At 47.2% G+C, this 69,380-nt stretch overlaps 4 protein-coding genes, 1 non-coding gene and 2 pseudogenes across 5 annotated transcripts; 4 read left to right on the forward strand and 3 right to left on the reverse strand.

Annotated features, from left to right (window-relative positions):
- The first annotated feature begins 8,191 nt into the window (after positions 1-8,191).
- LOC117836330 (uncharacterized) lies at positions 8,192-10,140 on the forward strand (annotated as a pseudogene).
- Positions 10,141-10,754: 614 nt separating this feature from the next.
- LOC117836331 (cyclin-SDS-like) lies at positions 10,755-14,856 on the forward strand. The gene is made up of 7 exons (XM_034715732.2): positions 10,755-11,552; positions 11,673-11,843; positions 12,835-13,001; positions 13,728-13,856; positions 13,934-14,114; positions 14,322-14,366; positions 14,509-14,856. Exons 1-7 carry the CDS (start codon positions 10,902-10,904, stop codon positions 14,539-14,541), a joined length of 1,377 nt encoding a protein of 458 aa, XP_034571623.1. The 5' UTR covers positions 10,755-10,901; the 3' UTR covers positions 14,542-14,856.
- A 16,735-nt stretch (positions 14,857-31,591) lies between these two features.
- LOC117836397 (mitogen-activated protein kinase kinase 9) lies at positions 31,592-33,019 on the forward strand. Its single transcript, XM_034715809.2, has one exon. It carries the CDS (start codon positions 31,856-31,858, stop codon positions 32,849-32,851), a length of 996 nt encoding a protein of 331 aa, XP_034571700.1. The 5' UTR covers positions 31,592-31,855; the 3' UTR covers positions 32,852-33,019.
- Positions 33,020-40,733: 7,714 nt separating this feature from the next.
- TRNAG-CCC (transfer RNA glycine (anticodon CCC)) lies at positions 40,734-40,804 on the reverse strand. Its single transcript has one exon. It is a non-coding gene; the product is annotated as a tRNA-Gly (tRNA).
- Positions 40,805-41,121: 317 nt separating this feature from the next.
- Positions 41,122-45,223, reverse strand: LOC117839773 (heat stress transcription factor A-9). Its single transcript, XM_034720190.2, has 4 exons — positions 44,653-45,223; positions 42,668-43,589; positions 42,005-42,063; positions 41,122-41,436 (listed from the first exon to the last, which is right to left on the reverse strand). The coding sequence occupies exons 1-3, from the start codon at positions 44,977-44,979 to the stop codon at positions 42,041-42,043; spliced, it is 1,272 nt and encodes a 423-aa protein (XP_034576081.1). The 5' UTR covers positions 44,980-45,223; the 3' UTR covers positions 41,122-41,436; positions 42,005-42,040.
- A 5,830-nt stretch (positions 45,224-51,053) lies between these two features.
- On the reverse strand, positions 51,054-52,582 carry LOC140221431 (uncharacterized; annotated as a pseudogene).
- A 10,431-nt stretch (positions 52,583-63,013) lies between these two features.
- LOC117837626 (alpha,alpha-trehalose-phosphate synthase [UDP-forming] 6) lies at positions 63,014-67,415 on the forward strand. Its single transcript, XM_034717349.2, has 3 exons — positions 63,014-66,063; positions 66,340-66,613; positions 66,707-67,415. Exons 1-3 carry the CDS (start codon positions 64,073-64,075, stop codon positions 67,037-67,039), a joined length of 2,598 nt encoding a protein of 865 aa, XP_034573240.1. The 5' UTR covers positions 63,014-64,072; the 3' UTR covers positions 67,040-67,415.
- Positions 67,416-69,380: the final 1,965 nt, after the last annotated feature.

Consider the following 69,380-nt stretch of genomic DNA (forward strand, 5'->3'; position numbering starts at 1 on the left):
TGATGCGTTCCTTCCAATCATTCGGAACGATATGATCATTTTGTAGGAAAAGTCTATACTTAATACTACTTTGTTATGAAGTTGTTATGAAGTTCGCTATGCAGTCTTGGTCGAACAAGTTGGCATACCCCTCGAGGCCTCGATCCATCTCCTCCTCTACTCTCCTGAGCATTGATCGGCATCTCACGGGAGAGGATGAGTGGGCCTGTTGCGACAAGGATAACATAGTCACTTGAACATTTTTGTTTCGAAATGGCTTTGTAATGTTTTTGAAATCACATGCATAAATCAAACCAATCAAAGTAGTCATAAATTGTTCAAATGCATCCATCAGATGCGCTCATACTGTAGAAAAATAAATTAAGTGAGAAACCATCGGGCACTACAGTACAGAAACTGTCACGCTAATACCACATGAAATCCCAACAATATAGATTTACTTAAACTGGTATACAAACATAATCCAGACACTACAAGTTCAACAAGAACAATAGAAATAGCAACACTAAATTAAAGCAAGAAGAACCCAACAATCTAGAGTTGGATCAAACCTAGCCATCACCTCTAGGATCAATTCAACACCTCCCCCGGTTGAGCTCAACCATTCAAATTGGCCTCTCAAGCAGCATTCAAAAGAATGGTGCCCTATTTGGTACTCCTTGCTTGCGCAACCGCCGACGAAATGTGTTGTTCTCCACGTGCCCCAAGTTTGCTACCGGTGCTACTTCAGATGTCCCAGGGAGGTTATCAAGGGCTCTTGGCTCGTTTCCATGCTCACTCGCCGGTGATTTCATGTTTTTGTGAAGGTTCCTCATGCGTTCCTCTGCTTCTGGTCCTGAGAAATCATCTGGCGACACGTCTTGGTTCCCCTGATAATGGATGATATTTTAGTACTATGCTTAAAATATCTATATTTATAGCTTAAAAAAAATCAAGTAGGCAAGAGAAACAAGACGAACCTCACAGACAAGTGAGCAGAACTTGTAGGATCTTTCCTCACCATGGAGATAGCATTGGCAAGTCGAGCAGCGACGTGCCCCTGATCGAGGCCTAAATTTTTTGGATCTTTTGACCGGCCTTAAATACAGTATGTTTTGTGAATTGAGGATGAATTGCTGCAAGGACACATATATTAAGAGTTAGACAACCTTAAATTCAGTAGTTCCTACTCTATGATACAGTACATGATGCGCATGCGTATGTGCTCGAAGTTACTAGCTAGGTATGATGCTATATCGTGTGTGGCTAAGTCTTATATATATATATATATATATATATATATATATATATATATATATATATATATATATATATATAAAAGATGTGAATGCATCCTTAGTTGACATCTCCCGTGATGGAAAAAATTAAATAGTACTCTCTTCATCCCAAATAAGTATCTTTCAGTCTTCAAATTTTATCACACCAAGAATGATCTTTTAGCTCCTAGCAAACCTCATATGATTAAAGCAACAACTCACAACAACAAAAGGTATATGGATAAGCGCGTCGAGCCAATCAAATAATCAATTAATGTTATTTTTCTGATTCGAATGCACATACATTTATTCAGGATTTAGAAAATCAAATAGACAGCATAGCTTAGTATAAGTAATCATAGGCAATATAGTTATTTTTTCACAACTACTCCCTCTGTTTATGTTCATAAGGCGTACCCACGTATCAAGATTCAAACTTTGCTATTTTTGACCAATAATTTAACTAATAATTTTTATTTTTATGATGTAAACTCGAAATGGTTGGATTTGTAATCAAATATACTCTCCAATGATTATATAGATACTATAATATAAGGGTTGGATTTGTAATCAAATATACTCTCCAATGATTATATAGATACTATAATATAAGATAAATTCATGATCAAGGGCCCGTTCGCTTCAACTTATAAGCCGGCTGAAAAGCTGAAACGGCTGATTTGTTGTGAGAGGAAAACACTGTTTGGTGGCTGATAAGCCGGCTGAATAAGCTGAAGCGAACAGACCCGTAATTTGGGAGACAGTGCAGGTCATATCGGGCCTTATAAATAAAAATAGAGGGAGTACTTGGTACTCAATGCCCAGGTCACTATTTTGTAGTATGTGTGAAATTTACTAAAAGATTACTTATTTTGTAACGAGGCAGTAGTGATTATGGATGATATCAATTTACCTGTATCTTTGGCACATCAATGCCCAGGTCCTGCAAGTCCGCAGCGAGGACGACGGAGCGGAGGTTGTAGCGCCGGATCTTGATGGCGCGGTGGCCGGGCTTGTCGCCGTGCCCGCAACGCGGGCATGTCACCTCGTAGCAGTCGAGGCAAAACACGCACCCTTCTCCCCTAGCCACACCTTTGTGCGCCTCGCACGTCTTCCAGAACTTCGTACGCACGAGCACGTCTACCCATGCTGGCTTCCCCCCTCCTCCGACGCCCCCGCCGCAGCCAGTGCCGGCACATCCCCCAGCAGTGCGGGCATTTTTTTGCCCCTCCGCCATGCCCCCTTTTTCCCTGCATCATTTGCAAAAAAAACAAGATCAAGACAATCATGGATGAGCTAGTCACTCCGTAGATTGGAATATATAAGACTTGCTTCTTCGTTCCTAACATAAATAAGCGCTAGCTAGCTAATTTACCGAGACATTCGAGTAAACGAATGGGCAATAGAATGAGAGCCCGTCGTCAGGAGTTAACGGGTATGATTAGCCTCGAAGCCGTGTATATGGCGGCATCACAGTGTGTGATAATTGGTACTCCCTCCGTTCCAACTGTAGATTGTTTTGACTTTTCTAGATTATCTAGATGCATAGAAAAGATAAAACGATATATAATTTGAAATGGAGGAAATAAAACTTTCGAACGGCAGCGGACTGGCCGGCAACCAAGTTGGCCTTGGCATCCTACATACGGCGTGTCAGTGAGGACCAGATCATGGCGCCTGACTAAGGGCACCAGAAAACTAAGGGCACGTTTGGATTTTGCCCTACCTTGCTGCTCCAATTTGTCCGCTCGCCAATTTTTTTGGCAGAGGAAATGCGCGCTCATGTTTCGTTCACGGTTGGCGAAAGAATCGATGTGCGTGGACGTTCCTAGTTTGGACTTGCCAATCCTTCACACTAAACCGAACGAACAGAAGGCCACGTAGCGAACGCCAAAAATTGGAAGGGCGAGCAACGGCAACCACCCAAACATTCTCCCAACAGTTTCGAATAGGATGCATGTTGGTTAAGAGAAACTGATCCAAAACTTTCAAAAGCACTTGAAAGAAGTTGCAATGAAACGAAACCACTAAGTAATCGCTTTAGCGATTTTAGGTTCAACCAACCTATTACAAAAAAAATTGGCGGCATGTGTATACCTGCGGTGTAAAGAGACGCTAGAAGATCCCAAACGTCGAGAAAGCACACGCACAATGAACCCTAAAATCCTACAAAATTTATATAAAAACGTTGCCTAACTTCCCGATTTAACAACTATAGAAATAAGATTTAACTATATGTTACCTTTGATTGAACTCAAGGATGACGAGGAGGAGAAAGATCTTGAGCTGGAGTCTTTGCTGCGAGTCCGTCGTCAGGAGTTAACGGGTATGATTAGCCTCGAAGCGTATATATGCCGGCACATTAGTCGTAGAAATATCACAGTGATAACTGGTAACTGCTAATCTGCTATACTTTTGAACGGCGGCAGCGGACTGGCCGGCGACCAAGTTGGCCTTGGCATCCTACAGACGGCGTGTCCGTGGGGGGACCAGATCATGGCGCCTGACGCACCCCCACCCCCTCCCCTTTCCCGCCGTTGCCGCATACGACGCTGTTCTCTGCCTGCGTTCCTCGTTTCTCGCCGCTCCGATCCACCGAGGTGTATACGCCAGCACTGTGAACACCGTCGGGCTGCAACTCGTGTCCGCGTGAAGCACCACATCGCCCGAGAGTTGATGCCATCCTCATCCATCTGTCCCGGCTCCATCTCAAACGACCGTTTCCTTCGACTGCCTCATTGGCTCCTTCCGCTCCGGCCTGGCAGCTTGCACCGTTTCCTCTGGACGGAAGCTGCGGAGCGAGTGCCTCGCTCGCGGTCGGTCGCGCCGAAGAGGAGTCGCGGAGGGAATGCAGGGAGCGTTATGGACGGTTTGAGATGCAGCGGCGACAGATGGCAGCAGTGCTGTGGCACTTCACGCGGACGGACGGCCAGAGTTGCACGCACTGGCGCACTGCCGGGGATTCCCCTCCCCCAAACATGAAACACCAGAAAAACTAAGGGTATGTTTGGATTTCACCGCAGCTTGCCGCGCCAACTATCGGCTCACCATTTTTTTCGGAGGAAACGTGCGCCCGTGTTTCGCCCACGATTGGTGGAAGAGTCAATGTGCGAGGACATTCGTAGCTTGGGTTCACCGATCCTTGGTACTATACCAAACGAATGGGAAGCTGTGCGGTGAACGCTAAAAAAAATTGGAAGGATAAATAACGACAACCATCCAAACATGCCCTAAGGAGAGAAATCGATCCAAGACTTTGAAAAGCACGTGAAAGAGGTTGCATTGAAACTAAACCACTAAGTAACAACCTATTACCAAAAAATTAGCGGCACGTGTATAGTCGTGGTGTAAAAGATGCTAGACGATACGGAACGTTGAGAAAGCACACGCACAATTAACTCTACAATTCTACCAAAAATATTATGAAAAACGTTGCCTAACTTCCGGATTTGACAACAATATTTAACTTTGTTACCTTTGAATGAACTGGAGGATGACGAGGAGAAAGATTTTGAGCTGGAGTCTTTGCTGCTCGGACTATTCACACTGGAGGAGCACTGTGTTAATATAGGTGAATTGAAACTGAAAGAGCAGGGGGAAGGGGTGACGCTTATCTTCAGTATTTAAAGCATCTAGGTGTATAATAACTAATTAAATAAAGATTCAAAATGATGGGAAACATTTTCCATCTAAATAATTTTTCTCATAGCCTTCATATAAGACCCACTTGGCACGTCGAGGGTACCAAAAGTTTTGAAGAGATGTGAAGTGAAATACAGCACTTTAGCAAATAATTATACCTTTTTGACTCTTCTTTTTCACCGCGAAAAGAAATATAGACCCACCTGTGTACGTCCCCTCCCGTTCCGCAATTTTCACGTCATCACGTAGATCACGTTCCCACTTTCCAAACGAAAAACAAATCATTCCCTTCTGCCGCCTGCCCTTCGCCTGTCGTCGGTGTCGCACACACTGACACGCATCGCCTGCACCTCCACCCGACGCCCGCCTCAAGGTCACGGCACCGGTCACGTAAGGCGAAGCCCAAGCCAGAGCGGCAGCATCTGCGTTTTCTTCCATCACGTAATCACCAGCCAGGCAGCCATCACCAGGAACAGACGGTCGGGCTGGCAAAGGGCGAGGAGCGCGCTGCCGGCCTACTACACGACGCGTTTCTGTTCGCGCGGACAGGTACTTCACCTGCATCGGCGTGAAGCGGATCCACCGTTTCTGTTCGCGTGCAGCCAGCAGAGCCAAGCTCCACCGTGAGATCCCACGACCATGCAACCGCGTTTTGCCCTGATGTAGTCTGCTGCAAGTTCTCTCCGTCGTTCATTCAGTTCTTCCCACCAGCTTCTCTACTTCTGACGAGTATACATTATCATGTTGTGACTAATATTCATGGTGTACTAACCTAATTTACCTGGGAAGTTCAATGTTAATCCCCCCCCACCCACCACCACTTGCCAAGTTTGCCACCAGGCTGATTGCGGATTCGATACCTGGAGCCCAGCTGATTTGGTTCCTGCAACGGCGATCGGCCCTCGCTCGACAGCTTGGGAGATTCCCCTACCCAGCAGCTTCAAGCAGTAGTGCAGCACTCGGTCCACATGTAGGGCTAGTTTGGCCAGGGTCCTTGGGGCTCCGACTCCACTTGATACCGGGCACTGTAGCGTGTCTGGAGCCCCAAGGAGCCGGAGTCGGAGGAGCCACAATTTGTGGCTCCACCGGCTCCTCCGGCGGCTGTGAGGGGGAGGGAGGAGAGAGAATACCAGCTCCGATGAACAATGCTTCTACAGTGACGTGTCGGGTGGGTGTCAGGAGGAGCTAGAGCTGCGAGAGCTGCACCAAAAAAGTCGGTACTTGTGACCACATAACTAATCTCGACCATTCATTCTTCTCCCATAATGTTCATCTAACCATTGAATTATTTACCTACTCAAAATTCTCTCACTTACCTATGATTCATCTCACCATTGATCTCAAGACAAATAGTCCGGATAGATCATGCGGTCACATGCACGAATCCATGTTATTCTTGACCATGCTGATGAGCACCTTGGTGAGATCTCCATCCTTGCTTTGTCCCATTTTTTCGCTTTCCAACTTTGCTCGTGGACTGGAGCATTGTTCCGAGCTCAGACGGTTTCTGCCCCTGCACTGCACAACACAGTCGTCATCGCAGTGTGTTCCTCCGCCACCGTGCGCTGCAACGCCACCTTCGCCATTGCAGGCTGATGCCGAGCTCATAAACTAGTATCCAAGAGCCATTCTCCCTCTCTGCCTCGAGCCCTCGATTTTGGTAGCCGTCCGCGAGAGCGCCTTCAACGGCCACGTAGGTAGATGCCGCCGCCATGCGCCTATTCCCAGTGGCAGAGCCAAAAACTTATTTTTTTCTCGGTTGGTGGCACTGCCAGCGTTAAATTTCTAAAAATCTCATCAAAATTCGAAATCTGTAGTGGAGAGTTCCATTGCTTAGGGCCGAAATCTGTAGTGGAGAGTTCCAGGGCCTTTGCTTCTTCCCCTTGCTGTCCTCCTGAAGACAAGTCGTCTTAGTTTTGTCCTAAGTCAAACTTCTTTAATTTTAATCACAATTATAAAAAAATATGTTAGGGGAATGATCAAGGCTCAGTATTTGGAGGAACCCCGATGCTGAGGGAGGGCCGGAGGCTCCTCGGCTAATGAAGGGATGAGCCGTAAGGCATTGGTTAGGGCCGAGGGGCTCGTTTGGCACGACTCTAAACTCGTGAAAAAATAGCTCTAGCTCTGGCTTATCTGGAAAAGCAGATTTTTCTAGCTCTGGATCATCTTGTAAAATAACGTTTGGCAGAGGGCTTCTTCTAACTTTTTAGAATGCATAGTAGATGTTAAATACCTATAATACCCTTGCCGTTTTCCCTTTTAATTCATCTTCTTTTTTATTTCTTTCCTTCTCTTTTCTTTTTCTTCTGTCCTTTTCCTTTCCCCCCTCCCACTCTTCTTTCTTATTCGCTTGTTCTGCACGGGGTTGCGTCGCACCTCAAGCTCACCCCCCCCCAACTAGAACCCTTGCCTCCCAACGCCGTCGCCCCTCGCCTCCCCCGTGCTGTTACCCTCCGACTGCGTCGACACCTCGTCATCCCGCACCGGCCACGCTCCTCCACCCCATCGATGTCTGCTCCCACTGGCATCCCAACTCCGATTTGCCCGCCGTCGTGCCTAGATTCGCCTATCGCAGTTCCGCCCAGCTCCGGCCCACGCCGACGCGCCTCCATCCCACGTTGTTCCACCCACCTCTTTTGCAGCAGGTCTCGTCGCCGTCTAGCAGGCAGGGGGAGTGGTAGTTTCGTTGTAATTTTAACCAAGTTGAGGGGTAGTGTCCCAATGCATGTCTGTGGGGAGGTGGACAAGATAAGAGAAGCCACTATTTTTAACTTTCTCCTAGAGAATCGTATTCCATGAATATGCAAAATGGCTTCTCCCTGTCTTTTGCATTGAAGCTATTTTCAACGGTACAGTTTGGTACAGCTTGAGCATAAGCCGCTCATGAAGCTGGTCAAGAGCTCGGCCAAACAGACACTTAGTCGATACATCTTCGATCAAGTATTCAAGTAGTGCAGCATATACATCTAGCAGGCCCAGAACGGGCCGAAAATAGCCGACGAACTAGCCTCTGCCGGAATCTGGTCCATCAAACCAACTGTGTGGGAACGTTGCTTCACGGAAGATGCACGGCAATCCCGCGAAAACCTTCCCACGCCGCTGGGCTCATTCGCCCGACTGATGGGCTTATTTGGGTCTGATTCACGTGCGCATGGGCTGTTGTGGGACCTCCGACGTCGTCGTCGATCTTTTGGGCCTCTCTCGACCTAGGCAGTCCTCCACCTGCCAGCCACCGCCCACCGGCAGCCAGCCCACACAGACGCGCTCCCCCATTCTCCGCCATCTCCGTCCGAACCACCACCAAATGCCACCACGCGCGTCGCCCCTCCTCCTCCTCCGCCGCCTCTCCACCTGCCCGCCCCACCGCGACCACCCCAAACTCGCCGCGCTGCTGGACGTCCTCACGTAGACGTCGACGTCCCCCACGCCGCTCCCACACGCGCTCTCCCGCGCCTTCCCGTCCCCCTCCGACGCCTTCCCTCTCCGCACGCTGCCCCGCCTCCTCCCGCTGCTCCCCTCCCCGCTTCTCTCCCTTCGTTTCCTCCTATGGCGCCTGACCCCCTCCTCGCCGCTCCCCTCCCCGCATGCTCTCTCCTCACTCGCCACCTCTCTCCCCGACCTCTCCTCCTCCGTACCGCTCCTCCTCTCCTCCTCCGCACAGCCCCTCCCACTCCCGCACTACGCCCTCCTACTCAACATCTCCGCGCACGCCGGCCTCTTCCCCGCCTCCCTCGCCGCCCTGCGCCACATGCGGTCCTTCGGCCTCGTCCCCGACGCCGCCTTCTTCCACTACGCCCTCCGCGCGGCGGGCTCTGCCTCCGATGTCTCCGCCGTGCTTGAGATCATGGCCGGGTCCGGCGCCTCTCCGACCGTGCCGGTGATCGTGACCGCGGTGCATAAGCAGGCGTCCGCTGGGAACTTTGAGAGCGCCCGCCGGCTGATCGATAAAATGCCGGAGTTCGGGTGCGTGCCCAATGCTGTGGTTTACACCGCATTGCTCGATGGGATGTGCAGTTTAGGGAACGTGGATGGCGCGCTGAGGTTGATCGAGGAGATGGAGAGCAGCGGTTTGGATGCAAATTGTGCACCCAACGTGGTGACCTATACATGTTTGGTGAAATGCCTCTGTGGGAATGGGAGGGTGGCGGAGGCGCTTGGCGTGCTGGATAGGATGGCAGAGAGAGGGGTGATGCCAAACCAGGTTTTTGTGCGGACACTGGTCGAAGGGGTTTGCACAGAGCGGAGGGTGGCTGACGCATATGATGTGGTCGAGCGTGTGATCGGTGATGGGGGCGTGTCGAGCGGGCAGTGCTACAATGTTTTACTCATTTGCTTGTGGAGGGTTGACATGACACCTGAAGCTGAAGGACTGGCGCAGAGGATGATGAAGAAAGGGGTGCAGTTGACCCCGCTTGCTGGCAGTTCAATGGTGAGGGAGCTCTGTGTGAGGAAGAGGTCGCTGGATGCTTGCCACTGGTTGAGAATGATGGAGGAGAGTGGCGTGCTGTGTGACTCTGACGTGTACGGAACTCTGTTGCTTGGTCTGTGTGAGGAAGGGCATGTCCATGAGGCATCAGCATTGGGGAGGAAGGTTGTGGAGAGGGACATCCACGTAGAAGCATCTTGTACTGAACGTTTAGTGGAGTTGCTGAAGCAATATGGTGATGAGGAGCTAGCATCTCATTTATTAGGATTGAAACAGTGCGCTGGAGGGTTGTCATTGTCATTGTAAGCAATGTGCATTCTTCCCAACCCTCATGCGTGAGAACGCCAAGAACAGTGCTTCACAGTCTTGTTGGGAATTTGCCTGAGAACAGCTTCAACAAATTGGATTGGTGCAGTCATGATGCTACGTTTAGACTGTTGCTTGATACAGCATGGAACAGAATTCAAACAAAGTGCTGCTGAATTACTTGCTTCTTTTGAATGAAATTGCTGAAGAACATCATGTAGATCCAGAGGACGCTTGGCGTCTTGTAAACTACCATTTTGATCACTTCTCAGGTACATCACCTTGTCTCCCAGGCTGATGACATGCTTGGGCAAGTGCTGTGCCTGTCAGTCAAACATGTTAGATCTGTTTTATGAACTTGCAACCCTAGGAAGTTTTGTACAATGGTGCTAAAGTTATTTTACATGATACGTGCTCAAGCACCTACTCTGGTATGTTGTAACTTTTTCGAATTACTCTCAGTTTTTGCTGTCCCCTTTTCTGAAGGAACAGAAAAGAGAGCTTGCTTTATCAATTTCTTGCAACCTGTTTGTATTATTAAGCACAGCCTGCACATAAATTTTGCCCACATTGCTTTTCAGGAACATTTAGTTGAAGTGAGACTGAGAGTTGCATGTACATAAATGTTCGACTGGAAGCAGCGGTCAAGTGGGAGTGCTTTCACATAAACCGTACTGCAGAGGCTGCATTCACTAGCAGTATTCAAGTTCAGGACCATTCTGACTTGCAAGTTGCAACCGGAATATGACCTGTTGCTGGGATTTTGCTGACGGGAAGACAGTGAGGCATTAAACTCTGAAGAAAATTGGCGTTTCAGGAGAACTTTGACATCTGCTGAGATAAAAAGTCACGTACCTCTTGCCACGAACCAAGCTGATCACAGCAAAGTGAATCACGGCGTGTCAGTGACAGTCTGAGACAACCTGGCGTTTGCTCAGACTGCAACAGCCGCGGACATTCCCAACGGAAGCTGACACGGCCGTTGTTCTGGCAATCCCACGCGGCCACGCCGGGACCGGGCCTCGCACACCCCGCTGTGAATCTACTCTGGCTGCAGGTGGGGACCAGTGAAGTTCACCTGTCCACCACGGCTCAGGATTTAAATTCGAAGAGCTTTTCGGGCCGGGCATTCATCGTTGGTCTCTCCTTCCCTTCCCCTTGCCCTTCCCCTTCCCCTTCCCCAAGTCTCAGTGACCTCCTCACAGACAGCAGCAGCAGCAGCAGCTGGTCGGAGCTACACCCCGCAGGCACGCGCACGCACGGATCACGCAATGCCTCCCACCATGCTCGCGCCGGTGCCCACGAGGCCCCGCTCCAACCCCTACCGCCGGCGGAGAGGGGCGGCTCCGCTGCTCCTCGATCAGGCCGCGACTGCGGCAGCGGCGGGGAAGCGGCCCGCTGAGTCGTCCACCTCGGCCTCCTCCTGCTTCTACAGCGAGGTGATCTCCGCCTCCTCCACCTCTCTCGCCGCGTATCAACGCCCGGAGAAGAGGTCTCGCCGCCAGGACGAGGACGAGGCGCGCCCGGCCGGCTCCGAGTGCTCGGTGGTGATCGGCGGCGCGAGGGCGCTCCCCGCCGAGGTCGAGGCCTCCGAGTCGTCGTGCCTCGGCTCCGTGCTCGAGTCCGACCTCGCCTGCCCGGAGCAGCTCGCCGACGACGCCGAGGCGACCGAGTACTCCTCGGCGTACGAGGAGCTGACCCCGTCGGAGCCCGATGAGGAGGAGGAGGTGCTCAGCGGTCCTTGCAGCTGCGCCGAGTACTCCCTCAGCCCCCTGATCAGCTCCCCCTTGACCGACAACGACGACGACACTACCGCGCCCTCCGCAACCTTCTCCCTCTTCCTCGACTTCGCCAAGCAGTTCATCCCCTGCGTGCACCCCGAAGCGCGCGCCGTCAACAATGCCGCTCTCGATCTCCTGACGGTGAGCGGGTTTCCACGCGATTTCTGTCAAATTCGTTGGGAATTGGGTTTGGCTGCATTGATCAGTGCGACGATTGATCTGGTAAATTGGTAATTGTTGTGGTGGGAATGCTTGTGTCAGGGGAGGCGGTTTGAGGACTTGGACGACGAGGAGAGCTACGAGCGGTTCCGGCGGCGCGAGCGGCGCGAGGCGGTTGCACGCGACTACACTGAGGTGTACGGCTCCATGCCCGGCAGCGACGGCCCTCTCGTCGTGGAGCAACGTGTCGTCATGGTGAACTGGATCATCGAGGTCAGTGTATACTACACTCACTCTGTTGTGTGCGTACGGTGCGATCAACAGTTCACATCGGGTTATGCATCGGATGTGACCAGATTTGTTGCCCTGGTAGGAGCTACACAGGCTTATGCAGTAATGTCTGCATTGTACTGGTGGCATACAACTCTAGGTCCTTTGGTGGTTTGTTGTCAGATTCAATGGTCTAGAATTTGTTTACCAGTGTTCAGCAAGCACCGCAACTGCATAATTGCATAAGCTGTTCTCTGGTGTGAATACTTTTTTTAGTAATGATTATTGTGCTCAAGCAGCATGTCTGATTCCCTTTCGTATTTTGTACTGGGGAAACTATCTGCTATCTGAAAGTTTGTTAGTTTAACACTAGTTGATGGGTGGATTTGAAAATGGCAATGCTATTGACATATCAAGGTTCAGGGGTGTCCTTGTGTAGCTTTCTGTCAGTGAGTAGTCATGCTTGTACTGGCTCAGTTTGGTCACTCATTTTGAGGACCAAACCATCCTGGTCCCAGATCAGCTATCTCTAACATGGGCTGTTTGAAAAGGAAGAGAGAAACAGCGGATTCAGTTGAATAAAATGTTTCTCCGCAGTCCCCATTTGACATCTGAAACATGATTTCATTGGAATATTGCTTCCATGTCTGGGATTACATAGTGTAGCAATTAGGATTCCTGAATCTTCGCTCTCTAAATGCTATTGTGTCTATCTGTAACTCTGAATATGCCCTTTATTGCATATGCATCCCCGCAAATTTAAGCTTTTCGATGCACTTTCTATTCGTATGAGATTCAGATAACTCCTGAAAATATTGTTATCACCATTTTCTATCAGAAGGTTTCTTGGAATTAAGCATTTCATTGATGTTTTCCTTGCATTGTACTATAATTGTGTCACTACTCAAAAGCATGGCATGCACAATTTATGCTCCTTCATTGTTCCAAAATAAAGAGTTCAGTTGCAAAGAATGACTTTCCCTTGCAATGCCAGCATTCGTATCTGACGAAGCTGCAGCCAGTGACCGTTTTCATGGGGATTGGACTGATGGACCGCTTCTTGACACAAGGATACATGAAGAGTCTGAGAAATCTGCAGTTGCTGGGCATTGCCTGCATCACCCTGGCCACCCGCATAGAAGAGAACCAACCGTACAATTGGTAATGTTCTCCCTTGTTATGTCTGCTGTAAGAGATTCTGTTCTGCATATTTGGTGAATCCTAACTAGATCACTAGTTCCGTTCCATGCTTTGTTTCAGTATAACTACTGACTTAAGTCACACCAAATTAGCTCCTTCTTTTAATCATGCATTGATCCTGCATAGTCCCTCAGATGATAGAATATATGCTGCAAGGTCATAACTATGTTTCTTTTCCCAGTTGCATCCCTACCTCGCTGAAATACGCCTTGGGTGTTTGAAAAGCTTTAGGAGGCAATGAGATGGTTCGGTTCAGAAGAGCTATTTCACTGTTTAATCATGTTATGAATCTGAATCATATTAGCATTTGACGGTGGTTTTCACATTCTCATCTGTCATTTGTCCCTTTTGATACTAGCACTCTGTGCAGCTTGCATTTAGAAGTGTTCACAGGGTGATCATTTCAGAAGTTCCTTAGTTTCCTGATTGGACTGTGCTGCTGTTACGTGTTAGTGATAGTAAAAGAATTGACGATGCTGGTTGCCATTTTTGGTTGATTGAATCATATATTTTGATATGTGACACGCATCGCTGCACTTTGCATTGCAAGACAACTAGACGTATCTTTAGCTGAAATTGCACTGAAGTGTATCTATGAGTTTTGTCTCCTGATCATAACTTGTTTTCGATTATTTATTTGTGCTAAGCTTGATGTGCAACATTATCTCATTGCTTGATTCCTTTCAGCGTCCTTCAAAAGACCTTCAAAGTTGGGATCAATACTTACAGCCGGAGTGAGGTTGTTGCCATGGAGTGGCTGGTTCAGGAGGTCCTGAACTTCAAGTGTTTCGTCACAACAACTCACCATTTCCTCTGGTACCACAAACTTCCTGTCTTATCTGTATCAGCTGAGCATAAGGACAGGTTAACACCATTCTGTTCAAATTTCGCAGGTTCTATCTGAAGGCTGCAAAGGCAGATGACAGGGTAGCGGACCTGGCAAAATACCTGTCCTTGCTCTCACTTCTCAACCATAAGCAGCTCTCCTTCTGGCCCTCAACTGTGGCAGCCGCTGTGGTAGCCCTTGCTTGCCTTGCCACAGACAAGGAGTCCTCATGCCATTTAGTCATGGAGGTGAACACCTCGGTCCTCCATTTCTAGCTATAAATTGTCATTACACTTGCTATTGTTTAGAACTCGATAAACATAAGCAAAATATGAACTGTAACTTTCAGAATCTCCTGTCAGTCAGCTTCTAAACATGCACCAACTCCAATTTTACATGTTCTGATTCTAGCTAGACTGGAAATGCCTAACGAGTAGCTCTTTGCATGTATGTAGACTCACATGAGAACGCAGGATGACGATCTGCCTGAATGCCTAATGGTACATTTTTCTCCTCTGATTTTTTATAAGTTACTGGGCACAAATCACCATGAACCATGCTCTTACAGTTCCAGCAATAGGCAGAAATCTACTTTTATCACCATCTAACATTCATTACCCCGTGCAATCTTCTTTCATGCAGAGCCTAGAGTGGCTGATCAACTACGCTTCGTGATACCCGTGACTCCCAGGTGACGAAATTGATCCACAGTTTTGCCGATTCCCAGTTACACAGCACAGTTCAAGCGGTCAGATAGACATGAGGATGTGTAGGCCATACGTGAATCTTAGCATTAACAGATTATTCTGTACATGCCATTAGTTTTCCCTGTAAGGTAGATATAAGATAAGCCAAGGCAGCATAAAACGTAGCCTGTGATTATACGACTTTCTGGCTAGGAGCAAGGCAAGGATCGAGAGTTTGGTATTGAGCTGTCGGCCTTTAGGGACTACTGAGTGCCCTATTGGGCTGTCTATTATCTTTACATCATTTCTTCGCTGTCTTAGGGACAACTAAGGGCTGGGCTCTGTTATACTCCTATTCAACCGATATATTTGTTTAAACGGTGTCTTGATAATTTCTTTAAAAAACTTCTTGTTGATACCTGATGTACGACTGAAATTTGTTCCCTGCGTGTGGATCGGGGCGTGATCTTGTGATCCTGTTAAGATGCTCCGCTATCCCTCAGATCTGTCAGCTTGTCTGCTAGACTGGAGATCGCAACGAATAAAGTTTCAGTTAACTGCATATCCCGCACATTCGGATCACAACACCAAGCCTGCACACTCGGATCCACACCACACAACGAATCAGTCCGGTTCTCATCATCTTTCCCCAAGTCATCAAGTGGTACCGGACCGGGTTGCCATCCGGGGAAAATCTCAAGCCGAGTCGGATAGCTTGGCTGGAAGGAAGGAAGCGATCGGTTTCGCTTTCTCACGTGTGGGGACCCGGCTGCGGCCCCGCTTTGAAGGCTAAGGCTAGGGCTGGCCGGTTGGGGGTCGAGGGAGCTCCTATCTTGCACGCCTTAAATGAGGAAAACGAAAGGGAGGCCGGAGGCGTGCCATTTTCAATTTCAGCCATCATTCCATCAAGTTGTGCATTCATGCATGTGCCCGGGATAGTTGGGGTTGGATGCTCCAAAAGTGACCGAAGGCGTTAGCGTGCGTCTCCCCTTTCACCCCACTTGCGATTTTGGGGAAGTAGTCTGCCTTCCTGTGCTGCGTAGATTGGGTAGGCTTGGTTGTCGTCACGTCGGGGAAAAAATAGGGAAAGCAGACGGTGGTCGATGGATGGATGACTGTGCTTCACTGCACTTGTGCCCTGTCACGACTTCTACTGTAGTTCACTGCAGTTGATGCGTGTGCTGTGCACACACCATAGCACACTTAGTACCGTGTCAATGAGAGGCATGGTGTGACCGCGTGAGGTCAGTGTGTATAAGGAGCTCAGACTGCTCAATCGGACGCCACGAGGGAGGAAAAAGCACTACTGCACGCTGATGTGAACGTGTTGGTTTGAATCCCGATCTTTCGATAAGAGGGGAGGGGATAACTCGATTGGTGGATGGAGACGACGTTCACAGCTCGATTACAGCCTTTTAAGGACTCTGCGGCTTAGCAACAGATACACCACCTCCAAGGGCTACCGCGATCTTATGGAGCGCGACACCCCGGCCACTAGGGCACTCGTCCTGCAAGCAATCGAAGAACTAGTAAGAACAAGTAGAACAAGTATTGAATTACTAGATGTAAATGAAGGTTTCAAACTCAATCTCCAATATGGTTGGGTTTCGAAGACAAGAAGATGGGCGACTGATCAGCACACGCGCTTACAAGAAAGTAGCAAAAGCTAAATTTAATCTAAACAAAACCCGTTCCTGGTGGCAGCTAAGGGGTATAAGAACGTGGGAGGATGACCACAAGGGTGTTGGGGTCATGCTCCAACCCTAGACGCATTCCTAATGGATCCAACTTGATACACAATCCATTGGATCAAAATAAGACAAAATAAGGCGACGCAGCACCTTGGATAGAAAAATCTCTCGGTAGTAATTTGATCATTGCGGCCGCTTCAGAATAGGTATGGATATGAATCTAGATCCATATGAAAATAGACTTCATAAGGATTCCACGAAGTATTTGAACGCCCCAATCCGAGTCCGTATGCGACCGTGGTGACCATCACAAGTTGATGTTGTTTTGCAGTCCGGATCCAACCCGCGCGAATCATTTTACGTTTCGGTCTTCTCCCTAATTTCTAAGCAAAATAAGAGTGCACGTGTCTCCATGGTCTAAATATGATGGACATGAACTCAAGAGTGTACTCACCTGATGGTTGAGTTGACGAGCACGAGCGCGAGTAATGGGATAAAAATTGGTACTTGTGTCGGTGTGGATGTATCGTTAATGTCCTCCTCGCATGCTCAACCTGAGCTCCCGTGTGCCAGCGTTGGCATTCCACTGGTACTTGATAATCTGACTGTTTCACAGCTAATGTTAAACTTCCACAGTGTAGTCGGCAATTATTTCAAAAAGGAAAAAACAGTGTAGTCGGCAGCCTCTGGTCATTTCAATAGCAACAGGGCGAATATGACTCGTAATTAAGCTGGCACCCACCGTTGTGACAACATCCTCTGCCGATAGAGCGATTGCGATTTAAATTTGGATATGACCGAAAGGAAAAGGAAATCTCTCTCTCGCGCGCGTGCCACATAGCGTAAATTTCATTGTCACCCATAGCATCAACAAAGTTGCCCCCATAAACACTAGTGGCATGTCACTGTTTACATCATTACATGACATGTCTGAGTTCTCTGTTTTTTTGTTTTTTTTAAACGGCATGACATATTTGAGTTCTCATGAGGTAGTAGTAATTTTTTTGAACGGGTACGAGACAGTGCCTATTTCATTGCAAACCGGCTAGCCGGTAAAGTTAAAAAAAATGGAGGGAAAAACAATCATTCACTGTACAACAACAATGCCGCTAGGTCCTTTGCACCCGCTTTGATCCACGCATCTGCCTCTGCTCGTATCTTCGCAACCAAAGAGAATGCCGGCGTCTCCACCTTTCGGAATACCCTTGAGTTCCTCTCTTTCCATATTTCTTAGATAACTAGCAGTACGAGACTTCTTATTGCCTTACACGGCATCCTTGATCCGTTAGTGAGTTGCGACCACTGAGCAAGAGAGCTATCGGCGTGATGCCAATTGTCTGGTTTAAGGTCTGGTTGTCCGACGCATGTGGCCACCATGCTCCAGATCCTTTGGCTGTATTGACATTCAGCTAGGAGATGTCGACTGGTCTCCATGGTTTGTCGGTAAAGTGTGCACGATAGGTTGTGCATCCATCTTGAGATGTCCATTCGAGCTGCCCGGCCCGATCCGGCATGGGCCCAGCATGGCCCGTTATTTTTCGTGCTGAGCATGGCCGTCACGACAACTCTGTCATGCCGTGCCATGCCAGCCCACGGGCCTCACCGGCGACCCAAGCATGGGCCCGTAAGGCCTTTTTTGTGCTGGGCCGGCCCGAAGAGCCTGACCATTTTGACGTGCCGTGCCGACCCGCAGCTCGTCAAGAGAAAAAACACTTCACCAAGTCAAAATGAAACAGTGATTCATAATCTTAGATTTGAAGTTCATCAAACATTCAAATTTTCAAGTTCATCACAGATCACACATTCATCACAGTTCACACATTCATCACAGATCACACACAAATTCATAATAAATATAGATAGAGCTGTTAATACTTGATCTATGTGATCAAGTGTTGACTGCCTCATTAAAAACCTTTCTAGGTAAAAACTCACCCTTGTGAGGAAACCTTAGGAAGGGAAAACGAGTATAGCCAGCTCAAGTTTAATGTTCAAGTTGAATTCAACATTACACAGACAGACAGACATAGAAGCATAGAACTAGAACACCAATAGGTAGTCAGGCAACAGTCCAACAGAACAGGTTTCAACTTCAGCCTTCAGCTTGCTCCTGGGGCAGGCCTAGAGGTGCAAGAAGGAAAAGTGTTAGCAATTAAACAAAGTGTTTAGTAATTGAAGTTGAAGAGCAGTTAGGAATTGAATTACTGACTAGCTTGGCCTTCATCTTGGTCTGGGTAGGAGCTTCTGTATGTTTCCTCCAGTTCATTGATCTCCTTCTTAACATCATGTTGTGCCCTTGCATCTCCCAACTCCTAATCCTTGAGGCAGGTCAGCATCTCCACTGTCGCCGGCAACAACCGCCAGCGCCGCTCCTCGATCACCTTGTCAGTAAGACTAAAACAAGATTCCAAAGAAACAGTGAAAACTGGAACAGACATCACATCTTTAACTAGTATGGATAGAATAGGATATGATAGCTTGTGTTCATTCCACCAACTAAGTATGTTGAAGTCATCCTCATAGCAAGTAATAGTGTCACTGTCCAAGTAGGATGACAACTCAGAAGTAGGAGATATAGGAGGTGTAGATGAAAGAATAGGAGAACCACTTGAACCACATGGAGCACCAAAGATCTTACCCCATGCAGTTCTTTTCTTACCAATAGCAGTTGTAGTTTCAGAGGGCCTGTGCATCCTAACCGCACCAAACTTGTTTTCATACTTGTTAAACAACTTATATAATTCAGTTCTTACCTCAATGAAATAAGAAGATTAATCAGAACCAATAGTCTGAGAAAGAAGCTGAAAACTATTAGGAAAACCTCTCATCTTGGCTTTAGGATCCAAAATGAATGCAAAAGAATACAACAAAGGAATGTTCTGTCAATACTTGAGAAACTTGAGCTTCATGGGAACAACAATATTTCTAAGCAGTGGATCAGTCTCTTGGCCATGCAAATGACCAGAAATCTTAATAATATGATGCAACATCAAAGGACTTGTTGGATAGTAAACACCAGATAAAGCACCAGTGGAATCATAAAACATTTCAAGGAACAACAAAATTTTCTCAGCAATTACCCAATGGCTTTCAGTCAGTAGCGGCTGGCCATTGTGCAAACCATAATGAGCAAAAATAAAGATAAAAAAGACAATCTTATATGGTAGTAGATGTTTGAGCATGAGATATGTAGAATTCCATCTCACATCCATATCTAAACCAAACTTACGAGGGCGTACCCCCTTGACAATGCAGAAGTTATGGAAAGCTGCAAGGCATTGGTTAGAAGAGTTCAAAAAAGATATTGCAGTCCTAAAAGCCTCAAGATAAGACTTGATCCTCTTCAAACCATACTTGACTATGAGATTGATAATATGATATGCACAACGTTGATGCAAAAGACCAGCAAGTGCTTTATCAGAATCAGAATCAAGAGGTTCAGGATCTGGACCAAGATAACCAATAAATTTGGGAATGAGTGTGGCCATGACAAAAGTATTAGATGAAGCATTATCAAGTGTGATAGAGAAAATCTTATCCTCTAAACCAAATTCAGAAACTACTTGTTCAATATGTTCAGCAATGTTAACACCAGAATGTGAGCAATCAATCAACCGAAGAGCAATGGCTCTCTTCTCTAATTCCCAATCAACAAAAACAAAATATGCAACAACACTAAGGTAGTCTTCCTTAGCATTGCCAGACCAAATATCAGAAGTAAGATAGACAGAAGAAACAGAAAACTTCAAAGTTTCAACCAGAGAAACACGACGCTCGGCAAAGTACTTGGTAAGATCTCTAGAAGTGGTCTACCTAGAAACTTTAGCAAAACGAGGGTTATGAGCACGCTGGATGTACTCCTCAAATGCCTCTATCTCACCAAAGCCTAGGGGTAGATCAAGTCTAGAAATCAAACGGAGCAATTCCTTATGAGCAAGATCAGGCTTGTATTCCCAATTACTAATTGAGCCATCAAAATTGAATTGAAGTTGTGACTGAACAAGAGAAGGATGGTTTTGTTTAGCCAAGCACATCTTCTGGTGCTAGAGCAAATGGCCAGTACCAGCACAAGATTGGCCCGTAAGAATGTGAGAACAATGATGGCACTTAGCAGCGTACCTCACCTGCTTCCCGTTGGCGCCTTCCTGGAACAACTCCTCAAAGTTGTTCCATGCAGCAGATCACCGCTTTCCCTTGCGAACACTGGTGCCCGTTGAGGTAGTCGGCGTAGAAGACGGGGCAGAACCTCCGGCACCGGCAGCATCCACATTGACAGGAGCAGCGGAGTTACCAAAGAGTGCCATGGCTCTGGCAGCCACGTCGTCCTCATCGTCGCCTACGAGAACAAGAAGAACAAGATCAGGAACAAGAAGAGGGTCAGGATCAAAGCAAGATCAGGAGAACAAGAAGAGGATCCGGAACAGTGGTTTACCTAGCAGCCCACAAGCCCTTAGCTCGTCGATGATGCTGTAGTTCTCATCCATCACGATGACCTCGTGTGGCAGGCGGCAGCCCCCTCCGGCGTCCCTCAACCGCTCCATCCCTCAACGGCGCGCGGCACCCGAAGGATACCTGCAAACAATTGAACAAGATCAGGAACAGGAAGAGGATCAGGAGAACAAGAAGAGGATCAGGAGGACAAGTGGGTACCTGCGACGCCGGAGCCCGGAGCAGGAGAAGATGACGGGACAATGAGATGCCTAGAGGATCTGCGAGAAGACAAAGGCCAACGGTCACGACACGACGAAGGTCAACGGTCGTGACACCACAATCGCTCTGTCCCTCCTCAACGGCGCGCAGCACCCGCCACCCGACGGTTGACGGATAGCTACAAGAAGAGGATCAGGAGAACAAGAAGACGATCAGGAGGATCAGGAGCATCTACAACTTACCAGCGACGCCGCAACCCAGAGCTGGAGAGGACAACGGGAGCAAGATCAGGAGAACTAGAAGAGGATCAGGAGGATCTAGATCTAGATCAGGAGAACAAGAGCGGTGGGCGGCGCCGGTGGATCCAGCCGAAGCCGAGAGAGGCAGAGAGAGAGCGACGGGTGGTGGCGGTGGCTGGCGCGGAGCGGGACTGCAGGTGCGGGACGGGAGGAGGCGAGGAGCCAGGAGCGGAGGAGTCGAGGCGAGGAGGTGGTGGGCGGAGGGGATGAGGGGGTAGGCTTTGCAGAGGGGGCGCGATCGTGCGCGGGGAAGGGGGTTATATATGTCCCCCCTCCCGACCGTTGTTGGGCTGGGCCAGGCCAGCAGGTGACCGTTCGATAGATAGGTTCGTAACGAGCTGGCCGTTCGCGTGCTGGGCCAAGGCACCGGCCCAAGCTCGGCACGAGCCATCGAGCCGGGCTAGCCCGAGCCCAAGCCCGAGGAGTTACGAGCCGAGCCGGGCTTGGGACGGGCCAAAAAACCGGGCTTCGTGCTGGGCTATCGGGCTGCGGGCTGCATGGACATCTATACGTCCATCCCCACCTAGCAAGGCGTGTGTCTGTCCAAATTCTATTCTGAGTGATAAGCCATGCAAAGAATTTACATCTTGGTGGCACCCAGGCTTTCCGAAGTGAGTTGATTTCCGGAGAAGCGGTGCTCCCAAGGAATTATGCTTTGTAAGCAAAGGCCGCCGAGTATTTTCCATCCGCGGTGAGTTTCCAAGTAATGTGGTCCTCGTCATCCTGGTTGAGCTCGGTGTTTTGCACTAGAGCCCATAGCTTCATGAATTCATCGATGTGTCCCAGGGTGATTCCAGCAGAGATGTTGAGGTCTCTGATCCATGTATTTAGGTGTAAAGCGTGTGCTACATTCCTCTTCTTTTTCCTCGAGATATTGTATATCTTTGGGGCAATGTCCTTTGGCCAGCGGCCTTGAATCCAGGCTGAGTTCCAAAAGCTCACTTTTCCCTGATCCCTACATGTATCGTGGTACACGTCGCAAAAAGAAACCGGTCTGCCTCGTCACAGGGTATTTCTGTGCCCGCTCATGCTTTATCCGGCGATGCCCATTCATGCCACAGCCATCGTATCCTTAGAGCTCTTGCAAACTTTTCTAAGTTCAGGATGCCCAGTCCGCCATTTTCTTTGGGCAGGCAACTTCTCATTCAATTTCCCTCGGGTTAGTGCCCTGCTACCGACCTTGAGAAATCCCTTCCTTATTTTGTCAATGTCCTAAACCACTTCCTGTGTCATCTTGAGTGCCATTAATAACTAGACCGGCTGAGATGTCAGATCCAATTTCGTTAGTCTCATACGGCCCGGCATGGTGAGGTTCTGCCCTTGCCAATTTGACAATTTCCCTGTAGCCTTGTCGTAGAGGGGTTGGAAGTCAAATCTTCTTAAGGTGTCGGATTGCAAGTGGAAGGCTAAGGTATTTCATTCGAAACCAGTCCGTGAGATAAGGCAGGTCAGCTAATATATTGTTGAGGTTGATGTGGTTGCAACTGATTGCTGCCACGCTTGTTTTTTTGAATGTTCGTTCGTAGGCCTGTGACTTCCCCAAATGTGTACGTTTGTGATCGCTGGCTTTAGGAAAATCGCCGCGTCCGCATACATAGATGCCTGAAAACATGCAACTCTGCCTCCCAGTTTGTTGAGGAGCCCCATACCTGTTGCCTTTGCTAGCAACTTGTGCAGGGGGTCGATTGCAAGGATGAAAAGCATGGGGGATAGAGGGTCTCCTTGTCGTAGGCTGCGGCCGTGCTCTATCGGGTTGGAGGGGATTCCATTGAGGAGGATTCATGATGTAGACATGGCAAGAATGGCACTGATCTAGTTCCACCAACACGGCGGGGCGGGAAGCCTTGTCGTTGTAGCAAGGTCAGCAAATAAGCCCATCTTACGGAATCGAAGGCTTTGGAGATTTCTAGTTTCACAAGCAACGCTGGGGTTCGCTTCCTACGAAAGCATTGGGCGATGTTGCGCTCGTACATGAAATTGTCGTGTATACTCCTTCCTTTGATAAATGCGCTTTGGCATGGCGCGATGAGGTCGTTCATGTGAGGTGCTAGGCACAGGGCGAGTAGTTTGGTGATGATTTTCGGGATTGCATGTATTAGGCTAATAGGTCAAAACTTCGAAATGCATTCCGCCCCTTCTTTCTTCTCCAGTAGGACAATGTTGGCCGAGTTGAGCAGGTTGAGGTCCGCGCATCTAATGCTGTGGAAGGAGTTAATTGCGGCCATGACATCTCCTTTGATTATTAACCAGCATTGTTTAAAGAAAATGCACGTGAAGCCATCTGGCCTGGGGCTTTGTCTGATGGCATTTGCGAGATGGCTCGTATAGTCTCTTCCTCGGTGAAGTGTTCGTCAAGACCCGATAAGTCGAGGGCTGCTCATGACGTCGTTGAAGTGGTCCGGATGACCTGTAGTTTCTCTTCGTGGGAGGTGGCCCATCCACTTGCTTTGTGTAGCCTGTGAATGTAGTTTTTCCTCCTGCGTGCGTTGACTTTGTGGTGGAAGAATTTTGTGTTGGCATCACCTTCTCGTAGGTAGTTGATCCTGGAGTTTTAATTTTCCACGCTTTCTCAATTACTGCCCATCCTAGGACTCTCCTTTTAAGTTTTGCTCAGAGCGTGAATTCTTGTTCAGAGAGCATTCTCGATTGTTGCGTTATGTCCAGTCTTAGGATTACATCCTGAGCCATAAGCAGCTTCAGCTTTGCGTTCGAGAGGAGAGATTGGCTCCAGGAGCGTAGTGCCTTTGCCGTTGCGTGCAACTTGTGGCCCAGTCGATGGAAGGGTTCTGTGTGTGTCGTTGGCGCCTCCCAAGCCGTTTTGACAACTTCTTGGAAATGTGGTAACTTAACCCAGAAGTTCCCAAATTTAAAAGGTGCCAGCCGTCGCGGCCCAGCTTGGTTGGAGAGCAGAACGGGCAATGGTCTGAGTACGATGAGGATAAGGCATGTAGAACGTGGGTGTCGAAGGCTAAATCCCAGCTCTGGTTCCAGAAGATTCTGTCCAGGCAGGCAAGTGTTGGTATGCGTCGATCATTACTTCAGGTGAATTTTCTATTTTGCAGGTGGATTTCTTTGAGCTTGCAAAAATTCAAGGTTGCTCTGAATCGTCTCATGAGACGCGCATTAAGGTTGCTGTCTTGTCTCACGCTCGGTAGATTAGGTTGAAGTCGTCCAATATTAACCACTTTGTGTCAGGGGCCGGTTTTAGATGCCATAAGCGTTGCAGGAACTCTTCTTTCTCCCCTCTGCGTGATGGGCTGTACACCATAGTGAGGTTGGAGGAGGAGGTGTAGTGTCGGACTGTCACCATTGCCGATAGCGAAAATCGCCCAATTTGTATATCTTGTAGATTAACAACATTGTCTCCATATAACCAGGATGCCGCCTTTAGTGCCTTGAGCTGGTTTGTAGGCGAAGTTGTATAGCCTATACCCCGCAGGATGATTACATGTTGCTTGGTTTCCTGGATGGCTGGATGCACGCTATGTGGCACGTGTTGGCCGCGATCGTTTCACGAACCGTTAGGCATCTGGCCGTCGCATTTAGGCTACGTACGTTCCAGCACAAAATATTGTAGTTACCTCTTAGATCGGTTGTTTGCTCTTGCTGCCGTGTCGGCCATAGTGGTTTTTTGAAAAGCGTCGTTTTTGTTGCAAATAGGATTCGCTTTGACCTCGTCCAAGCGAGTGAGCGGGAAATCTCCCGCGCGCGTACACGTATGGTCGTGCAGACATGCGCACGTTCACGTACGTGAAGGAGGTGGAACTGCCCACTACCGTCTTCCTAGGAGTTTATCTCCTAAACCTCCTGTAATTACCCTATAAATATGTACTATGAATGATTAAGAATACAAGCATCATTACCGTTCATCTCCATCTCTCTCCCAAGTCATTTTCTACTTACAACAGTTTTTTAGCAAAGAGTAGGCGTTTCAGCATTGTCTTGAATACTGCCCGAAGGTCGAAACCAGCAGGGCGTAGTGCAGTTTGTTTTAGTGCCCGAAGGTTGCAGCCAGCAGGGCGACAGCGAGTAGTGGTGGAGTTTAAGTCGCAGATCGGTCGGAGAACATAGCCGGCATGGTAGGTCTCTTGTCTTGCCCGAAGGTCGCAACTAGCAGGACGAAGACGAGGCAGTCGGTGACGATTACAGCAGTGCTTAGGATACATGATAAAAGTTTGGTGTCGCAGGTAGAGCCGCAGCCGAGCCTCAGTTGTTGAGGCTCCCCTCCTCCGGCAGAAGCTCCGTGACAGCCTCACCAGCTTGATGGAGTAGGGCTCCATTCAGCTGCTCCGCGTCGTCGTCCTCCAGTCCGAAGAGTGCTATCATGGCTGCTATGATGTGTTCCGGCAGCGCTCCGTCGTACATGTTGATGTAGTCTTGCAGGATCTCTTGTATCGGCACCAGCTCATTCCGAGCTTGCGCTGGGCTCGCTCGACTGCAGGCATGGCTGGCTGCTTGGACAGTCTTGCACTCCTTCTCACCTTGGACATGTCGAACGTTCTGCGCTTGTACTGGCGACGCACTGGTTGTTCAGAAGCGAGTCCAGGTGCCGGCGTAGTGAAGAGATCCGCCACCGTCGGCCCCTTGGCCGGTGGTGGCGCTGCAGCCGGTGAGGCAGCAGTCACAACTGCTTCAGGTTGTTGGGCCGCAGGTGGCTGCGGCTCTGGATCCGCCGTTGTCGCCTGGACGTCGCTTGTTGCCGTGGTGTGCAGTTCCGCCGCTGATGAAGGCGGCCGTTCTGCGGCCGGTAGTGCCGCCGGTGATGAAGGAGGTAGTAGTAATAATTAGGGTAGGAGCTTGCAACTGCAAAGAAATCGATTGTTGAGTTTTGGAGCGGCAACAAAGGCAAACCAGGATCGTATTACAAGTATACTAGTATACGAGTTTTTTTTTAAAAAAAGATTATGGGTCACTTAAAAAACGGTTATGATTACACATGGACAGCGGATAACAGAAGAATGTAGCTAGATACGTAGAGAGCTTCGTGCACGCAGGACTTAATTAATTCCCTTGTCCTCCATATTTTGCTGGCGGCGGACTAAAGCAAAGTCGAGCGTGCTGCGTCCAGCGAAACGGGCCAGATTCTTCGAGTACGAACTCCGCAACCTGACAAATGCAGACTCCATTTTGCTACGTCGTTTAATTATGGGTTTTGCGAGTATCGTAATCATGTACCTAACCCCCATAAACAAACAGAACGCACATTTTATATGGTTGGATCCCCTTTACAAGCCTCGGCTGCTAGTTCAAGTGACCTCCAAAATTAATAACTAATACACCCCAAATCTAACGGCACAATGTTAAGGACAGTAGCTCAGCTAACACTGCACCCCGCCAATTTGTTCGCTTCAGATGCTCAGAAAACTAATACCAATGGAGAATATGAAATGCACAGCACGTCAGCAACACATATCTTTAGGCCCTGGTGGCCTGGCCTGACGAGCACCATGTTCGAAACATGCAATTGAAAAGTTCGCGTTGCAAAAAGTTGGGTATGTGTAGCAGGCACTTAGCACCGTACCACACATTAAACTCAAAACGACACGATGCAAACAATTTTTGGTGTCACTAATGCCGTCTGACGTGCACCACCAAACCAACATAGCAGTGACCACTGGCACTGAGCAGTGAGCAGTGACCAGTGACTAGTGAGCACTGAAGCACCAGGCGGCTAGCGCACAGGATTGCAGCGAGGTGGGCGCGCGCACGAGGAAGGGGGAGGCCGCCGCGCCGCCGGCGGAGCGGAAGGCGGCAGGAACTGGCAGTTGCGGAAATTGAGAAGCGGGGGAAGGATCCGCGCTCCACCCGCCTCCGTGGCTCCGTTGTCCCGTGCGGCCGAATTCCATTCCATTCCATCACGTGGTGGCAGCGTCACCTCACCTGGCCTCCGGGTCCGGGCTCAGGTTCCATGTCCGGTTGCTTGGCAAGAGGCCGAGCCGGACGGGGACAAGTGACGTGACGGCTGGCGCCTAAAATACAACCGGCACGGACGGGGACGTGTATCTTATCACGAACAAGGCGTGCGTCATGGGTTTTTTTTTTTTGTTTATGGTTACCGCTGGCAATGGGAAATGGGAGATGACAATGACAGTGGTTAGAGTCTTTAGAGAAAAGGAAATGTAGACGGAGAAGATTGCTTTGTAGGGTGGTGTTGGACAATACAATACTTCAGAATCCATGCGGACATAAAATATTCTAATTAGCATTTTGTATATTATTTAGGGAGAAAGTTTAGTTAGAAGATCTTGGGAAAGCCTCACCTGGTCGTTTAAGTCTAACAAAAAAGCTGATCCTTGAAGATCTATGCTGCATAAAGGATAGAAAACTATGAAACCCGATCAGGCATCACTATCTTCGCTGCGACGCATGAGCTAAATCCCGTTTTGCAATTTGGAAAAAAAAAAGTTCAGTTATCCAGGATACCAAAATAAAGAGTTCAGAAAGTTTTCTCGGAAGTGCTAAATGACAGAGCGAGAAACCTTTTCATGGCTTACAGAAAATTCCCCTTCACAAAAAGGGCACTAATCCAGATCATTCTCACTCCCGCAAACAGCTATGCTCGTCTTACCCGCATCTGTGCATATTCCAATTCGATCGGATCTCTAACGAACAAAAAGATCTGCCGAGGCGTCCATTTCAAGCCCCCCAACTTGCACAGTGCCCCTGTGGCAGCAAAGCAACCGGAGTGCAAAAAAGAGAACAGAGCGCCGGGCTGTGTGGGTGAGAGTGACGCCGTGACGGCACAGCGCCACGCGAGCACGCGACGGATGGGAACGAAGAAGCGCGCGTCCCTCGCCAGATCCAGACGAAACCGCGCGACTCGGTGCCGGTGACTCACCCGCCCGGCGCCCGCGCGTCGCTGTCGCCGGAGCCACTAGGCGCCGCGCGGGGCCCGAGCCCCCGACCCCGCCGCGTCCCCATCCCGACGTGCGTGGCGTTAGAAAGTTCTTCCCGTCTTCCTGCTGCCAGTTTCACCATACGCCTTCGGCCTTCGCTCCGCCTCGACCTCGTCCTCCTCCCCACGTTTTCTCCCCACGATCCCGTCCTCTTTGTTTATGTTTATGGATGGAGCCCGGTGCGCTCACCGCTGGGGCCTCGGCGCCTCGCTCACCTGCGGAGGGCGTGGCTGCGCTGCGCGGATACGGCTCGTGACTGCCGCCTGGAATGGACCGTACCGGACGGGATCCGGTAAGAAGGAAAGAAACGGAGGGCATCGGCGGCGGGGCGCAGCCGCCCTGGCCGGTCGGTGCGGGAGCGGCCTAATTCTGGTTCGCGCGACTACGGAAGAGGATGATTGTTAGTTCCTGGTACGCGCTAACTATAGGTGGCCCGATCAAATAGCGCGGGTAGCTAGTTTTTATTTTTAATGTTAATATTTGTATTTGTATTATTTCCTGGTCGTTTTTTAATTTTAGTTGCATTTTAGGATGTGTTGTATAACATTTTTCATTTAAATTTAAATTGACTCATCTTTTGGATATTTTTTAAATACTTTGTTTTATTATCTGTCAAAGAGTCATTTTATTTAGTCCATTCTTCCAATTTTTGTCCGGATAATATTAATTATATCCTGTCCATATTTTTTATTTTTTATTTTTTGGCCCATTTAATATGTTTCCTCGGCCCAGGTTATTATAGCTTTATCTTTTGGGGTGTTTGGATCTTTAGTTCGGACTAAAATTCATGGCACATCGAACATTCGGATGGTAATTAGGAGGACTGAACATGAACTAATTATAAAACTAATTACATATATGGAGGTTAATTCAAATCATTAGGCTAATTAGCACATGTTTACTGTAGCATCACATTATCAAATCATGGACTAATTAGGCTTAATATATTCGTCTCGCAAATTAACCTCCATCTGTACAATAAGTTTTGTAATTAGTCTACATTTAATACTCCTAATTAGTATCTAAACATTCGATGTGACAGAAATTTTAGGAGCTCCTTTTATGTTTTGTCTCTTTGTTTGTTTGTTTTTCGTTGTTTTCGCCTGGGTCGCTATGCATTATTCGGTGACTTGTTGACTGATGGAGCCTTGCAGCGACCGTGGCTCGTTTTTCGATTGGTCGTTTCATATTTTGCGCAGGTTTTGCATCATTAGGGGTGAGACCACTTCAATTCGCAGAATATTCAGTTAAATATATATTATTTTTGCCACAATAATTTGTATGTGTAGTATAAACCATGTATATTTTTTATAAAATTAAAAAAGATCACCAAATATCGGGCCTGAGTCTCCTACTTTTTTTATCTTAAAAACCACTATAGCCCTCCTTTTACCTCCCTGTCCAATGTCCCATACTTTGCACTAGGGACGGTCCAAGACCCATTCCCGACCTTCTTGTTGGCTCAGATGTTCCCCAACTAGCGAGACGCACATACTCTTTTTCGCCCTTCGTCATTTTTGAGTTTTAATCCGAGGTCCCTAGCATTGATCGATGCCTCGATGGAGCCTTGCAGTAGGTGCGGGTATGATTGCCGGCGCGCGTGTGGGTCCGTCTGGCAAGTGCGGCGCGGTACAGATCGGCTCAACGGTGGACCCGAGCTCTAGCTGCGGTGTCATGCATTGATGATTTGGCAGCCATCGCGTGCGAAGTCCTGCTCGAGATACAGCTGCATGCTTCACCATTCACCAAGGTCGAGTAGTGGCCACGATGCTGAACGTGGGGCAGTACTCTACAACAGATGTCTCCCACGGGTACGACCTTACCTTCGCATGCTATGCTAGGCTATTCTGCCGTCCTTCATGACCGATGACGTGTATGTGTTTTTAGTTGCCTACGGCATGTTTGAGGAATTGCCTGGCTAGATTCAGGATGCAAAAATCTTTGCCTCTAGATATGGCACGTGATTGGTGACTCGCAGCGAAATTCGGCTAAGGACAAAATACCGAGACAGATTGCCATGCAACAATTACCTAATAAGTTGCTCTGGACGTGTACATTTTCGTGAGTATAAAGTGCATGGGAAAAATGTTATTGTTTTAAGGTCCTGTTTGGGAAATGGGGTGTTAAAGTTTAACACCCCACTTTTAACACTTTTAACACTTTTCTATCCAAACACTTGTGTTAAAAGTGGGTGTTAAAGTTTAACACCCCATTTTTCATAAACACATGGAGGAGGTGTTAAAACTTGCTAAAGGTGTTAAAAGTGGCCCCCTCTCCACTTCTTCCCAGGTTATCCCTTCTCTCTCCTCCCTCTCTCTCTCCGCCAGCCCTAAATGAGGGGGCAATGGAGTCATTTCCCACCAAAAATGTTAAAGTTTAACACATCATCCAAACACCCCAATGTGTTAAACTTTAGCGCTCTATTTGAGAGTGTTAAAACTTTAACACTTGTTAAATTTTAACACAGGGTATCCAAACAGGCCCTAAGTAGCCCCATTGGTGGAGGTGGAAATTTGTTTCTGAAGGTTTAAGCGCATGTAAGATCATGTTGGCTCAAACTCTAAATTGGCTAGATTATAATTTACCTCGAAAGGACCAGCCACCGCGCCTCAAATCTCATTTAAACCACAATGCTCTAACTTTTCCTTTTTTAAAATGTCCCCCAAAAAAGTAGTACTTTCATTTTACATGAAGTGGGGCATGTAAATTGCTTCATGCTGGAAAAAGGAATTAAATAATAATGTTTCTTGCAAGTCCTATTTGTTTAAAAAAGCACATTCCATTCTACTCTACTAACATACAATTGTATTTTCGGCAGAACGGTGTGTTTAAATTTTCTTAGTGGTAATTCAAGTGTAACTTTAATGTGTCTTAACACAACTTTCACACTTGGCAATTGTTGTATATAGCAGAAATTGGTGATCCCATACATAACTTTGAAAGATAGTGATAGAAATTCCACAATACAAACAAGATTTTGGGTCCATTAAGATCCCGTTTGGATCTATTAGAAACTATTATTTAACTAGCTAATAGCTCATGGCTAAAATTAGCAAGCAGCTTAGCTGGCTAACTATTAGCTGGAGATTGTTTGGATCTAGCAGCTAATAGATTGGCTAATAGGTTGTTGGGGTGTTAAATGTCTAAAATGACCTAAAAACTTTGATACTTAATATCATTTTAAAAAGTTTGATACGTGTTTGATACTTAATAACAAAAGTTCGATACTGCTAACTTACAACCTCAAAACTTATCTTATTTTTGACCAAACGGAATACATTCCTTAACCATTGCAATATCTAGTTCAAACTCTAGTTAGCAGTCAGTACATATTTTTCCGATGAAATAGATTTTCCTTTGAAGCGGTTTTCGGTGAAAATAGGTGCTTTTATGAATTATATCAAAACAAACTAATAATTAACTGGTATAAATACTGGCATGAGAGTAACGAACTAACCAACATGCATAGCACGGTTGGCGGACAAGTGACAAAACGCAGATCGCGGGCAGGCGACGCACAGCACGGCGCTGCCGATGATAAGCACACATGCAGGCAGGAGAGGTGGAGATGCAACCGAAATGACTCACCCGCCGGTGCCCCCACCGCACTCCACTCTCACCCACCCGTCTCCCACTGCCGCTCCATATATACAGGCTCCGCCTCGTGCTTGCCTCCCCTCTTCACACATCTCTCTCGGGAGCTCCTACTCCTCACTCAGTCCTCACCCCACCCCACCTGCCTCGTCTCGAGTCCAACGAACAAACCAATGGCTCTCGTCCGCCAGCGCCGCCAGCTGCCGCACCTCACCCTCCCGCTCGACCACTTCGCCCTGCGCCTGCCGCCGCAGCCCGCCGCCGCGCCGTCCACCTCCGCCTCCGACGCCCGCCTCTCGGACTACGAGAGGATCTCCGTCCTCGGGCACGGCAACGGCGGCACCGTCTACAAGGCGCGCCACCGCCGGTCATCGCAGCCGCTCGCGCTCAAGATCTTCGCGGCCGGGGACCCCTCCGCGGCGCGCGAGGCCGAGATACTCATGCTCGCCGCGGACGCGCCCCACGTCGTGCGCCTCCACGCGGTGATCCCGGCGGCGGCGGTCGCTGCGGGGGAGGCGCCCGCGGCGCTGGCGCTGGAGCTCATGCCGGGGGGCTCCCTCGCGGGCCTGCTCCGCCGGCTGGGCCGCCCGATGGGGGAGCGCCCCATCGCCGCCGTGGCGCGCCAGGCGCTCCTCGGGCTCGCGGCGCTGCACGCGCTCCGCGTCGTGCACCGCGACCTGAAGCCGTCGAACCTGCTCGTCGGCTCTGACGGCGAGGTCAAGATCGCCGACTTCGGCGCGGGCAAGGTGCTGCGCCGGCGGCTCGACCCCTGCGCGTCCTACGTCGGCACCGCGGCGTACATGTCCCCGGAGCGGTTCGACCCGGAGGCCTACTCCGGCGACTACGACCCCTACGCCGCCGACGTGTGGAGCCTGGGGGTGGCCATCCTGGAGCTGTACCTGGGCCACTTCCCTCTCCTGCCGGAGGGCCAGCGCCCGGACTGGGCCGCGCTCATGTGCGCCATATGCTTCGGCGAGGCGCCGGAGCCGCCGGCCGCGGCGTCGGAGGAGTTCCGGGACTTCGTGGCGCGGTGCCTCGAGAAGAAGGCCGGGCAGCGCGCGTCCGTGGCCGAGCTGCTGGAACACCCGTTCGTCGCCGAGCGGGACGCGGCCGGAGCGCAGCAGGCGCTCGCCGCGCTCGTCGCCGAGGCCGAGCAGGGCGACCTGTAGCCCAGCTGCCAGTGGGGCCGGTTAATTAATTCACTAGGAGATTTAGGAGGAGAGTCAGGACAAGCTGATGTGTACATAAGAGTCACGCCACGTGGACGAATAACCTGTCATAGGTGGCGTTTTCTCCCCTTTTTTGATGCAATTTTTTAATCAGTTTTCTGGATCCAATCATTCGTTCGTTGTCTAAGTTCATTTCGCAAATCGCAATGGCCAAATTTGTTCGGGTCTAGCAAAAATGTGTCAAAATTGGTGCCGTTCCGTGTTCAAGGTGATTTGCTCTCGATGGTCTCAGCAATCGAAAATTAAGGGCACCGCACCTAAAACCTAGGTCACTAATCATCAATTTTTTGTTGAAAAGAAAAGATTAGCCGTATTCTCATCTGTAAAGGTGTGCTCTATGAAGTACTCCCTCCGTTCCAAATTATAAGTCATTCCAACTTTTTTGGAGAGTCAAAGCATCTCAAGTTTGACCAAATTTATACAATAAAGTACTAACATTCATGATACCAAATAGATACCATTAGTTTCTTCACTAAATATATTTTCATAGTATATCTATTCGGTGCTATAAACTTTTGTGATCTTCTCTATAATTTTGGTCAAACTTGAGATGTTTTGACCCTCCAAGAAAGTTGGAATGACTTATAATTTGGAACGAGGAGGGAGTATTCAGTTTAATGAAATAATGATCAACAACTAGCATACACGCATGGCTGGAGCTATGAGAGTGAGTTTTCTGTTGGGGTGGTTGCACCTTTGGCGCCATCATTTTGGGAACTTTGATAATGTCATGTGACTGGGTACTACAAAACTGCTGCGGTGGCGAGCCGCAGCAAATCTGCGAGCATAATGGCACTAACAAAACGTGAAAAACAGCAAAAGGGGTGTCCTGCCCTCAAAGAAGCGAGCACGCAAACAAAAAGGATAATGAGCAACCGCCTGCGCTGACAACTTCGTTCGAACGACCGATCAAGGACAGCACTAGCAGGTTGTCATTTAAATTTGCTGGGGGCGGCCACGGGCACGTTGTCTCATTGTCTGTACTTATTCCATTCTGCAGAAGCGTGCAAATGGTGCATCATTCCCCTAGATTACCCTAGAACATGTGCAATCGAAATGCTAATGCCTATGCATCTACTACGCATACGCATTCGGTTTCAGGATGCACGTTCCTTGGTGGAATCCCCAAAGCATTCCCCCTTCGCTCTGCTCGCTTCTGACCAAAGTTTGGCATCGGCTCTGGGGTCTACAAATGATTAGACCAAACTTCTTCGTCATATCCAAGATGTAGCAGATTCCAAGCAGAACCGCACACGTACACCCCCGGCCGTCTCCAGTTTCCAACCGTTCACGCTCTGCGTTGTCCTTCCCGAGATCTGACACAGCCGCAAACGAACAACAGTCGGGAGGGCACGTACGTATGGTCACTGCAGACGGACGGACGGAAGGAACAGATCGATAAGCCAGGGTCACCGTTTTGTCAAGATCGAGCGGATATTTATTGCAATTATTACGCGGGAGCAACGTGATCCAGATAACCATTTGGTCCATTGCGCTCGCGCCGACCTGGAGCGAGGAAGCCAGCCGCAGGTTTGTCGCGACTGGCCCGCGCCGCCGAACAGCCAAAACTGCCTGCGGTGCGGGATGAATCATCGGAGATGGTTCGGTCCGGAAGCGGGGGAAAGGAAGCCACCTGACGGCTTCAGCTGCATGCAGCAGCAGCAGGCGGTTACGTATACCTGCGTGCCCGTATCGTTCCGCGAAGCGGGGATATTCGGATCAGCTGGCCGTGCAGGCAGGGCCGGCGGAGGAGGATTTGGGTGGTTGGGTGTTTCGCGGAAGCGGATGCCGACGGGTTACTGCGGTGTCGGCATTCTGGTTTTCGGTTCGGTTTCGGTTCGGTTCCTTAATTTTTTTCGTTTTTTATAAAATAGGAACCGATCGATTTTTAAAAATTCTCGGAACATTCGGTTTCGGTTCTTTCAGTTCGGTTCCAGTTCTAACCGAACTAACCAAAATTTTTTAGAAGAGGTCAAGACAACAATAAATATATGTGTTCTAAGACAAATTTATGCAACACTATATCCATTTTCAATAGTAATAATTTATAAGGGAACAATAGCAATATAGTAACACAAATATATAGTAGTTCAAATATGAAACACCACACATAAACCAAACATAATCTTACAAAATTCAAGTAAGTGAAGTATAATTCATGTAATTCGGTTCTTTCGGTTAATTCGGTTAACCGAGAGTAGGAACCGAATTTTCTTCGGTTATTTTGGTTCCTCAATCAGGAACCGAATAACTTTTGGTTTCGGTTACGATTCTTTCGGTTCATTTTTTCGATTTCAGTTATTTTTGCCCAGGCCTAGGTGTCTCACGGGCCGCCCCTGCACTGCATGTTCCTTTCCTTCGTTGTAGTGCCAGGCCGCCAGCTGATACACTACAATTCTGTCAAGAACTCTGATGATGAAGAGAAGGAGAAGGAGATTACCGGAAGGCCCGCTCAACTAAGGTGCTGTTTGGATACTAGGCTAAAGTTTAGCCCTTGTCACATCGAATGTTCGGATACTAATTAGAAGGACTAAACATTAGCTAATTATAAAACTTTGCAAAAGCCCTAGGCTAATTCGCGAGATGAATCTATTAAGCCTAATTAATCCATCATTAGCAAATGGTTACTGTAGCACCACATTGTCAAATCATGGAAAATTAGACTTAATAGATCCGTCTCGTGAATTAGCCTCTATCTGCGCAATTAGTTTTATAATTAGTCTATGTTTAATACTTCTAATTAGTATCCAAACATCCGATATGACAGGAGCTAAAGTTTAGCCTCTAAGAGCCAAACAGGCCCTAAAGAAGCTCAATGTACGCTTAGCTGGGCTGAAGTGGGTTAAAGGGTAGGAAACGGCCCATGTAACAGGCAGCTGCGTGCCGAGCTAGCCCAGCGTGTATCCTTAAGAGATGAACTTGGGGAAGGGGAAGAACTTGATTCGGAACTCGTGGGCGACGGCGGCAGTGAGCTACGGCTCGAGATCCCTGGCGAGTTCCTTGTCCTTGTACCAAATACCCTGAATTCGTGAATCAGTAAAGTAACACTACTGGACGATCGACTTCTAATACCGGTTGGTAACCTCCTTTAGTATCAGGCGCTCGACCGGTATCGCTTGGTCAGTACAAAATGGCACGCCATTTAGTACCAGTCATTCCAACTGGTACTAAATGTGCCATTTAATACCGAGCGGTAACATGAACTGGTACTAAACTGCGAGCCACGTCGCGCTGTTGCGGACGGCAATTTAGTACCGGTTGGTTTTACCAAGTGTATTCCCCTTCTTTTTTTACCCTTTTATTTTAATTCGTATTCGTATCCGACTGAACTTTTACTAATAATATTACGTTAATATATCAACCCATTCAAATCCAAGTATCGCAAGTATCAACCCATTCAAATCATTAACACTCAATTGTTTGTACATCAAGGTCTTAGAGAGAACAAGTTCAAATCCATAAGAAAAGAGTATGATAGGAGTACATCCATGCATGCTACATATTTAATAATTCGCTTCGCTTATGTAGATACGCTACATAGCTTAAGTCTCCAATCGTAAATCCTAGAACTTCATCAATATAACCTTGAGCATGAATTAGTGCACTCTCTAGCGCTTCACAAGGATGGTCACATGCACTACCATAAATCTCAAATAATGGAGGCGACGTCAACTGAAATGGCCTGTAGAAAGTGACATGAGCCTAAAGCTTGAAATCTCTGGTACGTATCGGGTTTCCATCGGTGTAACTATAATTCAACACATCCAAGACTTGAGCTAGAATCGCATGAAAGCTCATTGCCGCCAAGGTTTGACAAAGACATCCTAAAAGAATAGAATAACATGATAAAATTTAAAAAATGTAACATAATTAAAGATAAAAGGATGATTAGATATGTGTTCCATACCATGTCATGTTGATTTAGCTGACAAAGCCTCTCAGAAGTCCTAGTCACATTGCTTTCTCCCTCCTCGAGCGCTTTTATTCAAAAATATGAGAAGTCTGGCACAAAGTACCCATGATCCTTATGTTGTTGTAGGCAAGCCTCCACGGCGGTCCTTTCAAAAGTTACACTACTTGGTGCTAATTGACCCCATGCGGCAATTAAAACCATCGGGATGGGCTGTCCTGGTACTCTCATCCGGTTGGCCTGTGTTTCTCGAACAAGTACTTGAAAAGAGATTTTTACTCTTTTAAAATTTCGTGGACTATCTCGGATTGCACTGAAGGAGAAGTACCACCAAGAGTTTCGATAACATGTTTCAGCCATCTAATATTGTCGATAAGCCACGTGTATGTAAGTAAATTTAGGAATTATTCATGTGTAGTAAAAAAACTAATTTCAAGAAGGAAAGAATATTACTATGTTGGGAATTTTCTCTGCTTCGATCGCCTTTTGGCAAGTCAACGACGCAATTAGGAAAGTGAATTCCTGGAGGACGAGCCTGGCTCCTCGAAAATGTAATGTCCACGGCCGCCACCACCATGGCGAGAAGAACTTCCACTTACCATAGTTAGCCCAAACTGTCCAAATAAAATTGTGATAAGATAATTTGCCACCATTTTTCTTAACTAGTCAATTTTACCACCAATAATACATTGTCCTATACGTACATCATATACATTGAAACAAATCTAGACCATCATTTCATAGCCATCCAGAATTCTATCACAATGCTACCCATGAATATCTACATGTCCTCTAAGAGATATAGCTTTATGCCATGACTGTATCACAAAAAATTATTACTTAGCATCCAATACAAATTGGTATCCAATTCAAGCAAAATCATAGCCATTTTAATCCAATATGGGTAGCAAAATCATTTTAATGCATCAAAATTAAAAATATCGGAAAAAAGAAAACCTAACCGGGGAGGGCGTGCGTGGGAGGCGGGAGTGGGGGAGGGGGGAGGAAGGTGCGGCGGCAGCTCACGGGGGAGGTGGGGAAGGGAGAGGCGCGGCGACAGCGACGGAGCCGTGGATGGGGCGACTGGTGACGGCGACGGTGATGGAGATGGGGACGGGGACGGGATGGGACGGCAGTGACGGTGATGGAGACGGGGACGGGGATAGGACCGGCGCGGCGCCGGTGGGTGACGACGACGGTGATGGTGACAGCGACGAGGATGGGGCGGCGGCGATGGGTGAGGGCGACGGGGACGGGGCTGGCGCGGCGCAGAGGGAGGAACTACTAATTTTTGGAAACTGCTAAGTGTTTGGAGAAGATGAATTGTTTGTAGGTGGGACACTTTATAAACGGTGCTAGCCTTTGTCCGATACTAAATTTATAATCGGTGCTAGCCTTTGCTCGATACTAAATTTATAATCGGTGCTAGCCTTTGCCCGATACTAAATTCCTCCATTTAGTACCGGGCAGGGCTCCCAACCGGTACTAAAGTTGCTAAATGGTGGGATTTGAAATTAGGAGCATTTAGTACCGGTTCCTGCCTTTGCCCGGTACTAAATTCCTCCATTTTTTACTAGGCATGCTTCCAACCAGTACTAAATTTGCTAAATTGGCGGGAGCTGAAACTGTCCGTCTCCAACAGTTTTCTTTCCCGCGTACGCTGTCTTAATTCTAATAAAATGTTTCAATCATTATGACAAGGTTGTGGCATGTATATATGTATATATGAATATATATGAAATAGTAGAGATAAAAAATTCATCACAAATATTAACTAGAGTACATTACATATGAAATTCATCGTACATATTAAATCTTACATAAATGAGATACTTAGAACCTAGGATCGTCCACATCATGACCATTAAGCATGGCAACATACGAACTACGATTTATATCGATAATGTTGATTCCTAAGAACCTATTGATATAATCTAGCACATATATTAAGTCTTACATAAATGAGATATTTAGAACATAGGATCATCCACATCACGACCGTTAATTTGGGAGACAGAAAGATACACCAATCCTAAAATAATGATACAACATGAGATCTACGAGTCCACCTACTCTGGTAATATCATAAAGGAACCTTGAAATAATTGTCCAAACGTCTTTTGGATCAAGTGCCACATTTTCATAATAGAAGTATGGTGGCCCAATAGCCTGTCCAGGCAAAAGACCTGTTCACTGATTATGGCCCATTTTGGCAATCCAAATCCAACCATAAGCCGATGGGTCAAGGTCAATGAACAAATCTCTGCCTGAACCGACTATTGGCCACCACTTCTATTATGAAAATCTGGCTCTAAAAGGTTTTTAGAAATCTTTTATGATGTTCAGCCAGAGTTTGTGGACTCGAAGTTCTTCTGTTCTCTGGTATTGGAGGAGCGGATGTGTTACATCCATTACCAGTCCATCTGCATCGTATTACGTGAAAAATAGACATAGAGTTTCGTATTAGATAAAAATTTTGATCAATATTAGGTAGGGGAAAGATAGAGTAAATGTGTTTATAATATTTTGTCCTCACTCTAAAACACTCTCCATTCTTTTCGTTCTAAAAGATCAACAAGCACTCCATTTGTAATATAAAACTCATTCTAAAAAATTCTCCATTCTCCTCACTCTTAAAAAACTCTCCATTCTCCTCATTCTAAAAGATCAACAAGCTAGTACTCCATTTGTAACATAAAACTCACTCTAAAAAACTCTTCATTCACCTCACTCTAAAAAACTCTCCATTCTTCTCGTGTTAAAAGATCAACAAATATTCATTTGTAACATAAAACTCATTCTAAAAAACTCCCCATTCTTCTCACTCTAATAAAGCAACAAGTACTCCATTTGTAACATAAAACTAACTCATTCAAAAAAAACTAGAATACTATGACCAGAGGAGGAGAATGAAGTTGCTAACAAGTCTATTGAAGAAGCTGGTCGAGTAAATAAAAACGAAACCCGAGCAAATGGTGAGCTTGCTCGGGGAGGAAGCTAAGGAAGCAACTCATTTATATAGAGAGCAAATGGTTGATATTAATACCGGCTGGTAGCTTCAAACGGTACTAAAGAAGCTAGTAGCCGGTAATAAATGGCATTCTCACCATTTAGTATCGGTTGAAGTCACCAGCCGATACTAAATGGCTTCCTGAGAAATTTAGCTGTCGGCCACGTGGTCCACATGCCGTCATTTAGTATCAACTGAGGCTTCAAACCGGTACTTACAGGGTTCCGATGGTACTGTGCGTGACGACCGGTACTAACGTGTTGAACGAATGCTCAATTTTAGTAATATAATCGTAGTAGAGGAGAGGGTTGTGTGTGACAAATTCTATGGACGGACGGGACGGGTGCAGCACGAGCGTGGGAAGAAACCGTTCGCCGTGCTCCTTCCGGACCGCACGCTATCTAGTGGCCCGGGATGACGTGTCTACGTGTCTTTATTTTGTTTTCGAGCTTCTTTGGCTGGAGGGAGGAGATGTAGATCCAATCCGAATCCACCAGATGTGATGCGCTTGTTTAAAGAAATGGGCGCGATTAGCACCTGCTGGCCACTGGAGCCCAACGTTTGGCCACCGGTGACGATAAGTAGCTCGCGATACGACAAAAACAGGTGAAGTCACTGCTCAGCTCACGATCCGCATGTTGCCGCCGCCCTCACGCTGCTGATTGCGCACTACGATTTCAAGGCTCTCAACCTTGCTCGATTAGGCTCTGGGCCAAAAGGCCCGCCCGTCGTCCGTCCAGCGTGGAAGCCGAAAGAAACGTCCAAATAAGATCCTTGTTTTCTCGGGAAAAAAAAAATCCTTGTGCTCAGCCCGTCAGGACGAGGCCGGAAACGAACCAACTCTGTTACTCCGCCTTGGCGCAGACAGAGCTGCAGATTGTACGTGTTTGCAAAAAATAAACTGCGCATCCGGGGAATCGAACCCCGGTCAGTACCGTGGGAGGGTACTATGATACCACTACACCAGATGCGCTTGCTTCTCTTAATGGTGTTTCCTAAACTAATAATCTTTTTGTTTCCTAGCATAGCCTGACCCATACCAAATTACCAGTCCTCAGGGATCCTACCACTTCCGGGCTCCAGCTTAACAATTTACTGGTAAAGTGGCACACGAGAGAACTTAGCGAGCTGTAAACATGCTATCTTCATATGGTTCTACTTCTACACAAGCTTTCGCAAAGCTGTGAACATGCATCTTCAGAGCACAACAGCGGCTGCATCTGGAAGCCTGTAATGTTTTCAGTATTCAAAAGGACCGGGACAGGAGTAGGACGAATGTAGGACCTGGAATACGCATCGGACTAAAATAATGTATTCAAAATTGCTCTTCGTGTATATAAATCCAATACGACAGATGATCGATGCTACCTTGTGCTATCCATGTAGCTAGGACAAAGAAAGTTGGGGCAAAAACAAAATCCCTGTCCTACAGCCTTGAACCAGCGAACAAGGAAAAAGAAATTCCTGTGGTCAACATGTGTCTTTGATTTAGTATAGTACAAGTATACTGAATTCTAGCACTTCAAACGTCTTCAGGTTGCCAATGGTAGTCAACGGTAGCCACCTGGCAAAACACGCCGGTTTCAAGACTCGCACATCACAAATCTGCAGAAATTGAAACCAGTAATAAGAACCACATTACAACAATGGCAAAAAACCACTAAGTTCAACAAGACAACCAGAACATTTTCAGAAAAGAAAAGAAGAAAAAATAATAAAATGAATGAGAAGACTGAAGATGAACTTGGTGTACTAAATGCACAGTTTCCAGGACAGTTTTCATAGGGTTTCTATGTAGTTACAATAAATGCAAAGATGCTTTTTTGTGTAATAGAAATTAGTGAAGCTTATTTTAGTCAGCATCCAAGAAATGCCTATGTTCCTGGCAAATGCTAAATGAGTGGATCTGTGTAGCATTAGATACAAAAGTGAAGACACCCATATCAACATGGGTTTGATGCCACAGAGGGTTACTTAGAGATAGGGCAGCATCACGTAGCAGCTTTGCAATTATGATATAATAAAAAGAAAATCAGTGGGCACTGACTTCTCTGAAAGAAAGCCCTATTGTATAATGCCAGTGATGCTGTATTACGTTTGATTCTACAAACCTAACGTTCATAAACAGAACGGTAGTGTAAAAGGCCTTTTTAAAGCACCCATCTATACCCACCTAATGCCACTGGATGATGTGCTCCTTGACCATCACTCATGCTTTACTTATGATGTCAGCTGAAACAAGAAGAGTGTCCAAATTTGTTAGAAATCCTGGGTAGAAAGACCAAGACACAAATAAAACAAAATAGGATTATAATGAACCTTAAATATCACAACAAATAGCTATCAAATGAGAATTTGTATGGTTATCCATAGACTAAAATGGAAAATAATTTCCTTTAATTCAGAGACTCGCCAGATAGTTTGCATCAAGAAAATTGAACTTTGTGCATTTCCTTTTCTTTCTCTTGCAACAATTGACTTTTAAAAAAACGACCCTGCGGCAGATTTAGCCAAATAGAAGTAATTGCTCTGCTTATTACGTGCTGTTTCTTCCAACATAAAAGGAACTAAGGAAGGAATCAAGATGTGCACTTTAGCAAGCAGCCAACCAAAAACAGAAATGTGACATGGAAGATTTTCCGTTTCCGCAAAACCCTAGCACCACTTACCAAACACAAGCATGTACTTGTTAACATCATATGCATAGTTTGGCCTTTGCCTCCAAACATGTGCAATAGGGCATGGCATTTCGACAGCTAAATAAAAGAAATAACATATGCATATTTTGTAGAAGAAAAGGAAGCAGCATGAGACAAGCATATGACAATGTGAATACCATATTGAGGATTTTTGTGGCTCTGTTGTGCTTCCATTTGACAGTCCTGCAGCTGCTGCTCCTGCTCCAACTGTGGAATTTGACAAACGGTGTACTCAGTGTAATCATCGACAGTCAACGGAGCCTCCACTTGACCATTCTGTTGTTCTCCCATCTGAAAGTCCTGCTCTGATGGAAGAATGTCTTCTATTTCGCAACCAAGAAGCATATCATCCCAGTCAGATAGAGCAGAGGTGTTAGTAAAAAGGTGCCCAGATGAAGCCAGAAGATCTACACTGTTAGAAGTTGTTTCTGCATCCATGGGCACAGCACTTTCAGGGCTTGAAACTGGTTGTGCAGTAGCTGAAGAAAAAGTTCCATTTACTGAAATTACTTGATTGGGGGTTTCAGGAATGGGAGGATTGTACTGTATAATTTGTGCGCCTGCACCAGAAGTCTCCTGATCAGCCACAGGACCCTGTTCCAGAGCACGGAATCTCCTTTTTCTGCTCCCATCATCATTCCACCAATTACTCCTGCGCTGTTGCTGCACCAGCTGATTGAGGAAATTTGGATTCTGGACAACTATTGCCAAAAGTGCCATCATCTGCTGCTGGTTCTGTTCCATCACACGAAGACGTTGAATTAAATTCTGCACTTCAAGGCTAGACGATTGCTGGTACTGCCTGAGATCTACTAGCTGCTGCATTAGAAGGGCTTTATCTCTCTTAAGGGTTTCAACCTCCTTTTCAAGACCTCCATATTTTCCTATTTCAATATTTTCAGTGCCAGGCGCAGTTTTGACAGGTGCCGGCTGCAGATCACTAGGCGCATCCTGAGCGGATTTCTTCTTTCTCTTGATGGTCTTTAGAAGATGTTTTTGGCCCTTAACAAAACCTTCATTAGCCCATTCCCATCTATCAGGATCGACTTTATGAAATCCCTGGTTATGAAAAAAGAACATTACTAAATTCACCTAATAAAAAACTCAATATTAAACATAACTTACAACATAGAAAACATTAAGATGAAATAATAGTTAATTTTATGCAGCGGATTTTAAAGATTTTCGTTGTTGTTGTTGTTGTTGTTGCATCATCCATGCAGAGGATTTTCAACATAATACAATAAAGTAATGCTTCTATTTCTGTTTACAATATACAGAGCAAGCTTATGTAAATATATGGAGACAGAAGAAAACACAATGTAACAAGAGAAGCTACAGACTTGCACAAATCAGTGCATTAAGCAACATGGTACTGGATAGACAATTTACAATAATCATAATGATATACTAAGACCATTTTTCATCACAAGCATACAGTATGATGCAGCAAACTATTAGCAAGAGCATAATCAAATAGAGCATCAAGCTAGATGCAGGTAAGTAGTAAAGGCAACATTTTTTCTGTGGCGGTGAAGTACTATAGGTAACACCATTCGATATAATCATGGCTCTAGAAGCCAATTATATACATAAACTTGGTCAGATGCACAGATTTACAATTGGTAGCAGATAGAAAATAATCCCCAATGCCATGTGTTTTGTGCAATGACGTTCTTATTGAGCACAGGGCCGGGGCAAATATATATCGGTGTGTCAGTATATCGCTACCAAACCATTTGAACAATTCGGTTTTGTTTTCGATAAAAAAATCAGTTTTGTTTTGGGACATACAGCCAGAACCATCTCCAAAATGGGACAACCAGAACAGGTCATATAATTTCAATACAAGATCCAAATTGAGCAAAAGCAACAGAATATACCAAAATGACAAGAAGATAAATTGCTAAAGCTATAAGCACAATTGGTCGGAAGCTACTCCAAACAAGCAATTGCAAATTTGAAACTTTACAAGCCAGTTAGCCACCCCCAATAAGCACAATATCGTTGAACATAGTGTACACCACCAATCGCATACAGTCAGCGGGAAAAAAAAACATCGATTTCGCGCACGGGCAACAAACAAGGCCTCACATGGAATTGAGGATTTACGGAATCTTACATAGGTGTTGAGCTGGCGTATGAAGCTGGTGAAGTGGTTGTGCTTGAAGTGCCGCGGCAGCAGGTCGCGCTCGAAGGCGTGCGAGTCCCAGATCACGAAGCTGCCGCCGCCAGCGGCCCAGGAGATGACCGCGTCGGTCGCCGGGTCGGAGACCATGTCGTAGACCTTGGTCAGGAACGGCGCCACGTCCGGAGGCCTCGGCACCACCCCCACCGGCGCCGTCTCCGGCGCGGCCTTCCCCGCCGGTGGAGGGGCGCCGACGTCGCCGGCTACCTCGCCGGCGGCTGGGGAGGCGGGATGCTGGGGCGACCGCTTCTTCGAGCCCATGGCGACGGACGACGCGAAAGCCCTAGAATTTTTTTCTCCGGAGGCTTCGAGATTGAGCGGCGGCGTTGGAGGCTTCGAGATTGAGGCGGCCGCGCGACGAGAAGGGACGGGACGGGACGGGGCGAGGCGGCGAGGGGATTTTGGTTGGGTCGGTTGGTTTTCGGATTTCTTTGATGACCTGTACGGGAACGGGAATGGGGAGGGCCGGAGGGGTTTCGTTTTGCCTTCTGCGATAGGAAGGGAAAAAAATGTGGAAGAGATATTTATATTTTGGTTAGATCACGGAAGGCGCGTGGCCGGGCAATACTTTATGGGCCTTGTGGTACGGGTTTCCTGGACGGCACAATGACTTGTGGGAACAAAATTCGGTGGGCCATATATGTCAGCGACTGTTATGGCGAATGGTGTTCGTGCACCAGGGTAAATATGCTGCGTTCTTTCCCGTATTTGGTGGGGTCGTGTCTCGTGTGGGCCAGAAGCGTCAGAGGCTGTGCGGTGCTCGAGGGTGCTGTTCGGAATTCTTTACTTGACTCTTCGGCTAATGACACGTTGGGCAAAGCTGAAGGATTTGATCAGTGGGTCCCACCAGGAGGCAAAGCAAGTTGAGAAGTCGTCGGCGGCCGGGCAGGAAGCTGCTTGGTAGGATTAGGAAGAAGCACCAAAGCAGAAGCGCCACAGCCATTGCGTCACTGACATGTGGTCCCTATGCGCCACAGCTGTGCTTCAACGGAGACAAGGCGGGCATGTGCCGTCGTTGCCGACGTCATCGTTGGGGCCGAACCGTCGAAGTCGACTCGAACGAGTCCAGTAGCGACGCGCTTTCTCGTCTTCTTCCGTTCTTCGTGGTGAGTGTCCCGCCGACCGGTCAGTGCCGAATCCGTGCAACCTCCTCGCGTTCTCACGAGTGAGCCGACTTCGACTCCGTTTTTGACCCGAGATACTAAGGTCTTGTTCAGTTGCCTAAAGTTTGAAGGTGTAAAATTACTGTTGTAGCATTGTAGCATACTGTAGCGTTTCGTTTGTATTTGTAAATTATTGTCCAAATATTGACTAATTAGGCTCAAAAGATTCGTCTCGCAAAGTACAACAAAATTGTACAATTAGTTGTTAATTTCGTCTACATTTAGTACTCCATATACGTACCACAAGTTTGATGTGATGGGGAATCTTCTTTTTGTATAGTGTTAAAGTTGGAAGTTTTGGAGGAAGGCCATCTCCGGGTTGAAAGCAAATCATCGTGCAACTGCGCACTCACTAATCGATTCAAAATTAGTAGGGAATGCGAATTATATGGAAGAGAGAAGATCCAGATCATGATCTAAGGTCGATTCATGATGAATAGAAAAAGAATAAACCACGCATGCCATACTGTGCTCCTCGTCGGGATAAGCTTGTCATCAAATGAATTTGTTTATCTGACCATGGGATCATATGTTGGTTCCACTCGTGAATCGATTCAATTTACGCGAGGCTCTCTTTTTTTATCCCTGATGAACCGATTCATCAGTGGAGATGCTCTAATGAGCGCTTAAGTTGAGAGTTGTGAAACGTCATCAGTTTGTTTGATGAGGAGAAAAGGTGTGCGACGTTTTCTTGGCACCATTGTATGTCACTCTTGAGTCTTGAATCCCTCCACTGCCTCATTTTATCCCTTGATGAAACTCCAAGCGTTGCAACCGCACTCCACAGTTCTCAATTTCAGCTGCAAAGTTCTAACTCTGCTCAACCAGGCCGATCCGGCCGCCTCCAAAAAAAACTGATCGTGGCGACCGGGCCAGCTAGAAAATTTGCGGGTGTGCACGGGCCCAATAGAAAACAAAATCAACCGATAGTCATATACGGGCCCAACAGCATTTGAAGCCCACAGCACACACCGTGCGGAGTCTCGCTCGACACCCAAATGCCCCTTGTACAGCGCAGTACGCACGGTACCTCCAAATCTCAATTTCTTATCGCTGCTTTCGCCCTTGGGCCACATGCGAACACATGTTATCCTCACTCATCATCGTACTGCTGGGATGAGAGCATCTTGCAAGTTGCAATTAGGCTCATAAACTAAGCGTGGTGGCCTAAGGCTTATCTTCCTTATCGGAAACCTGAGCGGGGTGCCGGTTCTGCTGCAGATCCCAACAGCCCGCCGGACGACCACGCTGCAACGAAGCTTTCTTTTCTCCATGAGCACGCTACCAGCTCCTGAAATTTTACGAGCTCTCCCAGCAGCCAGCAGCAGCAGTGCTCATCCAAAGGAATCCGGTGAAGTTTCTGGCGACGCTTCTCGCTTTTGGGCATTTGGTTGGTTGTCGACCTGGAAGATGCAACGCGAATGCGCCACGGATGCTTTTGGGCATTTGGTTGGTTGTCGACTCCGCCGTGGTAGTGCGAGCTGACCGCGCCCGGCCACGCCACGGCTCCGTGTCCCTGCATGTGGGGTCACGGGCATCTCCCACATCACCGCACATCGTCATCGTCCACGAACCAGCACCAAACAGGCAAACACCAATACCCGGTGCTAGAAGTCTAATGTATTTTTAGGGTTTAATTAACTAAGACGGCGACCTAACTAACGAACCAAATCCAGCGCGCCAGGTAGCGGCAGCGCCGAACTGGGCTTGCTGACGCGCACGCACCCGTGTTCGTGCACCGAAGCGCACGGTGCACGTCGCCGCCTGGTAATCTGAGATGCGACGACGGCGTCGTGGACGATGCTGCTGCTCTCGCGATCGAGACCCCGGCTCATCGCATCGTTACGGCAATCGAAGGGGACAAAAGGGGCCCCGAACTGAGCCCACTATGCTCTGAAATCTGAATGATATGTTCGATGGCAAAAGCATGCCGCATGCGCATAGACGAGAACCGCACGAGCGACTGCCGAAAGGCTGTGGTGGTGTTTCTGTACAGAGTGGAGTGGGCACCGTGTCTGAACCCCTTGACTATTGGCCTGACGAACGTAACCGAAAGGAACTTGTGCCACTTTGAGCGATCCTTGTTTTCTACTCCTATTTTGTTCTAAAATCCCAGACGGATGGCCCGCCTTTTGACGTATGCGTTCGCACTTTTGCCTCGTCATCTGGCATCACGTATATTGCATGATCAGGGCAGGAAGGTGCTACTAAACTCTACGGGTTTAAACGACGAAAACCTACTGTTGGGGGGCAGGAGTTTTGGTCTGATATTTCCTTGTGAAATATAGAAATTGGGAACCTGTCATTTGTAGGTGGGTGTGAAATGTGAATGTATGTATGGCCACCTGCAACCTTTAGTCAAAACTTGCCAACAAAAAACATCTAGTCGAACCAAACGCCGTAACATGCCGAGTGATGTTGTCAAGACTTGTTTATAGTTTAATTATGTAGCGAACTCCTTTGGAGACGTGCGTGCTCGCGTATGCATATCGCCATCAAACTCCAGCTGCAGCCGGCCATGCCAGCAATCTTCTCATTTTCTTCAGCACCTGTCCAGTGCTTCCTTCAGTAACTACGGCTGCACGGATATTTGAGCTTTTACTGTGCAAATCGCAGCTGACACGCTGAATCCGTAAAATCGAGTTCTGTCTTTCCGTAATTTCTATCATTTTAAAGAGAAAAACTTCATATGGCTCAAGAATTGAGGCTCTTATATATGTAAGACGAATTTGGCAGGTTGGTTGAATCGTCATGGGCACACGAGCAGCGTGAGCTCTGCGTCAAAGTTCCAAAAGTGCAGGATACCGTCACAAAGTTTCTGTTGTGGGGGCCAGGAAGCACACTAATGCCCAGATTCCCAATAATGCCAACAGTGGTTTACCTGTCCACTATCATCAGCGACAATAAACAAGCGGATCAGCATCGAGGAGCTCCAACTTGGTCTTCTGGTTGCTTATCCAAATCGCTCTATTATTTATTTCAAAAAACATCGCTCTACTACAAGCAAAGCCCCGCGGGCTGTGGCCAAACAGTGTCCATGGTGCTTTAGTTTCTATCGTTTCCCTTTTCAATTGGTGGAGCATTGCCATCACCGTCACAATTCCTGATTGGTTCGCTTGCCACCGCAGCCTGGCTCGCAGCAGCCATGCAGGACCGCGCTGGCCAGGCTCCAGGTGCAGCAGCGCTCTGTTTGCTTCACGTATTCAGGCAGCCAGGTCCGCAGGGGTATTTTTGCACGCAGCGAGCCTGACCCGGTGCCCGGATCACGCAACCAATCTAGCGTTCCCTGCATCCCGCGAGCCTGGTTCGGCCGAGTGCAGGAACCAATCACCCCCTGAATCTCGCCCCGGTTAAAATCCCTTGCAGGTTAGACTATTGCTTCGACAGGAAGCCACCGGAGCTTGCTCCTAATTGAGAAATGATCCTCCGCCTCAGTATGCGACGATGGCATTGGAAATGCCACCGCAAAATGTTGTGGAGGGAAAAAGAATAAAAAGTGGCGCACTGCCATATCGCTGTCACGTGCTCAGCTGTTAGGTTGTTGATGTTTACCGTGCAACGCCGCGGTTAAACGCATCGCGCAGCGGATTAGCCTCGAGACATTACGGTACGGTGATCACTGTGTGATTGTCAGATCCAATAGTAAAGTACAGTAGTACAGATAAAAAGCCCAGCTGCATGGCCACGGTGCCGTGCGTGCCCGACAGGCGCCCATCAAGAAAAGGACCAGAATGCACGGCTGCTTGGTGGCGCCCAGAAGCTGACACCGTAAGCAACAATCGGCACATCATTTTAAGGATGCTTGAGCCGAAAAATCAGAAGCAAGGCACAAAATCAGCAGTACAAGATGCGAATCTTATCTAAACGCATCGGCGCTGAGTCCTGATCGTCCTGAAATGCTCGCGGACAACGACTAATGACCGGCCGAGCAGTGGCGGGCGCAGGATTTGGACTATGGGTATTCAAAATTGAAGATGGTAGGAAAAAAATGACAGACTAAATTATAGTTTTATAACACATAATAATTAAGTGGTAGCAGCATCATTGATTAATATAAAATTTATCAGAAATTGAAATTGTGCAGCTACTAATGATCAACATATCAAAGTGGCAACATGTGAAATAAATAGAGGCTAAAACAGTAAAATGGTAACAAAGATTACAACTTAGAAGCTATAGGACAACTTTCCGTTCTGCAATGCTTTGAAAATGAGCGATGATGTCCTTATCCTTAGCTTGCATGAAGAATTCCCTTTCAATCAATGTGACCAAGCAACCATTCAAATATTTCTGCCCCATCTTACTTCTTCTCTTGTTCTTTATCAAATTCATTATAGAAAAGACCCTCTCAACACCAGCAGTTGCAACAGGGAGAACAAGCACCAATTTGAGAAGTTTATAAACAATGTCAGACCGAGAAACCTTTCCTTCTTTAACTAGCATCATAGACAACTCTGCTAGACTTCTCAAATTTTTGAAGTTTTCATCATTTCTGACATCATTGATATAGTGGTGCTACTGAAAATAAAGCTGGTTTATTTCTTGAAATTCAAAGTCATGTGGATAGAACCCAGCAAGCTTAACCAAGTTCTCAACATTAAAAGCAAAAAAGGAATTAGCTGGACTGAATGATGCCATGCATCTAAGTAGCTCTGTGTTTACCTCATCAAACCTATTATTGAGCTCTTGAACTTGTCTATCAATGACACCCAAAAACATATCAGCATGAAACCGGTGATAATTAATAGCACCTCTGTAGAACTGCCTTGATCTTTGCATAGGAATATACTTCCCATTCATGTCAACAACTTTAACATTGTGCTTCTCACAAAAAGAAGTGACCTTGGTAAGAAATTCTTGCCATCCAGAATCTTGTCTCAAAACATCCAGTTCTACCTTTGTGAACTCCAGAAGATCCATTGCATTTACGATATCTTGCTCCCTCTTTTGCAAAGCATTGCACAAGTTATTGGTGTATCCAAATATTTCATTCATCAAGTGTAGCAGGAAAACAAACTCAAAGGACTTAAATACTGTGAGCATAGTTTGAGCCCCATTAGCCTCAGCCCCTTTACTTTCATTCCCAATCCTAAAGAGAACTTTCTTGATTGAAGGATACAAGAACATAACATGCATTACAGTTTTGTAGTGAGATCCCCATCGTGTATCACCTGGCCTTGCTAAGCCCATCTCTTGATTCAATCCTTGCCCGGTTTCAATTTCACCCAATTTCAATGCTTCAATCATGTATTCAGCTTGAGCAATGCGAAGCATACGGATCTTTTTACAAGACATCCCTAGAACATTCAACAAATAAGCAAGTTGCCCAAAGAACCAATCACAATCAGTATTCTCCTTAGCAACCGCTACAAGTGTTAGTTGAAGTTGATGGGCGAAGCAATGAACATAATAAGCAGAAGGGGACTCATCCATAATTAGTTTCTTCAAACCATTAACATGACCCTTCATATTACTAGCTCCATCATACCCTTGACCACGTACCTTGGATAGGGGCAATTGATATTTCATAAGCAAGGACTGAATTGCTTCTTTAAGAGTCAATGATGTAGTATCTTCAACTTGGACAAGACCTAGAAACCGCTCAACTGGTTCTCCTTTTTTATTGACAAAACGCAAACAAAGAGCCAATTGTTTCAATAGGTATACATCACTTGACTCATCAGCAAGAATTGCAAAACACTCATCACCAAGTTCGTCTATGATAAATTTGGTTGTTTCATGAGCACAAGCATCAATGAGTTGTTTCTGGATCTTGTGATCTATCATCTGACAGTTTTGTGGTGCATTCTCTAGTACCACCAGATTAACCTCTTCAAAGTTTCCTGCTAGCCATGCTAAAAGTTCCGAAAATTCCCCTTGTTGAGTGAATCCTTTGTTTCATCATGACCCCTAAAAGCCAACCCTTGACGCAACAAAAATCTTATGCACTTAAGTGACCATGTCAAGCGAGCTAGATACTTAGCCTTGAATTGTGCAGTGTTTGATGCAACAGATTCACGGATTGATGCCTTAGGTCTCATGAACAATCTATATTTCTCTTCAGCTTCACTATGAGCACTATCGATACCACCAACATGCCTATGAATTCTCCTTTTCATATTCCAATTTCTAAACCCTTCAACAACAAAAGCATCTCCACCAGGAAATTTGTAGCTATCTTTGAACAAATAGCAAACAAAGCAAAATGCAGTATCTTTATCCACACTGTACTCAATCCACTTAAATTCAGCAAACCACTTATGTTGGAAGCGGCGCATACCTCCACAATCATGTTGCGGAAAAGCATCCCTCTTCATCTTTGGTTGACATGGCCCCAATGCAATGTATGCCCTTCTAACTGAATCTTGGTCATTGACATCATAGCTTGACATCGGAGCCCTCAATCCAGGATCATGCTCAATGCCATAATCATTCTTGTCTTCATCACTAGAATCATTTTCTTCCACGGGTATGGATTCACCAATTTCTGTTGTACCGTGATTTGGTGGCTGATTAGATCTCACAGGTTCAGGTGGTACCGTGCTTGTTTCACTACCACTTTGTCCTTGGAATAACACTACTTGCATTTGACTTTCATTGCAAGATTGATTAACATTCTCCGGTTCAGGTTGTCTCTTCTTTGCAGCAGCCCTTGTCATGAAAATCCTCAAATCAGTAGCGGCACTACCCTTCCTCTTCATGGTTCAAACCTAAAAGTTACACAATTTCAAGTTATCAGATATTTACAATTTCACATTGAACTAAATTCGTGAGCATCTACATTTTGCAAGTTGATGTGCTATTCCAATCTGACAAACAATTGAAAATGATTACCTCAATTTCACCAACAATCAGCAGTTTGGGGGCAGACCGGCAGTACTGTCGCCGCATGCTCGTCGGGTCGCCTAGTAGGTCGCCGCGTGGTCGCTGGGTCGGACGGCGGCCTACGCCGCCGCCTGCTCGCCGGCCGCCGGCCCGGCCGCCGCTCCGGGGTCCCTGCGTGCGCCGCGCAGGCGTGAGGCGCCAGGCGCCGAGGCGCACCGCGCCGGCCGCCCGCGCCCCGCGGCCCACCGCCGACGCGTCACGCGCCTCCGCCCCCCAGCCGCCTCCGGCTCGCCGCTCGCCGGCCGCCGCGAAGCCGCCGGCCCGCCGCTCCGGCTCCGTGCGCCTGCGCGCCGCGCGCACCGCGCCGGCCGCCCGCGACCCGCCGGCCGCCGCGCCTCCGCCCCTCGAGCCGCCGCGCCGCCGCTTGGCCGCCACCGCCGGACTGCCGCCGCCGTGAACCCTAGCGGCGCCGCCGGCTGCCTGGTGACTAGTGTGTGCGTGCTCTGTGTTCAGGCGTGGGGGGGAGGGGGAGGGGGCACTCGAGTGGGGCGGATGGGCCGGATGGCCGGGATGGGCCAGTTGGCCAGTTGGGCTAGAGAGCGAAGTTGGCCTCCGGTGGGCCTTTTTGAGTGAAATATGTGTGCTACTTCTATATTTTTGTTTTTTTCATACATATACCTAAAATACACTATATATATGAATTTTTTTACAAAAATAATGAGTATTCAATTGAATACCATTGAATCTAAGTGGGCCCGCCCATGCGGCCGAGACGATCTCCGCCGATGGATCATCTAATCAGGCACGAAATGAGAGCGAGATCGAGGCTGCTCGAAGCCAAGCCCACTGCACCACAGTCACACCTGAAACAGTACAGTGTCGAGCGCTCGTCGCTTAGCATTCACGTCCACGGTATAGTTCGTGAGATTGATTATTCCGTCAGGTTTTTACGGCCAAAGATGGCTGCAAGCCTGCAACAGGAGAAAGAATTGAGGCGTCGCGATCAGGTGCACCAACTGATCTGACACTGGCGTTGAAAGCGAGGCCCGGCCCTCTGAAACCAATCATTAGTCGCGCACACGTCACACGACCGGGGGGGAAAAATCTTTAGTAATTTATTAAGGAGCAAGGCGCTGTGCTTGAGTGGGGTTCACCGGTTGGATTGCTCGCCTCACTGCAGAGTCCAGTCTGATGAACCGAAAACGTAGCTGGTGATGCACCATTGATGGCGAATTGGCGGGGCCTTTGGGCTTAACCTCCGGTCTCCCTGTCGATTGCTTTAACACGACAACGCCCTCGCAGCAGTGGATGTGATGTGACGCCGACGGTTGACGCGTGCAGCGCATCGAGCTTAATAGAGTAGCAGCAGGGTTTATTGCGTTCACGGCTGTCCGGGTCAAGAAAGAAAGCAATCCATCTGATCTCGAAACGGAAACGATGCCCCAAACCCCAAATCACGCGGTACGCAGCGATCCTTAGCCGGAGCGCCGGCAGGAGGATGCCGAAACAGGGGTAGGAGGCATATCTTATCCTCCAGAACCAGCTGATTCCCTGGCCGTTGGCTCCAGGACCGCCGCCGGTGGCTCGTGGCTGCTGGTGGTCCTCTGCCTCACATCCGCCCGCGGCACCAGATCAATGATGGATCATGGAGGCAGGAAAAGGCATCGTCCATTTGGCTTGGCGTCAGAAGCCACGCAGGCCAGGCCCGCGTCGCCAGGCGCCGTCGCCGCGCGCCGGTGCATGAACCTCAGAGCGTGGCGGATCGGTGCTGGTAAGAGGAAAAAACAGCGGTGAGCAGCACGCTCGCTCTCTTCGTGCTCCCGAGCGATTTTTGGCGGGCGCGGGAGCGGGGCGGTGGCCACGGCACGAGAGCACAAGCGGTTAGGAGTGGTCGTAGGCTCGTAGCCCCACGTGGAGCAACAGTATGGTACGGTGCCCGAGAAAGGCACTGGCAACAAAATAATAAATTCGGTACCCCCCTAACCGGAACCTTATCGCCTTTGTCTATCCTGTTGACCCCGCTCGCCGCACGACATGGTGTTGTCATTTTGCGTTTCAGTACGTGAGACTACAGGATTCAGGGCCAGATAAAACTTTTTTTATAGATTTTATTTACTTTTACACCAAGTATAAAACATATTCTGATGATTTAGTTAGCTGTAGCTTCATCTGCCCAGCCCAGGCACATCTATGGCAGAAAGTGGGAGCCCGATCAGATTCCCTTCGCTGCCTCCCACTGACTTTCACCCAGACCCACCCTCTTCTCATCAGTCATCAGGAAGAAAACAGGGTCACCGCTGCACGTCCACTTGTCAAGCCCCCATTTGCCCTCCGCCCCGGGCCGCTGCCCTGCCCGACGTACCGCGCCGCGCCACGTCGAAGCGGACGGCCTGGGTCGCTGTCGGGACCGTTCTCGCCACGTGGGTTCCCCGGCTCGACTGGCTCGCCGCTCGCCGCTGCCACACGCGATTCTACTCGCGGGCAGCTCTTGTCGTCTGTTGCCTTGCCCTATGGTAAAAAAGGTGAAGGGTAGGAAGGTCATTGCGGCATCTGCGGAGGGGGAAAAGACGAAAAGTCCACTTGGATTAAACATTCGCGAGCACGAAAGCTTCGCACTGGTTTTGTCTCCAACCAAATGCGAGGGGCATCTTCTTTTCTTGACTTGAAAAGGATTGAGGATGTGGTCGGGATGCCAAAAGAGAGCTATGCCGATGATACGAGCTAGTGCTGCATCCTTGGCGAGAGCAGAGAAGTGTGGTTTCGGGATGAGCAGGGACTTTTTGCAACGAACAATCTATACAGCGCTCGAGCGTTTTGTGGTCTCCCAACGCTAGATTTCCTTTTGCCGTTCGATCCTGCCATTGTCGGTGTTGATTTGTTTGTTTTGTTTGCTCGCTGACATATGGGCCTGGTTTGTCATAGAGATTATTTCGGATTTTTTTGAACCGCGCCTGTTTTTTAGCAAGGAGGTTACCGCTTACGCTATCTGGTGTCTGCTCATTCATTTCTATTGGTGCGCTTCCTCTTCGGCTCCTCCTACATAGGCGATAACTCTAGAGTTTGGCGATCCCCTTTGATTCATCCGATGTTTTTACAATTTGACTCCATTAGATGATCCCAGTACGATGCTTGTTGCCTAGTTGATTTGAATCAATTTTTCACACATGATTACATCCCCAGCGATGAGATTTTACCCATGTTCTAACTGTTCAGTTCAGCTTCTAGCTTCCGATTCGTTATGCTCGATTGACTGTTTTTGTGATTCCGCTCTTAGTAGATGATCCCCTTATGCTGCTTGTTTTGCTAGTTAATTTGAATCATCTTTTTGCACACGATTAGAAACCCAGCGAGGATTTCCCCCATGTTCTTACTATTCACTTCATCGTCTCGCTTCTGATTCGTATGCTCGATGATTCACCCGTTGTTTTTGCGATTCCGTCTAGTAGATTAATCTCGTATGCTGGCTGCGTGTTTAATCGATTTGAACCATCACCTGTGCTTACATTGGAGAGCTTTTTGAGGCAATTTTTTTTGTGAGAATCAGTGCTAGGATAACCCTGAGCACGCCTAAGAGATTCACTAGTAAATCCCCCTCGTAAAACTCATGATTTTGATGTGTTTCCCCAAATTTGTGCCTCACCTAGGGTTTACCGCAAAATTGATGTTGGATTCTAATCTTTTGGGATTCTTCTTCTCGGAACTCTTTATCCTTGAGAATATGAGCTTGTACATCTATTTTCATATCGATCGGATTTGTCTCGATGTGTTTTGGATAATTTCCTTGCAAAAATCAGCCTGTTGTTTTGTTCTTTGTTCAGTCTGCAAAATGATCTCACTTGCAGAGGTACCCTCTAGCGTTGCAGTGATTTGTGCCAACAGCTACAACAGCAACAGCTTTTGGTTATTGTTCTCTGCAGTGATTGCACAATTTAGTTTTTGCTCTTATTCGTCTCTGCAATGACACTAGCCTGTTTAGTTGCTTGCTTCTCTATTTATCAAGCAGCGTCGATATTTCTCCATTGGTCAGCCGTTAGGTATATTCAGGCTACTTGAGGAAGCTTCTATCACCAACTTGTGCAGGTAAGCAGCTAGGGAGTACCAAGTTTCCATCATTAGGTTTGCAAGGTGTAGTTCAGTTTCTTGTTTACTCCAAAATTCCAGGGTGCTAATACTTGCTTGCAGGCCAGCCTTTTGATCTTAGTTCTACTCTAGCTCATATGTCTTAAAATGTCTTTTTCATGCTATAGTGCAGTTATATTTATTTAATCTTTTCAAGCCTGAATCTCTCTCCTTGCCTTGATATATTATTACACATGCTAGGACCGCTTACTGTATTGATCTACTCCTGATAGTGTGAATTTTTTCGATTTAGTCTCTGGCTACAGTGACATAACCAGTACTTATATGCATGCATATTTAGATTAATCCTTCTAGGTGCTATCTTGTGCATGTTTAGCCGGTGGTCTTAGTAATGCAGTAGCAAGTTCTCATGTTGGCTAGTTAGTAAGCAGTTTGCTTGTATTTGGAGGTTTCATTAACCACCCAAATTAATTTGGTAATCTGCATTTCATACAAAAAATATGTTCTATCTAATTAATTTGAAAATAATTATGGGAATCTGAAATTTCTGATTTGGCAATCTGCTTGTATTTAGGATTTTCATTGACCACCCAAATTAATCTGATAATCTTCAATCCATAGGAAAAAAATATGTTGCATTTGATTAATCTACATATAGTTATGGGAATCTGCAATTTCTAAACAATTTGCTTATATATTGGGGTTTCACTGACCATCTTAACTATCTAGTTATATACATTTCATATAAATTAAATCTAAGTATCTTTGTAATCAGCATATATATTTGGTTAGATGGGTGGTGTTTTCTGGGTGTTTTGATTTTGATCCCTTTATTTCCAATAGCTAGTCAGATTTAGCCCTTGGGTTAATGAACTTCCTATGTCAATTTGCTAATATGTACATTGTCTCTAAATAATTTAGGTCAGCAGATCATATTTTTTTGATCTTTTAGATTTCTAATGATAATAATTTATTTTACTTATAATTTATTTTCTTTCCATTTTAGATGTATTCGGTGTTCCCTTGTTGAAAAAGCTAGGTTTCTTATCCTATATTTTATTTGTCTACTACATGCAACTTACTTGCTTAGGATAAGATACATCATGGCATTACTCATATTATATTAGCTAATGACATGTAACTTGCATGGGTCTCACATGTATTTTTAAGTAATTTCATAGTTTCAATGATTTTTGGAACACAGTTCATATTTTATTCATATGTGGAACACCTGTTTGTTATCTTCTATATATAGCTTATTTTTTATCCATATAATTAATGAGATCAAATATGTTTTTCTGTGAAATTTTATTTGGCTCTAGAGGCTTTCTTGTAGCCAAGTTTTACTTCATCAAAAGTAGTGTTGTAGCATTGGATACATAGGCCTCATTGTTTTTAGAAGTGGATATCTTGAATTCTTTTTTATGTGGGTGTTTACACGTTGCACCTAATAACTTCAGTCCTGTCATCTATGTGTCCGATTGTTGCGTTTGAACATGCTATATGTACAGCTAGTGCTTACATCATTAATTGTCATGGAAATTTATCTTTCACTGGTATTATACTAGCCTTGTGTTGATTACTTCATCTAATTGTATCACTTGCAGATCAACTGATGTTCAAAGACCAGCTGCTAGTGGTTGTTTTTATCTCCTTGTTCGTGTCATGGTCTTTACTCTTTAGCTATTACATGGTTATTATTCTTCTCTCAATCTCAGTTTTTTTCCATACGGATTCTATCATTTAGTTTCAGTTACATGGTTATGTTACTTTTATTACACTAGGAAATTATAGATAAATTTCATCTTCCTGACATGTAACTTATCATGTGTTCTTCAACTTATATTCTAACTCTATATTTCATCATTTGCACCCAAATTAATATACATTTTTCTGGCAGTTTTGCATGTACAAGCCTGGGGAACCTACTATTTAATTTATTAGACATTCTGGCATTTTCTTTTATTTCTTTCACTTCCTAGTTCTTCTATGCACTTTCTTTCTTTTCTTTTTCCAGATCGTTTAGTAAAATAGAGGTTCTTTTTAATTTGCTTGCATGTGAGCTAATATATATTGATTTATTATAGAGTAATAATATTTTTTATTACATTGATTTATTGAGTGTAAATTCATTGATTTTTGGATGTAAAAGATTATCTCTCTATTTTGTTTCAATATGTTATAGTCTGCGGCTTCTTACTTATGTACAAACTTATTCTGTTAATCTAGAATTCATAGAAAGATATCTAACATAATCGCTTTATTTGTAGTTCTTTGTATATATTATCTGAATCGTTTGCTCCATTTTTTGTTATCTAGGGTTTTTCACTTACCACCAAAAATTAATCTGTTCATTTAAGAACTATAGAAATTTATCTGAGTAATTTGTTTCTTATGTTTCTATCCGTCCATATTGTTATCTGGAATTTGTTTGTTAAATATCTGAATCATGTGTTCCATTTTATGTTATCTGAGGATTTTCACTTACCACCAAAAAATAATCTGTTCATTTGAGAACTATAGTAAAGTATCTGAGAAATTTATTCCATATATTTCCATCTTATTAATTTGAATCATTTATTTCTTATGTTGCTATCTGGGATGTGTAATTCTGGATTCCTTAGCACATATCTGAGTCTTAGCGTGTACAGGCTGATTTTTAAAGTTTTTCCCTCAATTAACAAGTATGGTTTTTACATCTGGTTGTTTGTTCATTTATTAGGCTACATTTCTTAATATGTATAGACTACCTTCTTAGAAGTATATGAATCTTTCTTGTTTATTCTAATACCATTGTGTTCATTATGTTATGTTCTTATAATTTATTCTATATTCATTTTTAGAACCGTAAACTTGGTGAGAAGGCTTTTGTTAAAGATAATGTTCTCATTAGTCATGGCAACTGCACCTATCTAGGTATCAAAGAAGGGAACCAGGATTCTCTGGTTTTAGCGTGGTATGCCACTGATGAAAACAGCAATCGATTCATGATAATGGTACGTTTGTTCAGGATTGTTAGAAATTATGCTAGTATCGATGGTTCTTAAGTTTAATATTAATTTTTCCTAAATCTGTGTTTGTTGATGGCCAATCTTTAAGATTTTATTCATATTAATTCATATGCAGTTTATAGCAGCTTTAAATTATAGCCAATAGATCCAAATCAAACGGTCCAAAAAATAGTGTTTTTTTTTGCTATGTTGCATGTTGATTGCAGTATTATTACATCAAATATTGAAATATAATTTCAATGAATCTTTCATGTAATTTCCATTTTTCTTCTTTTTTAGTCATATTTGTGCCCTCAAGAATTCAACAACAAACAAGTGACACCTGCTGGTATCTAGAAGGATCTATTTGGTTCCATTTTGTTTGCCTTCTGATCTGTAGGAGCAGTTTGATTCTATTTTATCTGGATTATGATCTGTAGGATCAGTTGGTGCTAGTTCAAGGCTCTTCATGTCTAGTTACAAATGTGCCTAGTACTGATGCTTTTTAATATTATTCTGTCCTAAATCTCTATTTTTGATAGTCAATCTGTAAGGTTAAATTAGCTTTTAATTATAGCCAATGAATCCAAATCAAAGGGTCTAAAAATGGAGTGTTGGGTTAACACCAAACACTCGATTTTCTGGAAGAAACAAATAAGGTGTTTTGTTGGACCCTATCACTCCAGCGCCAGGTCCTCTCAAAACACCTGAGCATGAAGTAGACAATCCCTTTTGCAACCGTGCCTAGTAGTCAGCATGTACACAAAGCTTTTTTTCCCAACAAATACGTGGAGATGCTCGTGCTACAACACCTGCCTATAGGCGGAGCATAGGTCTCCATTATCAGCATAGTCTAAAATCCATTGCAATCGTAACTTTAGCAAGTAAAAAAGAACATTACTAACACTCCAAATTGGTACTCTAAAAAAAATTTAATTATAGCTTTGCCAAGCATGACATTCCTTTGATCCATCCACAGTTCCACACTCATGCGGCGGTCATGTGAACCCTGTAGTAGGTAGAGGGCGGTTGGTCTAGAACTCTGTAAGGGCTTCTTTGGAAGCACATGGTTGATTAGGCCAGGGAAGAAATGCCCCTACAAGGATTTTTCTTAATTTTCAAATCTCTTCCACCATAGGTTTTTTCCACCATAGGGTTTTTCTGGCTCCTCTCCCCCATCACTGTTTGGAAGGAAAACCCTGTGCCACCACTGGCACATACTGATTGTGTAGCGTGACACATCAATGAACACAGATGTTGCCGCGAACAGCAAATACACAGAACATCAACCGACAAATAGACAGAACATCAACCGGCTCACAAGCTTTTCAACCGGCAAATAGATAGAACACCATAAACGCGCTCTACAAGTTTTTCAACTTCTTCGTTGATGCAATACAAGTTTTTTTTAGTAAACGAAGCCAAGGATCTTCCCCAACCATTCTCTTTGTGCCTCTTGGTTCTCTTCAACACTCACAAATTTTGGCAAATAAACACTGGAATTAGAAAGCTGCAGCACTGGAGTTAGAAAGCTGCAGCACTAGAGTTAGAAAGCTGCAGCACAAAAAAAAAGTAAAATCAGTGACACTAGCAGGGGACAAAATTTTATGTTTTATATATGCAAATAGAGGATTCAACTGACACTTGAGCAAGGGTACAAAACTGAGATAGGATTGAATTTTTGCAGCCCCAAATAACTCAATTACAGATTTGTATGAACACAGATTATGATACATGGCAACTATTTACACTTGACCAGTGTTGTAGTTGTTTGTACCACAGAATGGTACAAGGAGTAACTGCATAGGTGAATCAAAGGAAATTCACTTTACTTTCATGTGTGGCAGTAAGATTATGTACATGGTTGCTTCTAATAATCTAGGGTTTTCATGCAAGTTTTCAAGAATAGCTAAAGGTTTCTCAACTGAGTTAAAACAAGAAAAAACATGCAACTCTTCGTAACAAATGATGAAAGAATCATGTATATATTGACACGACTAAGTTACAAGAACTGAAGCAAGCAATGGGTGAATTAGTCCGACTGACAAGGAATAAGCCCCATCCTAAGGTCACAACAGCACAGGTAGAGCAAAGCTAGAAAAACTACAGCAAGGACCAAGTGAATCAGCCAATGACATTCACTAGTAACTTGTCAACAAGACTTTGAAGGAATTTTGGACAAGCATTCAACAAAAGGTTCATTCTCGCATTTCAAAGAAGGCCCTTGCTACTACTAAGGTTCATTCCGAAAGAAACGAACTTGCAACTTATGATTAAGAACAAAGCCATAGTTCATCACTATCGTGTTGTGATACTAATCCATATGAATACAATAGTTGAAATTGGGAGAACAGTATTGCAGCAAGGGTTAGTTAGCAGATGCTATGATTATTTATCTCCCATAGAAAAGCATCGATGCAAAAAATGCAATGATTCATTTAGGCTAAATCCGTTGCACAAATGGTTAGATGCAGATACCATATCCCTACTAAATTTCGCTCAACCTCAATTAGGATAGATCATGATGATGCGTTCGTAGCACTCTTTGCATTCAAGAAAACCAAAAACACTCTTTGCAGAGACCATATCCCTACTGGATCGAATTATCGAAGGGGGGAGGAGATCCAAGTAGCAGGAGCTCGATCTGGGGAGGACAAGGAGGAGAGAGGAAGGGCTCACCAGATCTTGGGATGAGGCAAGGTGGGGCAGTCACGGAGCAATGGTAATGAACCGGCGACGGGGAGGACGCGAAGGCGACGAGGGGTGGCAACGCCTAGATGAGGACAGGGACGCGGAGAAGCGACGACGCTTGGTCGGAGGGGGCAGCGTGGTGGAGCGGACGGGGACGGCGAGCGAGTCGCAGAGCTGTCGAGCGGCGAGTCGCGGATGAGGACGGGATTGCGGCGTTCGAACCTGAGAGGTGGGGAGCGCTGTTCCACGGAAAAACAGCGGATAGGGGGTGATGACCCGTGATCGTGGGCTGCCAAACGACGGGAAAATTTGATCCGAGACCGAAATCCGCGTGGGGGTCTGGGGAAAACAAGGGGATCATGTGGGAATTTGGGTTCCCCCGTGAGGCCTAAAACAGAAATTCTGATGCAAGTAAAAAAGCAAGAAATTCAGGCACAAACTCACACGGCTTTCTTTATTCGTTTCCCTGTCAAATTGTCTACACCGCCAGGCTCTCTTTCGCTGTCGCCTGATGTATAAAACCAATAATTACACGACAGGATCGGCCACCGAACCCTGTCCAACCCGGTAAATTTCTATTTCCTCCCCACAATTACTTCCAGGTTGCAGCGGCAGTGCACTTGTTCTGCTGTGCTCTTCTCCCTGAGCCGCCGAAAGATCCAAGCGCAAGGCCACCAAAACCAAACCAACCAAGGGCTGGCCTCCTCCCGATCTCCGGAGAAACTCATTCTTTTCTGCTCCCTGTTTCTTGTACTTTCCTCTCGCTCGTCTTCGATCCGTCTCCCACAAGGAGAGGGAGAGCCGAGCCGGTGAGATCATTGCCGTCCCTGTCACTCCCTCTCTATGCGACTCGCTTGTCCCCGTCGTCTGATTGATTAATCCAAGGGCATGGATCTCCATGAGGACGCCGGAGAGGTCAGCTGAGCTCGGAGGTTCTTGGGCAGCTGCTGCTATAAAGCTGTTCTCCCCTCCCAACCACTTCCTCCTCATGAAAGATGAGCAGCTCTTGATCGCATAGGGGTTGAGGAGCAAAGCCGGGTTGGAGATTTTTCCGGGTTTCTTTTTTCTCTGATCTTTTTCCTGCACTTTTCCGTCTGATATTTATCAGCTTCTTTTAATCTACTAGTAGAGCTGCTTGCTTGCTTGCTGAAAACCCCCTATTTTGCTCGCTTAGAAAGAGGTTGGATTTTTACTGCAAATACCCAGCCAGTCTCTGAGCCGACCTTTTTCCACCACTCAGCTATACTCAGGCGAGAACAACAGCGTCAGTTTGCAGCAGAAGAAAAGGTTCTCCCTTGTATTGAAAGCACACAAATTCCCTCCTATCTCTCTCCAACTCACTCCCATCACTCCTAGGGGTGAGCATAGTGATACAGGTGGCTGCTTGTTGAATCCAGTGTGCGCCACTTCTCCAACAAACACTGCGAGCTTGTTGCTATCCTGCAAGGAACAGCGTGCCAAGGCATCCGCTCCTCTCCTAGTTCTTGCGTCGATCCGACACCAATCTTGGATTCTGCTGCACGGATTGTGCTTCTTCTAGCAAAAGGCCCAAACATTTGATCCAGGCCACCTCTCGGATCCTTTGCAAGAAGCAGGCGGCCAGCCATGGTGTCCCGCTCCTACTCCAACCTCCTCGACCTGGCCACCGGAGCGGCGGACCAGGCGCCGGCGCCGACCGCGCTCGGCGCGCTCCGGCGCCGGCTCCCGCGCGTGGTCACCAACACGGGTCTCATCGACGACTCCCCGGCGTCGCCGTCCACGCCGTCCCCCGCGCCGCGGCCGCGCACCATCGTGGTGGCCAACCAGCTCCCGATCCGGTCCCACCGCCCGGCGTCGCCGGAGGAGCCCTGGACCTTCGACTGGGACGAGGACTCCCTCCTGCGCCACCTCCACCACACATCGCCCCCCTCGATGGAGTTCATCTACATCGGCTGCCTCCGCGACGACATCCCGGCGGCCGACCAGGACGCCGTGGCGCAGGCGCTCCTCGATACCCACAACTGCGTCCCGGCCTTCCTGCCGCCCGACATCGCCGAGCGCTACTACCACGGCTTCTGCAAGCAGCACCTGTGGCCGCTCTTCCACTACATGCTGCCGCTGTCCCCGGACCTCGGCGGCCGCTTCGACCGCTCGCTGTGGCAGGCCTACGTCTCCGCGAACAAGATCTTTGCGGACAAGGTGCTGGAGGTGATCAACCCGGACGACGACTTCGTGTGGGTGCACGACTACCACCTCATGGTGCTCCCCACCTTCCTGCGCAAGCGCTTCAACCGCATCAAGCTCGGCTTCTTCCTGCACTCGCCGTTCCCCTCGTCGGAGATCTACAAGACGCTGCCCGTGCGCGAGGAGCTGCTGCGCGCCCTGCTCAACTCCGACCTCATCGGCTTCCACACCTTCGACTACGCGCGCCACTTCCTCTCCTGCTGCGGCCGCATGCTCGGCCTCTCGTACGAGTCCAAGAGGGGGCACATTTGCCTCGAGTACTACGGCCGGACGGTGAGCATCAAGATCCTGCCGGTGGGGGTGCACATGGAGCAGCTCAAGACGGTGCTCGGTTTGCCGAAGACCGAGGCCAAGGTGGCTGAGCTGATGGAGATGTACATGGGGAAGGGCAGGGTCGTCATGCTGGGCGTCGACGACATGGACATCTTCAAGGGAATCAGCCTTAAGCTGCTCGCCATGGAGGAGTTGCTGCGGCAGCACCCCGAGTGGCGTGGGAAGCTGGTGCTGGTGCAGGTCGCCAACCCGGCGCGAGGGCGGGGCAAGGACGTCGCCGAGGTGCAGGCCGAGACGTACGCCATGGTGCGGCGCATCAACGAGGTGTACGGTGAACCAGGGTACGAACCGGTGGTTCTGATCGACGAGCCGTTGCAGTTCTACGAGCGCGTGGCGTACTATGTCATCGCCGAGGTGTGCCTGGTGACCGCGGTCCGGGACGGCATGAATCTGATCCCCTATGAATACATCGTGTCCCGGCAAGGCAACGAGAAGCTGGACAGGATGCTGCGGCAGGGGAAGCCAGAGGAGAAGAAGAGTATGCTGGTGGTGTCCGAATTCATCGGTTGCTCACCATCCCTGAGTGGCGCCGTCAGGGTGAACCCATGGAACATCGAGGCCGTGGCCGACGCCATGGAGAGCGCCCTTGTGCTGCCTGAGAACGAGAAGAAATTGCGCCACGACAAGCACTTCCGCTATGTGAGCACCCACGATGTGGGTTACTGGGCCAACAGCTTCCTGCAGGACCTCGAGAGGACCTGCAAGGATCATGCTCATCGGCGGTGCTGGGGCATTGGCTTCGGCCTGCGGTTCAGGGTGGTATCGCTAGACCGGCACTTCAAAAAGCTTTCCTTGGAGAGCATTCTGATTGCGTACCGGAATGCGAAGACGCGTGCGATTCTGCTGGACTATGACGGCACGCTGATGCCACAGGCGATTAACAAGAGCCCGTCCGCGGAATCGGTGAGGATACTGAACAGCTTGTGCAGGGACAAGAACAATGAGGTGTACCTCTGCAGCGGGTATGATCGGCGCACTCTCCATGAGTGGTTCCCTTGTGAGAACCTTGGCATAGCGGCGGAGCATGGTTATTTCCTCAGGTATGTGCTACTTAATTCGATGTCATGACCCTGGACAACTGATAGATTATGTTCTAGTTCACTATGCCAAGCTGAACATTGTGTCAGTATTCTGAAGAAATGTTTCAGAAACCTGCTTAGTTCGACACAACCGCATAGTAGCATTGGAATGGAACATAGTATGCAACAGTAAAGTATGGAAACTGCTCAATTTGTTGCTGAGACATACATACACATCACTAGAAACTGTCCAGTTCAGTGATTTCTGATCTCTGAATGTGTTATTACTGAATGGAGGTCTAAGAGGGACGCAGAATGGCAGACCTGCATCACCCCTGCGGACTGCAGCTGGAAGCAGATCGCAGAGCCGGTGATGTGCCTCTACAGGGAGACGACGGACGGTTCAACCATCGAGGACAGGGAGACGATCCTCGTGTGGAACTACGAGGACGCCGACCCTGACTTCGGCTCGTGCCAGGCCAAGGAGCTCGTCGACCACCTCGAGAGCGTGCTCGCGAACGAGCCCGTCTCAGTGAGGACCACACCTCACTCTGTCGAAGTGAAACCGCAGGTGACTCCTCGCTCTCGTTCTTCACTATCTTCATCTTGATCGACATCATGTTCTTGGCGCAAATAATCGACATCATTTCCTTCCTTTTCGCAGGGCGTGAGCAAGGGCCTGGTGGCGCGGCGCATGCTGGCGTCGATGCAGGAGCGGGGCCAGTGCCCGGACTTCGTGCTGTGCATCGGAGACGACAAGTCCGACGAGGACATGTTCCAGCTCATCGCCACGGCCGCCTGCGGGGACTCACTGGCGTCCAAGGCGGAGGTGTTCGCGTGCACCGTCGGCCGCAAGCCCAGCAAGGCCAAATACTACCTCGACGACGCGGCGGAGGTGGTGAGGCTGATGCAGGGGCTCTCCTACGTCTCCGAGGAGCTGGCCCTGGCGAACCACCGGGATGAAGACGAGGACTCGTCTCTGGACGTGTGGGAGTAGCAGGCTAGCGGTAGCCGGTAGTGTTCAGCGTCCTGCAGCAGTTGGGATTGCAGCCTTGCATTGCAGGTGCAGGGCGACAGGGCGTAATATTTGTGTTGGCTCACTTGGAGCTTTCGCGCGCCGAGTAGTTTTAGATGTGTAAATGAGGTATGCTTTTCAGGGTAATGCATTGTCAGTGGCATGAACCTAGTGATGCTGTAGTTAATTACTACGATGATCCTAGTACTGATTTCTTTGGAGGCCTTGAAGGCCTGTTTGAGATGCTGCCAGTATAACCAGGTCAGTGGTAAGGAGTAGGCAGATCTGAAGTTCCATTCTTCTTTTTCTCGTATGTGTGTATACCTCTTGGAATAAATAGCCATCTGATTGCCTGTCAGTTCCTTAAGTAGTTTTAGATGTGTAAATGAGGTATGCTTTTCACGGTAATGCATTGTCAGTGGCTTGAACCTAGCGATCATGTAGTTACTAGAATGATCCTAGTACTTGTTTCTATGAATGCGTTGAAGGCCTGTTTGAGGTGCTGCTAGCAGATCACCAGATCATTGGAAAGGAATAGGCAGATCTGAAGTTCCATTCCTCTGAAGACCATAATTTTTCTCGCCTGTGCGCGTATACGTCTTGGAAGAAATAGCCATCTGATTGCCTGTCAGTCCTTAAGTAGTTTCTTTTCGAGTGATGTCAGTTACTTATGATTGAGCCGGCCTAATAAAGAACTGGTATTACCAAACTTTGGTATAATATAAAGAAGCTACAAGTTGAAGCCAGATCTTTGAGCGCTGTGACCTGACCAATATTCAAAAACGTGCGTCAGCACCTGGCTACCTGATCAACAAATCCAATCCCAATTTTTCTGGGAAAAAATATTGTTACTTGCGAAATACTTCTTTCTGTGAATGCCACGAATTTTGGTACCAAAAACTGTTGAAATCAAGGGGCATACTGATGTTTGGTTTCATTGTTCTGAAGAGCAACTCTGACAATTTTACTTCACATGATGCTCAAATGCTCTGATAATTGTTTTCTCCCCTGAAATAATCAGATTAGGATTTTGGTCGGTGCAAGAAAAAACTATTTGAAGTTGTTAGCCATTAGACGGTACAAGTTTGACTCATCGTCTGGAGTTCAGGAACCTTGAAAGAAGCAGTACTAGTAATACTATACACAAGGATAGAGCCACCAGCCACACAGCTGATTATCTCATTAACAAATCCGATCCCTATCTTCTTGGGCAAAATAAACAAAGTGCAAAAGGACAGTGTAACAAAGGATTTCGCTATTTTAAGCAATCTGCAGGCTGCAGCACCGGGGCATTGGCTATCAGTCTATCACCCAGAGAAGTTCAATCTCGGACTTGGTCACTGCTTACTAGATCGTACAAGCTTATGTCGCAACCTCTCCAATGACAGTCAATGGGTCAAACCTGAAGCTTTCACCCGTGAAACTCGCGTCTAGCCGGCGTAGCTATCAGGCGCAAAATACACTATACACATACACCAATCGCTTTCTTGCGAGCATTGTTAGGGGGTGAGGGGTGTTCGGTTCTTACTGGACTAAATTTTAATCCTAATCTATTTGGTTACATGGATTAAAGTCCATTAATGCAGTTGAACAAATACTCTTTTACCCCTGCTACCCGCTGCGTGGTACCCCTGCTACCACCGTCTGGTTCAGCGAGGATGAACTGCAGATATGGATTGCAATAGCACAGTGAGCTCGTGATGGAAGCTCTTCCTCGGCGCGGCGACGGTGGCGGTAGCGGTGGCGCCCCGGTCCCTTGCCTTCTCCTCATCCCTCCCCTTCCTCTCCTTCTCCCTCTCCCTCTCCTCCTCCCTCTCTTCCTATTTATTCCTTCTAGATCTCGATCTGCGACTTCAATGGCGCGAGGGCATGGGAGTGCAGCAGCGTGCGCCTTGGGCATCCGTCGCTTTCGGTGCGCGCCTCTGGCCGGCCCTAGCGCGGCGGCAAGCGGACTTGGGTGGCCGGCCCAGCGCGGCGGCAGGCTGCCATGGATGACTTGCCTGGCGGCGCGCTGCGACAACGCTATGCGGCCAGGGGCAACTGCTGCCGTCGGCGACGGCGGGGGGACCGGGCGGGAGGGACGCCGACGGTGACGGCGGCAGGCGGGAGGGCAATGGGGGCCGGGCAGGAGGCGGCGGGAGGAAGTCGGGTGGGAGGAAGGGCAATAAATGAGAGAGGTAGGGGTGTCCCTTAGGCGGTGTTTGGATCTTTACTCCGGACTAAAATTCATGTCACATCGAATATTCGGAGACTAATTAGAAGGACTAAACATGAGCTAATTATAAAACTAATTACATAGATAGAGGCTAATTCGCGAGATGAA

The sequence above is a fragment of the Setaria viridis genome, chromosome 9, assembly GCF_005286985.2.
Source record: "Setaria viridis chromosome 9, Setaria_viridis_v4.0, whole genome shotgun sequence".
Classification (NCBI taxonomy): Eukaryota; Viridiplantae; Streptophyta; class Magnoliopsida; order Poales; family Poaceae; genus Setaria; species Setaria viridis.

Coding starts and splice junctions, on each gene's coding strand:
- LOC117836331 (XM_034715732.2), top strand. CDS start 10,902: ATGCCTCCCACCATGCTCGCGCCGGTGCCCACGAGGCCCCGCTCCAAC. Junction 11,844..12,834: donor TGGTGAACTGGATCATCGAG/GTCAGTGTATAC, acceptor TTGCAATGCCAG/CATTCGTATCTGACGAAGCT. Junction 14,367..14,508: donor ATCTGCCTGAATGCCTAATG/GTACATTTTTCT, acceptor TCTTTCATGCAG/AGCCTAGAGTGGCTGATCAA.
- LOC117839773 (XM_034720190.2), bottom strand. CDS start 44,979: ATGGGCTCGAAGAAGCGGTCGCCCCAGCATCCCGCCTCCCCAGCCGCC. Junction 43,590..44,652: donor TACGCCAGCTCAACACCTAT/GTAAGATTCCGT, acceptor TTTCATAACCAG/GGATTTCATAAAGTCGATCC. Junction 42,064..42,667: donor CCACAAAAATCCTCAATATG/GTATTCACATTG, acceptor TTCTTGTTTCAG/CTGACATCATAAGTAAAGCA.
- LOC117837626 (XM_034717349.2), top strand. CDS start 64,073: ATGGTGTCCCGCTCCTACTCCAACCTCCTCGACCTGGCCACCGGAGCG. Junction 66,064..66,339: donor GAGCATGGTTATTTCCTCAG/GTATGTGCTACT, acceptor TACTGAATGGAG/GTCTAAGAGGGACGCAGAAT. Junction 66,614..66,706: donor CTGTCGAAGTGAAACCGCAG/GTGACTCCTCGC, acceptor TCCTTTTCGCAG/GGCGTGAGCAAGGGCCTGGT.
- LOC117836397 (XM_034715809.2), top strand. CDS start 31,856: ATGGCTCTCGTCCGCCAGCGCCGCCAGCTGCCGCACCTCACCCTCCCG.